At 35.3% G+C, this 66232-nt stretch overlaps 2 protein-coding genes and 1 long non-coding RNA gene across 10 annotated transcripts; 1 reads left to right on the forward strand and 2 right to left on the reverse strand.

The window, feature by feature from the left end:
• Positions 1-3619: 3619 nt before the first annotated feature.
• LOC106071652 (uncharacterized) lies at positions 3620-36357 on the reverse strand. 2 transcript variants are annotated; one of them, XM_013231811.2, is made up of 3 exons: positions 35997-36357; positions 27809-27991; positions 3620-9029 (listed from the first exon to the last, which is right to left on the reverse strand). In XM_013231811.2, exon 3 carries the CDS (start codon positions 8870-8872, stop codon positions 7730-7732), a length of 1143 nt encoding a protein of 380 aa, XP_013087265.1. In that variant the 5' UTR covers positions 8873-9029; positions 27809-27991; positions 35997-36357; the 3' UTR covers positions 3620-7729. The 2 variants fall into 2 exon arrangements, with proteins under 2 accessions (XP_013087265.1, XP_013087264.1); XM_013231810.2 differs by lacking the exon at positions 27809-27991.
• Positions 34097-43112, forward strand: LOC106071653 (uncharacterized). Of its 3 annotated transcripts, XR_008778532.1 has the most exons (4): positions 34097-34424; positions 34627-34708; positions 41046-42036; positions 42413-43112. It is a non-coding gene; the product is annotated as an uncharacterized LOC106071653 (long non-coding RNA). The 3 variants fall into 3 exon arrangements; XR_008778534.1 differs by lacking the exon at positions 34627-34708; XR_008778533.1 differs by lacking the exons at positions 34097-34424; positions 34627-34708 and adding an exon at positions 35479-35676.
• A 4147-nt stretch (positions 43113-47259) lies between these two features.
• Positions 47260-57771, reverse strand: LOC106071651 (protein OSCP1-like). 5 transcript variants are annotated; one of them, XM_056033506.1, is made up of 10 exons: positions 57721-57771; positions 57480-57628; positions 56104-56258; positions 55334-55498; positions 55071-55151; positions 54773-54876; positions 52940-53065; positions 51970-52039; positions 50489-50610; positions 47260-49262 (listed from the first exon to the last, which is right to left on the reverse strand). In XM_056033506.1, exons 2-10 carry the CDS (start codon positions 57589-57591, stop codon positions 49091-49093), a joined length of 1107 nt encoding a protein of 368 aa, XP_055889481.1. In that variant the 5' UTR covers positions 57592-57628; positions 57721-57771; the 3' UTR covers positions 47260-49090. The 5 variants fall into 5 exon arrangements, with proteins under 5 accessions (XP_055889481.1, XP_055889482.1, XP_013087262.2 ...); XM_056033507.1 differs by having other exon boundaries at positions 57728-57770; XM_013231808.2 differs by lacking the exon at positions 57721-57771 and having other exon boundaries at positions 47260-48941; positions 49059-49262; positions 57480-57716.
• Between the last annotated feature and the right edge of the window lie 8461 nt (positions 57772-66232).

The raw sequence follows: 66232 nt of genomic DNA on the forward strand, positions 1-66232 counted from the left end.
ACTGTTAGTGAACTCCGTGCCTCGTATGAAATCCAAGGTAAGTCTTTACTGCGCTCCAATCTGGTTAGTAGTGGCGGGGCAAGACGAGAAAGTCATGGTATGTGTGCGTGTGGGCCACTGTGGGCTGGTGGGGTCTCAAGTGAAAATTTTGAGAAACACTAAATTACACGTCTACAGAGAGTTCTTTTTATATTATTATTTAATCAAGGAGCTGCCAGTCTTTATAAAAGCCTAAGTATGTCACTGATATAAAGTAAATGTATTATTTTATAATTATTCTGTTCTTTTTTTTATTCATCATATCAATTAGTTTTGGTTTAGACTTTGACTCAATTGATATGCTGAATCAATAAAGGATCCTTCTTGGTGTTCTGATCAGAGTGAATAATGGATGAGATTGTTCTTTCACTTGGACTCTTTTTGATTGCATTCTCAAGAGGGAGGAGAAAGAAAGAAAGAGGTGAAAAAAAAATAGTCCAAAAAAGAAGAATGAAAAAAACGAAAAACAAAATTATTACAAAAAAAAAAAAAAAAAAAAAAACAATGATCTCCTTTGTACATTTTATAGAGCGACTAGCCTGGCATTACCCGCGGCCTGCGGGTCTAAGTTTGTGTTTACTAATGTAGTGGATTGGATTTAGATGTATGTTAAACTTAGCTAATGATCCTTTCACGTTATTTCTCTTTCGCTACGAAAATAAAATTAGTTTTGCGAAAATGGGTTTACCCGAAGTCGATACATTCATATCTATTAAAAACGAAAAGAGCGATAGATTTGTTAAATGAATGGGATTATAAAGTGAACAATTAAACGAAATAATTTTTAGTACGCGATTCATGAATGAATATAGATCTAGATCTCAACTCGGCTTCGCAGCTTTCGTAAACGAATGCAGTCTATTAAAAATGCTTTAGAAAACCAAATTTGAATGTTTTTTTTGATCAAAATATGAAATAAATGGACTATAATTAGTATGTTCATGTGTTAAAGTATAAAATTATCTGTGCGAAGAGAAGTTTTATCATCTTAGAGTTGAATTAGAGTTTTAGATCTAGGGATGGGATTATAAAGTAAATAATTAAACGAATTAATATTTAGTACGCGATTCATTACGGTATTGTCTTATGAAAGACTCTTCGTCAGGAAATCTATAAGGAACTAATTTATGTAAAAAATGCTTTTGAAACACAAAATTAAAGGTTAATTTTATTATATAATGAAATCAATGGATCTTCTTTTGTATTTTCATGTGTCAAAGTAAAAAACTATCTGCGCAAAGTGTATTTCTTAAAATTAGATCTAGGTCTAAATCCTTTCTATCTTTTCTCATGTCAACATTGTAGACATGGCCTAGATTCATAAAATACTATAGCTGTAATAGAGTCGGACAACTTTATTTTTTTTTAGGGTCTTAAGTTTGTTTTAGGGCTACAATACATACACTACGGTCTAAGTTAGTACCCAAGGAACATTCCTGCCTAGTTTTATCAAGATTGGTTAAGCGGTTTTGATGTCTATAAGTAACATACATACATCCATACATACATACACCTCACATTCTACTTTATAATATAGAAGATTATTTGTCTCTTTATAATTAATCAATGTTCGATTTTTTTTTGTCTGAAAGTTTTTTTTATTTTATACTTTGCAAAATTGTAACGGTCCAACTAGAGTTTTCCAATTGTGACCAACGAGCTAGTCATTCTTCCACCAACGATATACATTAATGTCAAATTTCAAGGAAAATGTAAGATTGGCCTCCCCCCCCCCCTCACAGGTTATACTCCGTAAGTGTGACTTAAATGGAGGTATTATAAAAAGGTAAAGCGGAACTAGAAAGAGAGAAGAAAGAGACCGACAGAAAGAAAAGAGTATATTCTAGGAAGAAGATTTTTCCCAAGAAAAAAGACAGAAAGACTGTGAGGGTTTTTTTTTTTTTTTGTTTTTTTGTTTGGTTGTTGTTTTGTTTTGTTATTTACATAATACTATTTTGAAATGAAGTCCAATTAGAGTAGACTAGTTTAGTTTTGTTGTGTTGTTTTTTTTTTTAGAGAAATCTCGAGAAATAAATTTGGATCATAGTGGGGTTCTTCCCATCACCGAACTACTGTTTGCCATCTACACAGACGCTGTTGATAAATGATACAACAGCTCTGGGGGTGACAATGAGCTATTGTTTGCCGCCAGGAGGATGGCTGCAACCGTTTAATGTCAGCACCTGCAAGCGTGTCTGTCACTTCAAGGAGAGATCTCTAGCCAATAAACTAGTCAACTCAGGCTCTATCGATTACCCATATCTGTTTGTGTACTACTGGTAGGGGGTAGAGTAGAAACAATCCAATCATTTGGAGAGGACGTGATTTCTTGCCTTCTATTACGTATTGATATTTGTATGGGGTGGGGGCAAATAGAAGTTAATATTATATACGTGATTTAACTTTAAAGACATTGTTTTTGCATATGTATATATATGTATATACATGGCTTTTGTGACGGTACGCACCGGTACGGCGTACCGGCACCATTTTCAATGTGGGAAAAAAATTATTACTTTTCTTGTATTTTAACGTTTATTATTAATATATTAGTAGTTAAAAGTTAGGCAATTTATCACTGAGTACCGGCATCTATTTGTTTACACAAAATATATATGCGTGAACACATATGCACAGATATATATATATATATATATATATATATATATATATATATATATATATATATATATATATATATATATAGAGAGAGAGAGAGAGAGAGAGAGAGAGAGAGAGAGAGAGAGAGACGTAGGAGGCTTGTTTAGTTATAGGTAGGCCTATTCCAATATTCTTCACACAACAAAATGAGACAGTGTTTATATTGTCAATAAATTCATAAATTGTCTTTGTTTTGAAAGTAATACTGGGTAATCTCGTTGGGGTAAACAATCTGACAGACCACCACTACGTTGTTTTAGCAGACACTTGTTATAATTTTGGCAGGAGAATATGATTATCTTTCTTGAAACACATGCTTTATGTGTGATTCCGTCCCCTTGGGCGATCCACTCATTTCCTCCCCCTCTTTTTTTCTTCCTGCCAACAACGCAACACATTATAATTTACGCTTGAATCGAAGCAAATAAAATGCATATTTATAACTTTAGAAGCGCTTATATTATCTCAGTATAATACTAGATCTAGTTGTCTCTGAAACCTCACGATCGTGCTCCTATACTCCAGATTTTAAGTGCAATCATACAAAACAAATCCAACGAATTCCTTTTTTTTATGTTCAGATTTTCCAATAATCCATGGTGGAGCTGGCACTTTTTTGTTTGTTTGCCCAAGGCGCATCCTTGTCTGACGTCCTCATCATTATATGTGTACGCTATTATACAACGCTAATCCTACCGCTATGTAATCGATACCCTCTGTCTGGAACGGGACACTTCACACTGCTGTTTCTGTTGAAAACTGGCTTATTTGAATGTTATAGTTTCTACAGACTTCATGAGGGCAAACCCTTCCGTTTTAACAAAAGTTTCTCACTGTGTAGAATCAACTAAGCTATAGGCTACATTAATAATTAACAAAAAAGATTTATTGCGAAAGATGGAAAAAAAAAACAATCCAATTATTGGCAATTTGTTTAATGACAAACTGTTTTATAGCACCTATATAGTGTTGACAATTCAATTAGCACCTTAATAAAGGAAATGCAAAAGAATTAAAATAAAAAGATTGCATTGACATGTTCAATTCATGACACGACCACATATTGGTCAACTCCAAACACTCACACGCAAACACAGGACATACAAACATATGTTCTAACAAAAGTGGAACCAAACTAGTCCAAACAAGTGAACAACTGAAAAAGAGGCTGATATTAAATAAATTAAATTTTATATATGTTTAATTTTTCTATAAAAACGTATGTGAGGTCGATGGTATAGTAATGCATTATTCATTAAATATTTTTACTATTTTCCCACAAAAGTGTGCCACCCTCTCCTGGATAGGTTTATGAAAAGTGGGGTAGAACAAATGCATCTGCCAGCATCTTATCCCCAATCCATTCATGGTAAAGAGAGGAGGCTTGATTGGAAATATCAAAACATGTCATTCTTTCATTCTCTTTAGACCTGCTTTCAACTCCACGATTTAGAGTTAAGATTTAAGTACAACACATTTCAAATAGTCACTTGTTATTTACGTCAATGGTGTCATTTTACCACAAATAAACAAAAATAAATAACTAAAACGTCCGCATACAACTTGACAGGTGAATGGGGGGGGGGGTAATTCACACCTACTGCCTCCACCCCATATCCCAGGAGTCTCCAGTACGTTTGTTCTAACATGTTGACTAATCCGACTAGAAAACAAAGAATGGCAGATAACATCATACCACATCATACCTTGAATTTTCACAGCAGTGTTTCTCAAACTTTTACTAGTGACGCCCTCCAGACCAAAAACCAAAAAAAAAATACTATCACGGTGACCCCTATCCCATTAGCCAGCTTTATTCATTCTAAAATATAGATTTCTAACTACAATTTAGATTTTCAAAAAATGATTTGTTGTATTTGAAGCTAAAAAGACCGCATTTGCACCCCTTTGTCGAGGTGTTGCACATTTTAAGAATCACTGGCTTCTAATGATTTACAATGTGAGAGCGAAATCTTGTACAACATTTTAAAAAAAGATTTCATTTCCTCATTATATTCTCAATGTAAAGATTCATCAACAAAAATGTTCTACTACCTCAACCTGCAACTACTGCAGCTGTAAATCTAACTATGGCAGACTAAAACAGAGACTTCGTTTTACATTCAAGTAACATTCACGTCACACTTTGAACAACCAAATGTCTTGATACATTTCTGAATTTACAATGCAAACAGAACATTACTTTGTCATGAAATTTCTTAACAATCACATGACTTACTTATACTTGAATGACTTGCCATAGGACTGTCAATATTAAACCCAGAAATGCATTGAACAGGATTTTTTAAGATTCTTCTGAGTGCACTGGCAAGATAAGGAACCAAATCACTTCTGTAATTTACATCCTCAAAATAAGTCTCAAGAGAATCAAAATAATTACCAGTCATGAATGTAGCCTCATAATTTTCAACCATTAGGCCTACCAGTTTAATATGCATGGTATTCTGGGTCTTTCTATTTTCGTGAAGGTGTGTGGGCTACATTGTACAACATCTACATACAACTGATTTGTACCAGGGCTAGAAGACATAAATATGTTATGTTTTTATGTACAAATCTCCATATGTACACTAAGAACAAACACCCCACCCCCCACACACATGAACCCCCCCCCCCACTATTAACCAATCCAGTTTGTTTCAGACAGACGTAACACATATAAGCACATGTCTTTTCAAATACATAGGTCTGTTCGTTTCAGCAAGCTGTACACAGATCTTAATGTAATCTAACAAAAATAATGACCTACGAGAGTAAAATAAAAAACAATCGCATTAAAGCAACACTTCATACATTTTGTTGTGTTTGGTCTCTCAGACGACTGGCGTCATAGTCAATGAAACAATGAGCACGGTGTTCTATGTACAATATATGTTTGAGAAATGTAAGAGGCACAGGTGAAATGTCTTGTCCATTGTATTACATTCTACAGATGTAGATAGATAGATAGACAGATATAAATACACACATCGCGTAATGTTTGTTGGAAGTGCGCTAGGATTGTCTGAAAACCTTATGAAGGAAACGAAATGAATTGTGTGTGTATATATAGTACAAATAGCGAAATCTTTGTTGTGAGTTCAGGAGATTCTCCCTAGATAAAAGGCTTTTAAACTCGATAGATATCAGAGATGCCATTGTAAACAAACTTTTTTCTAACAGGGTCGTCAGTCAATGTTGTGTTAGGCATGTCAACATTGGCAGAAAGAAAAAAATATGATTAGAACTTTCTTCCACCTCCCGACAAGAGAGTTTTTCTTTTTTTTTTCTTGGAACACCAAGTTACTGACCTTAGAAATTGACAGGCTACAATTTTACATCATCGTTGCTATTTCAACTTCGAGAAAACAAAATGTCAATAAAGTTTTGACAAAAAAAAATAAAGGTTTGAAGTTTAAATACAACAAGCTGTCTATAAACCGAAAAAAAAGTTTTATTTTTTTCCTTTTATTTCGGTAACTATGGGATGTATTGTAATGATATTCTCAACAGTTTGCTTTATAACTATTATCCGGTTTATAACAAAGTCAAAAAAAGTTTCCTTGAAGTTTTCCGATAAATAACAGTTTTTTTTCCACAAGTGTTAAAGTCCATGTCTTTTTCAATACACGCCCATGCTTTACACCAGGAAAGGAACTTTAAAAAATCTTTTCTAGTAGCGGATTTACAGATATGAATACAGGGAAACAGAATGTAGAACCAGTGCACGCTAGAAAAAGGAACAAAATAATTAAGACAAAGACTAAGACTAAGACTGCTTTATTGATCCTTACGGAAATGTGTTGTGATTACAAGGACTCTTTTCTCATATACAGACAACACAACAGAAACATTGACACTATTCTCTTATACCTTTAACTCTCTGTCTATAGTCTGAATTCTAAATGTTCGTACGTAATAGTGGATTTTAAAAAAAAAATCGTGAACACGTCTACTTTCTACTGTGAATGGGTCAAGATTTATTGGCGAACCCTGTCCTGAATGGGTCAAGATTTATTGGCGAACCCTGTCCTTAATGGGTCAAGATTTATTGGCGAACCCTGTCAAAGTTTGAGAAAGAAGTGAAGTACAACCAAATTATGCTACACAGCATTTCAAAACAATTGTGTAACATTCAGAATACATGCATTGAAAGTGTTGTCAGCACCTAGGAAAGTAACATTATGACCACGATATAACATTTTTTTTCTTTATATGCTGTCACCCAAATATAGCTATAGAGACAGGTTGGGATTTAGATCCTTTATATATTTTACAAAAGTTAAATACATTTTAGAGAACGGTGTGATTCAAGGCCTCATTTTGTGATTTCTCTCTCCTTTGGCCGGCCGTTCCTTGGCCTTTTGGATTTAATTATTCCTTATTTTGTGGCTCTGTAAGCCCAATTCTCCCTAATATAATAGGTATTTATGCGCCTCACAAACATTTTAAAGTAATATTAGTGTCTATTTACTCTTCCTACATGTTAGAGCACAGTTCACACCGTAACTAATGCATTTTTCTATAGTATTGAGAACTGGTGAAAACAATAGACATCTTAAACTCATCATAAGGATTAAATGTACAACGCCTAACTAGTTGGCAGTATCTAACTATAAGTGTCAAACATTCTGAAGCGATCATTTCATAGTTTTACCTTCACTTGTTGATAATTAAAATATGTGCAATGAACTTACGTACGTGTATAGTGCTATGCTCCTTATTTATGTGTCCACTATTTGAATGACATTTTATAAGGGGGCGGGGGGATAGTTTGTGCCTGTTAGACCACGGGGCAGCACCTGTGTAGTATTGCGATGCGAGCCTAGCTCTATAATATGACTAAAAACCAACTCATTAAAAGTGACTACACAAAGACCTAGTTGACGGATGTATTTACATTCTGACTTTAGTATCCTTGTAATGCTGTAGAAATTATCACAAAATATGTAGAAATAGAATAAATACAACTAAACATGATTATCTGAAAAAGGCGAAGTGATTATCATAAATTTAAAAACGAATGAACTTAGTCCACAGATGGCGTTGTAGAACCTTCGGAAATTCCAGAACTTTCACTCATGGCTCGGGTTATTCCAAGCTCAGCAAGTTCTGCCCCACTGGGGGGAGGTGGGAAAAATCCGCCCAGTAGATTGGGTCTCTCTAGCTTGGTGACGTGAACAAAGCAACAAGGCTGTGAGATGTCCACTTTCTTGGGCGGCTTGTATTTTTGTTTGCTTTTCTTCTCTTTCTTCGACTTCCTCTTCTTGTTGCTAAGATTTAAAAGGTCGTCGTCGGGATTGGCCGTGAAAGTCCGAACGGCCTCGGCGAACTCCGTGGCGGCTTTGCCTTCGTCGAAGCTGAACCCTATCAGCCTGGTCGAATCTGTGGACAGAGAGACGGTGTGGAAATTGGAGTGAGGCGTGCTGTATCGGGTCAGGTGGTTGATTTGGTCCTGCCACAACGTGAACCCGGTTCCCTTTTCAGCTAATATCATGCTAAGGCGTCTCTGGCGCACATGTTCGCCCGTGTCTAGCACTAGAACGGGTATTCCCGTTTTGGAAAACTCCCACTCGTCTTTGCCGATATCTGACGGCTCTGGAGGACTAGGCGTCTGAGTGTTCGTAGTATTTTTAGATTTTTTGTCTTTAGAGTTTTCTAGTGTCTTCTGGACGATCGTTGCCCTGTCTGTTAGTTTAGGCACCGAAACATAAAGGTTAGCCAGAGAGCGACATACTTTCACTTCAGTTTTGTGGCTGCGGTAAAAAAGCTCTACCTGGTTGATGTCGTCCTCGGTAATGCCTGCCACCAGTGGAAGGACGAACCCAATAGGGCCAGAGCTTGGGGCCGTGGACGGGACGTCGGACAGCTCAGACGATGTGTCCGAAAACGCAGAGCTACCGTTGGATCGCACGGCATCGGCCTCGATGTTGGCAATGCTCAATGGGATGGTGCTGGAAGAGAACTGGAAGTGGTCAGGCGATGCGTATTTGGTCTGAAAGCGCTGCACAGCCTGATCGTCAGAACCGTTAGGCTGCTTCTGCTGCAGAAGGAGATCCTCGGTGGATGAATGCTGGGTCCCGTCTCGAAAGGATGGACTGACTCGAACGTCAGTTGCACTTTGCAAAACAGGACCGGAGATGTCTATTCTTTTCAGTTTTGTCTCAGACATTTTCAAAATTCCTGAATCTCAAGGCGCCTGTTGATCCCAGTGATCGTCCATTGTTTAAAAAAAAGAGCAGAAGAAACGAATCAGAGGTCTTAGATCAAATACTTAGCTTGGCATGTGCTTAGAAAAGTATTTCATTGAATGCATATATGGCGTCAATCTGAAAAAAAAAGATAATTGATGTCATATTAGGGAAAGTATGCAAACTTTGATAACTTAAAAAAAAGATTAAATTTTACTATGTTTGTCAAGCAAGCAGCACTACTCATAAAAGTAATAGAAAGCATTAAAAAGATTTAAATGGTATACAATGGATTAGTAAAATGAGGTCAGTCAACATTATGACGTATACATCAATCATACTTCTAGCGGTGACGTATACAATAGGCAGGCTAGAATGTCAACACGGACGCGCCCACTCATCCCTAACAAGCTCCGACACGACACCGAGGGCCGAGAGAGTGCAAAAGTTACTCAGCCAGCACGTAACCAGACACACTTTTAAGTGGTATGCCCGGCTCCTAGAACAACACAATCTTGACTTAATGAACTCAAAGGATCTGCCCGTACAGTTTCACGTGCTGAACTCTAGTGCAGGCTGTCAGAAGAGAGCTGCTTCTGAGATCCTGCTGTTAGACAAAAGTCAGCGGACAAGACAGGAAGCGATGGGGGGAGGGGGGGGGGGGTTACTGTAAGTTCAGGTCAGAGACAACACTTGAAGGGGAGATAATGTGAGGAGATTTTTTTTTTATCTCCAATCATTGGCCAAATTTTGTAGATATATTTTATTTCGGTATTTATCAATTAACTACATATAAAATGGAAACATTTCCTGTAATAGATAAAACATTATGTGTTTACAACTAAAGGCCTAGAAAGACTTGAAACATTTAACAATTTACCATCACAAAAGATCTCCTAGGTTTCCCTAGTAATTATATCTTTAAATACAAGTATGAATCCTGTATACATATTTCACATGTGCAAGGGAAACGAATGTAAACGTATATTGAAGTAGCTATAGTTGTAACATTTTGGTATATATTATGCACAAATTGTAAGACAAATTTCCTGCATAATAAAGATCATTATTGTTATTATTATTTTAGAAATAAACTAATATTCATTCTCGGGCACTGCCAGGGTCGAGCTTCGTTAAAGAGAAACAAATATTCATTGAAGTCCCTTTAACAGCGTCCAACTGTCCATTGCGGAATTTTCAAATGATGTGGTCAATCTACAGCAATACCACCTTCAAATGATGTGGTCAATCTGCAGCAATACCACCCTCCGACAGGCAATGAGAATCTTTTTAAGGATGTTAGGGCCTTGATATAGCAACAGGGGATATTGTTATTTTATTATTATTGTTTGGATTATGCCTATAAATGAGGTCATAGCTAACTGCTCTTATTGTGTATGTGTGTGTGTGTGTCCACAGAGAGGAGAGGGTGTACTATTGTTGGAGTGCAAGTGACCTTCAGTCATCTAGTTACTGCTAATCATTTATCATTAAGACTTGAGACGAAGAAAGTTTTTGTCCTGCGCTTGAAACACGCTGGACTCCAAGAAGCTGTCAACAAGATAGTGGTGACTCAAGCTTGCCAACAGTTAGAAAACACAATATCAAGATGGAAGGTAGCCAATGCCACGTAGAACAATATCAAGATGGAAGGTTACAGTAGGGTAGCCAATGCCACGTATTAAGAGGGGCTGAAACACAGACGTATGTTAAAAAACAAAACATCTAAATAAACTGGTTTGGTCACCTAGAAAGCCAACCAATCAACCAGCGTTGACAGCACACACTACCAGATACATATACCAGCGTTGAGACAAATAGGTAACTCAACAGGTAATGACAAATACCTTTACAGTGAGCCCTGCTTGAATACTGCTACAGTTAAACCGTTTGAATGCTGTCATTTGAGTTATGTAACTGCCTGGGGGCTAAGCTTTGTTTCAATGTGTCCTCATTTAATGGTGCTTACACAGGACTCGAAATTTCTTAGTTTATGCAATGAATCTCTCTTCTCTTTCACTCATTCTCTCTCTCTCTCTCTCTACTCTCATTATCTTACTCTTTCTCTCTCTCTCTCTTAAAATATAGAATCATCGTCATCTATTTAATATGTATTTATGTCTATACAACTGTTGTGTTGTTTTTTTTATAACAATTTTTGATAACTTTGTATAAATAAAAAAATTATTTTTTTTGCTTTTACATTATGTTTATGAACACAATTATTCATTTAACTTTCAGCTCACCCTTCTTTGTCTGCATGTGTGTATGCAAGTTGCCTCTTTCTCTCAGTAACTCACAAGTATACACTCAGAGTTTATCCTAATGTAAAAAGATGATAATATGTATATCCTATTTTAAAAAGAGTATTATATATCTATATCCTAGTGTACAAAAAGAATGTTATATCTCTCTAATAGTGTAGCGTTAATAATTGCGCAGCACTCTGAGCATTCAGCTTATGTTTCTATTCTACTATACATTACAAGATAGAAAGTCAAAACCTTAATGGCTTTTTTTTTCACCCCTAGCTTCTAACATAAGCACTCGGGAAATTTAAACAAACATCTGCTTCCAAGCCTACATCCCCCACTTCGAGTAGTCCTAACAGACAACTTGTTGCACTTAAATCACGTTTTTATAAAGCAATTAGCAACTAGACATTAATTAACCATTGCCATGCTTCCATAATGCTACACGGTATAGGTTCTAAAGATAAATTTCTTTGTTTCTCGGTATAATATAGATAGATAGATAGATAGATAGATAGATAGATAGATAGATAGATAGATAGATAGATAGATAGATAGATAGATAGATAGATAGATAGATAGATAGATAGATAGATAGATACATACATACATACATACATACATACATACATACATACATACATACATACATACATACATACATTTATGCATACATAGAAACATAGAAAGGATTAGATGACATTAGATTAGATAGACATATATTGTGTTGATTATCATGTAATGACTTTTAGAACATCAAGTAGTAACACAATCAATGACATTATCTTAATAAATAACATTCAATGACACAAACTTCATTGCTAGAGTTGCATTTCTTAGGAAACGATTTCACCTCTAGCCATGCTCATCCCTTCCTTTATGCTTGCTCTCCATATGGATCTATCCAGTGGCCCCTTTCCACAACTGTTCGTTGTCAATTTTGAAGAGCTTTATGTCGCGTTTGCATACATCAGTATACCTTTAAAAAGGGCGACCAGCGGCTCTCCTGCGTTCTATTACATCACCATACAGAATGTATTGTGGGAGTCGAACTTGTGGCATTCTGTGAACATGACCAAATCAGCCGAGGCGTCTACTGCTGATAAAAGCGCCAGATGTCCTGGCATTCTGGTCTTCGAAGTACTTCCTCATTAGTTATTTTATCTTGCCACCTTTTTTAAAAAATCCACTTTAATTTAAGCATCGGAAGTCAGCTTTTTTTCCTGCCAAGAGTAGGTTGACCAAGTTTCACTACCGTATATCAGAGTGCTTATCACACATGTCCGGTAGATTAGGTCTCTGGTATTGGTAGTCAGCATGGTTATGTCTCGTACTCTTTTCTGCAGCCGTGACATGGTGCCCATTGCCCTGGCTATCTTGTAGCAGAAGTGAAATAAGGCCAAATAAGTAATGGTTTGGTTTTATTTTGTTTTGGCGTGTCACTAGGTCTCACTATACGAAACAAATCTGTCAGTCTCTCTCAAAACATTGTTTGTACTCATTAAAATTCGTATTTTTGAGCCATCATACAATTTTGTTTTCAAACTACGCCTGCAGGCCATATCCGGCCAATCGTGTGCCCGCAGTGTATGCTGACACAGCAGACGATAGAGTCCATTGGACTAGAACTTTTTTCTTACTGTGATGCTGTCCATGACAAATGTTTCTGAAATCTTTTTGGCCCCGTATGCCGAAATATGTCGAGCATCACCGATGTAGGTCTAACCTACTTTGGTCCAATTGTCTTCCTGTCAGACACTGTGCAGCCCTAGTCATTAAAGATGTCTATACCTCTTCAACCCTCCTCTCTCCCCTCCCCTCGCCCCACTCAGCAACATCTTTTTTTTTCCTCACACATCGTATAAATAGTTTATCCATCGACGGCTCATGCCCGAGAGAGCTGCGACATGGTTGTGACGTCAGCTCTATAGTTAGACTCACTACTTGAAACACTTTGACATGTGTTGCCAACTCTTAAGGATGCTGAATAAGGAATCTTGTTTTTTTTTTTTTTTTTTGTTATCGTCAGCTGTGTCCTTAACGTGGTAGATCTAGTCATCTGAGTCACAATGTACAAAATATGTTGGTTAAGCTCTTCAACACTAATCTGGTCAATGACCATGATCAGATGGTGTTGGTTTGTTTTCGCTAGCTATATTTGCAGGGATATAAGTATAATTCGTTTTCTATTACATATGGATTTTTTTCTCTCTATTGTTAAAACAACAAACAAAATATTTTATAAAAAACTATCCACTTATACTTCAACTTTAAAATAAATAAAATATTTACTAGCCTGCAGCATACTTACAGAAAAAGGATCTTAGTATTTATGTCTTTTAAAATACCCAGATTCTATGTTTTTTTAATAGAGCCTACTCACGTAAAATGTATTCGTGCTATATCTATTTTAGTTCTACTCTAGCCATAGCTGAAGTAGGCAAACATGATTTGTTTCATTTCGTTATTATTTCGGTTTATCCTGATTTACAACAGATTCCGTGGATTATTAAAATACAAAAATAGCCACCACTTGTACAAATTTGTGAGAACAATATCTCCAGAAATAACTCTAGAGGCTGTCAGGTCGGGTAGCTATTCAACTAACACTAATCACCTCAATTCTGTTTTATTTTTTCTCTTACTTTCTATTCTTTAACTGTGTTTGTTTCTCTCTCTCTCTCTCTCTCTCTCTCTCTCTCTTTATGACGTTGCTGACATTATTTTTCAAAGTTTTATCAAGAGACTAGGAAGTAGAAGTACACAAAGGTGAGTCGTGGAGCGGGATATTGTTATCAGGAGTTGGAGCTGAGTTTAATAAACAAGGCAGAAATCGTACAGCTCCTGACAACATAAGAACGTCAGACAACATAAGAACGTCAGACAACATAAGAAACTATTATTGACGTATACCCTATTGTGTTATTGATTTGCCAGATTTAAATAAATTTGCATGGCAATGATTTTTATTTGGATTCCTATGACTTTTTGCAGTGCGGCCATTTGTAATTGACCTAAATAACATTTGCCCACTTGACATAATTGTAAACCCCAGTTGGAGGCAGAAATAGATGACTTGTACTTTATCTGCCCAGGCAGCTTGGTTTCATGGGGAATTGTTTTGAATTGAAGAAATTCATCATAATATCGTCAAAGTTTAAAACATTGGAGAGTTGGAAGCATCTAAGTCTGTGTGATGACACATTAAAGTCTGTGTGGTGACACATCAAAGTCATTGTGGTGAAACATCAAAATCTGTGTGGGGACACATCAAAGTCTATGTGGGGACACATCAAAGTCTGAGTGGGGACACATTAAAGTCTGTGTGGTGTCACATCAAAATCTGTGTGGTGACATATCAAAGTCTGTGCTGTTGAAAGGCACACAAGCTTTTAACAGTAGAACAATATTTTTGTAAGATTTTAAAGAATCTGATAACGTGTCGTTGTTTTAAACAGTGACATGAATGTTTCTGGGTTTTACAACTGGTATCAGAAAATGAAGATAAACAACAATATAAGGCCATGTGAACGAAAAATAAAAGGAAGAATACTGATAGAATTCGTACGTTAGTCTAAGAGATGAAACAGCCACTCTCTGGTTCGATAGCTGGTACCATTCTTATAAAAGAAACCCGTAAGAATGTTTGGTGAGCACCCTAACGAGATGAACAGGCCACTGCCAAGAGGCGATTTTAGCCCAGAGTCAGTCACTGTCCATGAGGCGATTTTAGCCCAGAGTCAGTCACTGTCCATGAGGCGATTTTAGCCCAGAGTCAGTCACTGTCCATGAGGCGATTTTAGCCCAGAGTCAGTCACTGTCCATGAGGCGATTTTAGCCCAGAGTCAGTCACTGTCCAATAGGCGAGTACTGTAGACGATTCAGAAGAGCTGCAATTCTGCAGAGAGAACGACAAAACACAGCTCTAGAGCGGCCAGGTGGTCCGAGTCAGGCTACACGGGGACATTGGAGAGACATGTGCTAAAAGCATGTTCGTCTCGTCACGAACAAAGTTTCAGATAAGGAGGACACCCCCCTCATTGGTGATGTAATCATTTTTGAAGTTGCCTAGAGCAGAGTGCATATTTCGTGAAAAAATAATTGGAGTGTGAGATTTAATAGGGCACAATATGTGAGGATGAGGCTTCATATGACACAATGAGTTTCAGGCTTCATATGGCACAATAAGTGAGTTCGAGGCTTCATATGACACAATAAGTGAGTTTGAGGCTTCATATGACACAATAAGTGAGTTTGAGTCTTCATAGGACACAAGAAGATATTGAGTCTTGATAGGACACACTAAGTGAGTGTAAGGGCTCAAATAATTCAATTTCAAACAGAATGGCAAAGAGACCAATGCACATTCCACTGGCCTAGAGACGGTTTAAAAAAACACAATAGAGGGACCACTTTTTTTTTATTGCAGTTCAAACATAATTAAATCTAAAACGAATGGGCGAACGCAATGCAATGAGCGAAAGCAAATAACATTTTAATCTTACTTTGGCGAAACGATTTGCCTACATCTTTACTTAGGGCTTAAAAAAACATTTAAAAAAATACTTTTCCTTAAAAAAATAATTCATAGGACAATGTATGTCTACTACACTTTATAATATTCTAATGCTAGGCCATTAGATCCAAACCTAGAAAACGATAGGCCATTAGAAGACGATGTGCTAAATGTTTCTGAACAATAATTGATTAAACTCTGGAATGAATAAGGCCTATTTGCGGAAATACCAGAAGACGAATTTAGTCTGTTCAGAATAAAAATGTTCTCCTTCTCTAGCCAAATTTAAATGTCTTTTGTTGTTGTTTTTTTTTTTACTTTGAAAAACTATAGTGACCAATCCAAAGTAGAGGAGATGGGGCCCTGTGTGGCCAACGAGCTGATAATTCTTTTTCCAACCATATACTTCAATTGTCAAATTTCTAGGAAAATATTTAGAGCCGTTTTCGAGATCAGTACAATAACAACGATGATATTTTAAAGAAATAGAGAGTCTATATTTATTTGGTGAATTTAACTCATAAGGCGTTACATTAAAATTGTTTTTTTGTTTTAATACGGGTTAAAGAGTCACGCAATTATATAACGTTATTAATTTTAACAGCGGTTACATCCTATGTGTTAGAAAATCTGCATGATTGACAGAGTGTTGGCCTAGATTTGTTTTTATACGTGGGCATGTCTCAATTCGTCTAGGGTCAACTTCAAAACAAAAGAAAAAAAACTACAACTATAGTGTCAAAAAAAGAAAAAAACTACAACTATAGTGTCAAAACAAAGAAAAAAACTACAACTATAGTGTCAAAACAAAGAAAAAAATTACAACTATAGTGTCAAAACAAAGAAAAAACTACACCTATAGTGTCAAAACAAAGAAAAAAACTACAACTATAGTGTCAAAACAAAGAAAAAACTACAACTATAGTGTCAAAACAAAGAAAAAAACTACAACTATAGTGTCAAAACAAAGAAAAAAACTACAACTATAGTGTCAAAACAAAGAAAAAAACTATAACTATAGTGTCAAAACAAAGAAAAAAACTACAACTATAGGCGTATGGGGTCAAAAAAAAAAAAAAGAACTCAGGAAGTAAAAGCATTGTCTAGATTTCAGTTCTGAATCAAGTCATCCACCAGTTTTCAGAGTCACGTACTTTTGACAAAGATTACCATTAAATAACATGTGTATGTATATTTTGGGAAGCAAATATAGGAATATCATTTCTTTGTCAGCACTAATGCCAGTTCTATTACAGCATACTCTCCGTTCACGCAAATGAATCCACGTGGTCACTATAACATCACCGAGCGAAATATTAAACATACTTTAAAACAACAAAACACAAAGCTTACATTGAGTAGAGGGAGAGGTCCGTTCAATCGCTGTCATATTTTTCAATATCTTTCTATACGGAACAAAATTAAATAATTCCCACCAATGTATTAACTAATTGGTTTATTTTTGTATAGATTCATGTGTTGTCTTCGAATGAATAAATGTTTAAATTTCAACTTGAACTGAGAATGGGAAGTAGGAGAAAACAAAACATGTCAAATAATCCAGACAGACAGACGGACGGATTGAGTTGATATTTAAAGCTTTGTTAAAACGAAATGCATTTATCGAAGAGTAAAAAAATGTTAGGATGTTCCTTCAGAGTTGAAGATAATCTACAAGGGGGATGGCAGCGGGCAGGGTATGAACCCGGGACCATATTGACACAGTCCAGAGCGCATACCGCACGACGGGGCAGCTATCCCCTCCAAACTCAGCTTAATCTATAAATAGCATTGGATACATTTGAATTCAACTTTACATTAGAATGTTAGCCGTTGAATTCTATTTAGATATCTTATCAGCTTTTTTCTTTGTGTCAAAAAATGTACTAAACTAATATTTCAAAGTTAAATTTTTTTCATAGCATAATTCAATGTCACACAAAAGTCCGAATTAATCCGAAAACAAGAATGTTTCTAAATTATGAAAGCTATTCAAGTTTGTGAAGGTTTAAGCGAGACCAATAGTCATAGAAGGCCTGAACACTGACCTGCAACGTTGCAACCAGTGGGCAGTTTAGACCAATTGCTCGTTGCCACGTCACAGGTCTGTACGACGTGGCAACGAGCTATTGGGGTCTCCACTGCCCACAAGTTACGATGTCGCAGGTCAGTGGTGAGGCCTTCAATAAGGAATGGTCTCGGTTTAATACGTTGTAGCTTATCTTTGAAGAAATATAGACCTACCTAGAATTAAAAACAGAGCAAGTTGAAATATAGACCTACCTAGAATTAAAAACAGAGCAAGTTGAAATATAGACCTACCTAGAATTAAAAACAGAGCAAGTTGAAATATAGACCTACCTAGAATTAAAAACAGAGCAAGTTGAAATATAGACCTACCTAGAATTAAAAACAGAGCAAGTTGAAATATAGACCTACCTAGAATTAAAAACAGAGCAAGTTGAAATATAGACCTACCTAGAATTAAAAACAGAGCAAGTTGAAATATAGACCTACCTAGAATTAAAAACAGAGCAAGTTGAAATATAGACCTACCTAGAATTAAAAACAGAGCAAGTTGAAATATAGACCTACCTAGAATTAAAAACAGAGCAAGTTGAAATATAGACCTACCTAGAATTAAAAACAGAGGAAGTTGAAAATACTCCCAACTGTAAGGACAATGTTTTATATTACTTCTCAAATAATCAATGTATGATTCTAGTTTTAGAGGAAATATGACTTGTCCCGTGTGAATAGATCTACTCTAAATTGAAAATACCCAGTCAACAGTACATGCAGTTTGGTTACACAAATAATTTAAATTATTATGATCAGGTTAAAAAAGTTTAGTGACAGGAGTGGAACTGCAATAATGTTGGAGGGTATAGAGTTGATCAGGTCACGTGGGTTCATTATAACAACATAAACAGACAGAGAGTGTAAAACTAGAATCTCAATGATACAAAATTGGAACAGGCTCGACATTTGCAACGAAGCATCAACACCCACGCCACCAGGAAGAGAAAGATAAACGCGGTAGAGGCTTGAAATTATCTAGGCCAGAGGATGTTTAACCTTTTCACAGCTCTGGGGCCATGGAATCCATCCATCCTTTCAACTTTGGGGTCAGGGCCGCCCTCCTCTATCTCCACGGTTAACATGTCCAGAAATTTCCTTCGAGGTGAACAAAATAATTGAGTAAATTAAATGTGTACATTATGGTTCAATTCTAGTGTTCTGCCCCCAATCTCATCTTCTTTCCTAGCCTCCATGTATACCGCTTCCACACCACCACCCCGCTCAAACCTGGACCACAACTAAAGCAAGGGGGAGGGGAGAGACTATATTTCGTAGTTAAGCACCTCTAGTTGAAATAGAAGTTCGTCTACTATTTATTATAATGTATGAGTGGTCTTTCATTTACCTTTAACCCTTGATTCCCATTCTTCAAGTTTCGCACGACAATTAATTATAATATCGCTCGCCCTTCTATAACACGCACAAGTCCAAATACAATCATGTCTTTCATCAAGCGCTCCAGAAAAAAAAAACAACAAGCGTCTAATTATATTTTTGTATCTCGTTAATTTGAGATAGTTTTAGGGAGCATGAAGGTGGAGAGGGAGGCTGTTAAGTGCCAGGATCAAAAAACTGTGGGTGGGCGGGTGGGTGAAGGTGTGGGGGGGGGGGGGAAAGCTGGTAATGACACTGACAGCGTTTATGTCATTTTAGTCAGTGACTAATAAAGGAATATCATAACAGTTGAGATTCAGGCACAGACTCAATTGTTCACTTCCTGTCAGAGTGCATCCATGCTTTCTACTACATCAAGTGTTCCAGATATCCGAATGTCGGAATGAGGCTTTAAGATTTACATCTGACTGTAGAAATGGGTCTTTAAGATTTACATCTGACTGTAGAAATGGGTCTTTAAGATTTACATCTGACTGTAGAAATGGGTCTTTAAGATTTAACTCTGACTGTAGGAATGGGTCTTTAAGATTTACATCTGACTGTAGAAATGTGGCTTATAGATTTACATCTGACTGAAGGAATGAGTCTTTAAGATTTAACTCTGATTGTAGAAATTGGTCTATAAGATTTACATCTGACTGTAGAAATGGGTCTTTAAGATTTACATCTGACAGTAGGAATGGGTCTTTTATTAATTCTTCTATTTATATAATTGTATTAGGGAGTGAAAATGACGCTAACTAAATGACACTAACAAACATTGCTACCTAGCCGTGTGGTATCGCTTTGGATTGTCACGAGTTCAGGCCCTTCCCGCTGCCATCCTTTGTCGCCCTGAAGGAGATTTGGGTTATGACGTAATATTCTTTAATTTAAAAACTTAAAAAAGGTTGTTAAAAAATATAAACACGTCAATATTACAACCCATGACCTATGAATATTTAATATTGAAATTTCAATTTATTCTTTTTATGCTCATCATTTATTTCAGTGTAAATCTGAGTGTGACAAAATATAAGTAAAAATAAATATTATTTACTTTTCCATGTACAGCTTCAACAAATGCATAAAAAATACACTATAAATTACAATTAACAAAAAGTTAGCTAACGGCATGCTTAATTAAAACAACTAGAAATTGGCACAGACTTAAACATTTGTTAACAATTTATGGATATTTCTAAAAGATTGTATAAATTTGATCTACGAGAGTTAAAAATTAAAACACTTGTGACATTCTTTGTGTGACAAAGGAATATATCTGCGCCTTTATCTCCAAAGACATAAAAAAAAATATAGTATCATTTAAAGCGAGAAAAAAAAACGAAGAAAGTTTATCAGCAGAAAATTGTTATTTGGCTTCAGTTTAAGGAGAGAAAAACACTGCATTGATTTCCAAAGGCATTTAAAAAATAACTGCTAATTTTTTTGAACACATTTAAATCTTTGAAATACACTAAAAATGTAGTGCAAATGTTATTCCATGTGTCTACACATATCACATTTCAGATACATGGGTATTAATTTTTCTTACATTCAAATCAATATGTCTTTCTAAAAATGGCCTTGAATTTGACAACAAAACAAAACGACCCTTGTCTATACCGAGAACTATCAGGTCATGAGTAAATTTGATCTTTTGATGTTGAATTGGATTCCCAAATATTAGTAATAAATATTAGTACTAATAATGCTTCTGTGGTGTCGGAGTGATTACAGAATTAGTCTAGGCCTATACATCTTCAAGAACCTTCCTACAGCAGACTGTTATTTGCGATATGTTGACCATTCCAAAATTGATTAACTTCAAATTACTGTACAAATCTAAGAACAAAAAATTGACCCTACTGAACGAGAGACAATGACTCTGTGATGAATGGAGGTGAAGAGAGGACGCAGGGCCGCATCTTGTGAACACAGAGAGTTAGAGGGTGAGAGAACCAAAAATAAAAACGAGAGAAAGAGAGCGAGCGATAGAACGAGTAAAGAGTAATATGTTGTTGTTTTTTTTTTTGTTTGTTGTTGTTGTTGTTTTGGCCTCCTTATTTCGTATGAACGTTTAATAAAATGGTGCAGTCTTTTTTTTTTATTCAATTCATCTCTATATCCGGGCCACTAATACATTGCAGTGATCCACGTACCTAGCTGACTCACAAGTCTGCATGAAAACATGTGCGCCTGAAACCATTCATGACTGACTCAACAACAACTACGTCACGTTGCACTTCCCAGACAGCCAACTCCTAAAGGTCTTGTTATTAAGTACAAACACATTTAGAAAACCATATGGCTCGCCAACATCACAGAACCTGTTCGATCTATTTTTAGAACATAGAGTACTCAAACCCTTGACGTCCAAAGGAAATGGTAAAGTAAAATTCACCTGACCAGCTTGAGACGCTCGCTTTGACAGACAAACATTTGATAATTAGTGCACTACCCACCACAAATGTTATAGAAGTCTTTGTGACATAAATAGTCAAACTTGTATTGGCGTATCTTGAAATCATTGAAATATAGCCTGACTTAGAAAAATGTAGGCTAATAAATTACGCATGTTTGGCAAACCAATCAAAAGAAGTCTTATAGCCATAATTAAATTACAAAGGTTTATAGGAATTTATTATTACAAAGTCAATATAGTAACCCATTCTGTCTGTCTGTCTGGTAAAAAGTCTGAAAAGGTTTTTTCTCCCACTTCCCATTCTCGGATCAAGTTTAAACTTGGCACAATCATTCATTTTACGCGAATCAATCAATAAAATTCACCAGCTATTTAATAAATTACTTGTAATTAAAAATTTTGTTCAATATCGAAATAAGGGAAATAAAGTATACTTAATGAGAGATGTGGATGTATGTATAGTTTCATTACCTTTATTACGTTTGTCCAGTTTTTTCTTCTTCCACTTCTCATTCTTGGATCAAGTGGAAATTTTGCAGAATTATTCATAGTCGATGACAATTCACAATTCATTTTTTTAATTAATCAATTAGTAGTAGTTAATTAAATTTTGTTTTATATAGCAGAAAAGAGTAAAACCCTGCCATCTTGAGATAAATGGCAGTAATTAGCGGGTGTTCCCCTTAAATAATTCTATTTTTTATTCTTTTTTTTTCCTTGTGTTTATCTCTAAAAATAACATTTACTTTTTAGCAGGACACCCCCCCCCCTTTTTTTTTTTTGGCACCTCCAATAAAACGGGCCTCATTCTATCGCTCCACACACACACACACATACTATTGGCCTGATAATTCTAAAATCTGTTCTGTTGAATTGAAACAGCCCACTTTAAATAATGACAAATAAATACGTTTGGCCTGCGAGTTCTAGCCCTTCATGACATCTTGGTGTTATGTCGAAATATTTGATAGGCTCTTTGTTACTTTTTTTTTCACGTTCTTCCACATAGTCTTTAGGCCCCTGAATTGATTGACCCCTTACCTTCAGCCGCAACAACAAATAATTACTCCTATACTTGGAGAAACATGCACCACAATTTTGTATATAAAATTAGCATTTGGCTTGTACGAAAATCAAATGAGCAAAGGCATATCTTTGTAGGATATAGCACTGGAAAACCTAAAAGATGCACTGATTAGTTGATTACGTAATTTATATGGGATAACTGAATTATGAATTATCAGATATCAAAATTGTTAATACCATTAATGGCGTTATGAAAGAAATAAAACATTTATAATATTATATAATTCAACACAAAGGTATCATATTTATATTTAGAAAAATAATATTAGAAAAAATAAAACAATTCAAAACAGATTACTATACTGCAGAAAACAAAGTTAGAAGACAAGCAAAATATAAAAATACCTTTAAAAAAAAAAAAAAAGAGCTTATCCAAGGGGAAGAACTCCACACCCACAAGTTTATCTCTCAATGATATATAAGTTATTTCCCTTTTTCGATACCAAACAAAATAATTACTTGACTAAATGGTTAATTTTGTGATTGATTCATGTTTTGTTAGGTAAAGTAAATAATGGTTTAAATTTCAACTTGATCCAAGAATGGGTGTGGAAGAAATTGCGTGTACAATTATCTAAGAAGACAAAGCCCCACATATTTAGCCATATCTGTGAATACTGAAGGATTAATTTCCCGTGTTGGTATGAAAGAAAATAGTTACCAGTAATTAAATGACTAATCGGTTATTTTTTAGAATTGATTCATGAATTGACTTCGCCATTGTATAAGTGTGCAAAGTTTCCACTTGATCCGAGAATGGGAAGTGGGAGGAAAAAACGTGTTTAGACATTTTACCAGACAGACAGACAGACAGAGTGAGTAGATATCAGCTTTGTACCAGACAGACAGAGTGAGTTGATATCAGCTTTGTACCAGACAGACAGAGTGAGTTGATATCAGCTTTGTACCAGACAGACAGAGTGAGTTGATATAAGTTTTGTACCAGACAGACAGGGTAAGTTGATATAAGCTTTGTACCAGACAGACAGAGTAAGTTGATATAAGCTTTGTACCAGACAGACAGAGTGAGTTGATATAAGCTTTGTACCAGACAGACAGATTGAGTTGATATAAGCTTTGTACCAGACAGACAGAGTGAGTTGATATAAGCTTTGTACCAGACAGACAGAGTGAGTTGATATAAGCTTTGTACCAGACAGACAGATTGAGTTGATATCAGCTTTGTACCAGACAGACAGAGTAAGTTGATATAAGCTTTGTAAAAAAACAAAAACAAAAACTAAAAAAAAAAGTAGACTCAGGTAAGTCAAAGTAACACATTCATTAAGGTGCAGGTTTGACCAGGTTGTGTTTGTTTAGATGACACGGTCACAGGACAAGAGTCAGGCGAGGTTCTCAAACTGGTGTGGGTTAAGAAGTTGTGTACAAAATAGCAGCCATTTTAAATACACATTTATCACGTACACATTTATAACAGTGCGGCCTTGCTTTTTGTTCAAACCAATCCCACAATCAAGTTCACCATCTAATTGTCTTTCACTCAATGAAGCTTTACTATGTGTAAGTCATCTCTGTCTTAAGGTGTCTTACTCTCCTTACAGATTACAAAAGTTCTTCCAAGAAGCATCGTTCCCAGGGTACGATATGTTGTTGTACTGACTCATAGTTGAGCTAACACATTGGGTGAAGGTTAAGTCATCAAGATAGCCACATAGTCATAAAGATAACCCCAAAGTCATCAAGATAGCCACATAGTCATAAAGATAGCCACATAGTCATAAAGATAGCCACATAGTTATCTAGCTTTTCATATATTTTTTAAACATAGATTTTAAATATTTTTTCAAATACTATCTTGATATATAAACAAGCTTCTGCGAGTTTAAAAATAGAGTTCTTTTTTTTTATTTGTTTAAATATTTTGAAAATGATTGAGATGAGGGTCACACCAAACCGCACAGAGTGACACCGAACCAGCCACGCCTGTAATAAGCACTGACTCTTTTTGCTACTAAACAAATATATGTTCAGATCTTCAGTCTCTTGCCAACTTTAACTTTAGATGCATCATAAATACAACAGTGTATCTAATTTTTTTTTGTCTAAAATTGCAAGTTAAAGCATAGATCTAAAAGGCTGCTATCTTAACTTCCTGTTACGATCTTTTAGGCAGTAAGTCCAAACAGATGTTTGTTTTGTCAAAGTCAGTGCTGGATTTACCTATAGGCAATATAAGCTACATCTTATGGTCCCTAGTTGCTTGGATTCCTTTAAAAATAGTTCCTGGGATATTTTCAATTATTTCGTTTGAAGAATGAAAGTTATGTTGACTACAAGGAGCCCCATATCTCATAGAGCATACCAAATATGAATCCGATACTGGTGAAAGTAAGTACTACTCAAATAAAATTTTAAAAAGTTCCCCTCTCAGGCCTTGCGGTCTATAGGACAGACGATGTAAAGGTCATCTGCTTCAGTGGCCCAATGTTAATGAGAGTGTCATGTAGCCAGCACAACGAACGACCGCCTGTACACTACTAATATCAGCTACCCATTAAAATTAGGTGGACCGAGGGCGTCCTAAAAATCATGAAGCACTTTACCATTTCAGCCACCACACCCTCTGTGTACTAATAAACATTTGTCACTGGGGCGCCATGTCTAGTCGGTAGCGACAAATGACATTGAAACACTCTGACTGATAGTGGAAATAAAAAGAAAACAGTTTCTAAATTCCCGTTCTAGACTTACTGGATAGGATCAGATGTAACTGTGTTGTAAATAGGTGCAAATCGAATTCAAGGATTTATATGTCATAGAAAAACATTTTCTAGGAAATAGTTCCTCGTGTAGTTGAAAAACATTTGATAATAATTGTATACTGTTTTACAATGGACCTCATTCACCAATCGTAAATAAACACATTTAGCCACCTCATAATATTGATAAAACAATGAAAAATACGTATCACGTGACAGCCTTTATGGATTACATAATTTGTATAGAAGATATAGAGAATCACGTGGCTAAATGTTTGTTTACGATTGGTGAATGAGGTCCATTGGATGTGTGCTACCTCTCTACGCTTACTCAAAAAAGACTAGACTGTTAACTTCGAAAAGGAACATTTAGAAAGCAGACGAGAATCTGGACATTTTGTGCCCCTTGCCGCCCCCTTGAAACTGCTAAGAGCGTTTCACATTCATCAGACACGAAGGGCACTCCCACCCACCCCCATTTTTCAATCTTAAGTCTATCAGAGCCACTAGGTCACCAACATGAATGTCATCAAAAGGTCATCTGGTCAAGTGGCCCAACAGCAGATGTCATCAGTAGGACTCCCACATAAGTAACTCAGAGATAAATAGCATTCAAGGCACCACAGCGACTATATGCCTGTGAAACATGGCGACCATACTCTCATCTCTGATGTGAGAATTCACTACAACAAAAGGTTGAAACCGCTAAGACGCCGAAGTGTTGTGGAAAACTCGCCATTCCAGTTTCGAGAAATAAAAGAAATTACTTTTGCGGCTTGTGGAAGGAAACATCTCTAGGGGACCAACTCTTGTGTTGTTCCCTAACATGTTCAAAATTATTTCATTTATTCACACACATTAAAAAAAATGACAAGGATTAGAAGAACTTTCAATACATAGGATACCAACCATTGAGATGTAATTGAAGAGCTTCAGAGACAGGATCCAAACCATAGAGGGGCATCAAGTTATATTATTAAATCCTCCCAAGTAAAGGAACTGTGAACAATGCTACAAGCACATTTCCGTATGCTGGCATAGTTACATACATAGAGAATATTACGTCCAAATAATTGACATGACAAACGTTTGAATGGAACATATGGAAGAATTGCCACCATGTCATCAATGGAACTACTTTCATCTTAATTTTGCCAATTAATAAATTTAAAAAAAAGAGAAGAATATAAGAGAAAGATTTTGTAACGCAAATAAGAAAGTGCCCCCTGTGTAAGTACTGCGTAACTATGTATTGTATCCTTTATATGTAGCTGCAGAGTAACATGACCTGACACTTAGTTCATGCTTTAAAAATGGTTTATATGTATGTGCATACATAATTTTATATACAAAAGTGCACGCATTAAGAAGGCCATTAACAGGTTTTGTTTCTAAGAAGATAATTTCATTAGTTTTATTTCGGTCATTGGAAAGATACAAAAAGTTTTTTTAGTATATCGATAATTACTGGTCTATGTTGTGCGGTATTGTTATAGTAGCAATGCAAACTTTATAAGTTATTTAAGCCATGTTTTAAATATGGTGTGAATGTAAGTTTAAAAAATACATATTTGCTATTAAAACAACAAACCAGTTCATTTTTAGAAGACCACGAACAGCTGTTGCATTTATTTTTAGGCAAATACAGGACATGGTGAAATCAGATTTTTAGTTTTTAAATGACAGTCGGAAAGATAGACATCCCAAAGACAATAGTTTCCATTCTCTACGTGGTATGAAGGCGACTTTAAATAAAAGCATAAACACTTTGAAGCAATGTTAAGTAACTTCCCCTCCCCAACACCCCAGCCCCCACCAAAAAAAAAAAACAAAAAAAAAATTTACAACAGATGTGGTGGGTTGTTTTTCACTTTTATTTATATTTTATATGTTTTTGTTTGTTTGTTTTGTTTCTGTGAGCCTTTCAAGCGTTCAGGTGATAAGATAAAAATGTAGCCAATGACATAATTTCAGGTTGTAACCCATCACGAACATCTCCAATGTAAGACTTTCTGATAGATCTGCTTCACCCCCCCCCCCCCCCCACGGTACCCAAGTGTCTAATGTGTACGTTATATAGTTTGATTTTCTATTTTTAAATTTGTAGTTTTGTTCTCATCGAACTCTTTACAGTTTGTCATAATTAAACTACAGACAAAACTAGCCAACAATCTTAACGTTAAAATTGATAGAGTTTGAAGATTGACGGTTAAACGAACATGATAAACAATAGTCTATACACATTCACAAAAAGTGGTAGACAGACAACAGAGTGACAGACACGCAGACCAATAGAATAGATAGATAGATAGATAGATAGATAGATAGATAGATAGATAGATAGATAGATAGATAGATAGATAGATAGATAGATAGATAGATAGATAGATAGATAGATAGATAGAGACACCAAAACAGCAAGTTACTTATCCACCATCCTCCACAAATACATCCATCTATACCTCCATGATCCTACATCCTCTCCATTTTGCTTATTGATCTTGAATAATTAATTCCCTCTGAAAACAAATATGAAAGGGGTCCTGCTGAAGTTCCTATCGCCATAATGTAATGTTCAACTAACAGCACCCAACTGGCCAAGTCTTGATGTACGCTTCTTACTGACGTTACATCAGTCACTCTATCTGGTTAGGGATAGATCATAGACTATATATGTAATATATAGTCTATGGGATAGATAAATGACTCACTTGTCTACGTGAAAAAAAGAAAAGAGAGAGGCAGAGAAAAAGAGAGGGGAAAGAAAGAGCTAGAATGCGAAAGAGGAGAGAGAGAAAAAGAGAAAATTCTTCTGAGAGATGATAGTTGAGAGCGGTCTAAAAATATTATTTCATACCTGACAACATATGTGATGTTAAAAGAAAGAAAAAGAAGCAGAATTTTAAACAATGAACCTATTGATTTATTTGAGTCTGAAACGATTTGAATGTTATGTTTTTAGGAACTAGCTTTGTTTCAAAATTCTGGTATTGATTTGTTTTATCTGGACTCGTTAAACCATAGAACATGTTGCAAGGGACACAAACAAACAAAAAAAAAAAAAAGATTTGAGCAATGGTGCCTAAACTTGTTCGACCTGGGGAGGGGGGGGGGGGAGCATTGCCGATAGCAGAAAGAAAAACAAAAAAACTTCGCGTTCAATGTAAATGAGCCTCGATGTTTTTATTATGCAGCGTGGGTGGTCAAAAAGTTTCAAGATGCAGGATTAAGCTGGCCTGATGTAAACCCAAAGGTAATAGTTTGGTAATCGTTATATGGGAGATGAAGTTTGGCGAAATGGAAAGTTGAGATTTCGTACACACTGATACTACATAGATCTTCATGGTGCAAGTGACAGAATTCAAAGATTTGAATAAGACAAGCTCAAGATGAGTCAAATAAAACCCAGACCAATCTGGAACCTAAGAGAAAGAAGGACAAAAGGACTAGGTTTTTGTCCACTCATTGTACATCTAAATGGGGCCGTACTTGACTGACTCCTTGACTATAAAATGTTAAAGAACTCAGGTTTTGAGACTGAACAAATGTTAACCAATTACAAAGGTTATATCAAGTCTGTTTGTTTGTTTTACATGTTTCGGATGTTCCTTCTGAGTTGAAGATAGTTTACTTCCTAGTCCAAACCTCCCGCAGGACGACGGGGGATGGGAGCGGGCAGGGTTTGAACCCTCGACCGTCGATAAATCCGAACGACAGTCCAGCGCGCAAACCGCACGACCAGGCAGCCATCCTGTCTGTCTGGAACAATGTTTGTACACATGATTTCTTCCACACTTATTTACGGATCAAGTAGAAACTGTGCACAATTATTTGTTGTACCTAAAAAAAAAAAACACGAATCAATCAAAATCCCGACATCAATCAATAAAAAAATTAAACAATTAGTTCATTAAGTATTGGTAATTCATAATTCTGTTTGGTATTAAAAAAGGGAAATAAATGTTACATATTGAGAGATGCAGCTGTAAATGTGAGGTTATTTCTCTTTTTTCTCCCTTTTTCCTATTTCGTATCAGGCTGAAATTGTGCTGATAGCTATTCATGGTCGATTACAATACATGAGTGAATTTTTTTTTTAATTAGTTAATCAATGAGTGGTAAAAAAAAAAATTTTTGTTCTACTTAGAAGAAAGGGAGCTTATTCCTACTGTATGGAGAAATATGCCAGTGATTTTTGCTACTATTTCATTTGGATACTTTGTTTTTTAAATAAGATTTTTAATTAATATTTTTTCTTTTACATTTAGATCTTGGACAACGGCTGAAACATGTAATCTAATATAATACTATATTCGAAAAAAAAACAACTGCATTTGCAATTGCTGTGTTAACGACTCAATGGCGGTTGTCATTTTAAACTTCTTTTTTTCCTTCCATTTACAACCAAACCAGAAAATGCATGATCTCAAATCAATCTAGGTCTGTAAGATGATACCTAGGTTTGGAAAACAATTCAAGGGGAAGGGGTTAGATTGGTGTATATAAAAAAAGAAAAGAAAAAGCCTTAAGGATTTCTTTTTGATCAGCTAAAGAAATGAGTCTCGTAGGTGTGAGTAAGTCTGGCTCGTAGCTAACTTACAGATATGTGCACACATGCATTAATACACGTTGGACGTAATCATCTTCTTTTTCGAAGTAACGTCTGTATTAAATAAGATAAGATAAGATAAACTCACATATATGCGCGCTATGACACACACACACACACGCAGAGATCCACATGTACACATAAAGATACAAAAATATATGTTCACATATAGTAATTTATCTGTAAATATTTCAATTCGGTTACATTTTCTTCCCAGTAAATTACATTTTTAAAAAGTAAGATCAAACACTATTCTCTAAAGGACCCCTCGCCAACTGTTCCTCCAAGGACATAAACAAAAAAAAGAAAGCAACGACCTAGCCATAAGCCAGACAAAGCAAATGTGTAGAAATGTGTTAGTCTGACATTTGATCGCGTAACAATGTCAGCCATGGATCACATCTAGCACCTTTCCAGTTCCCATCGAACCCCTCCCAATCGAAATGCTTACAATACATGACCCTTGACCTTCAGAGCTAATATAAGTTGGTCCCTAACAGTTTGTCATCTAAACAATGACTGGATTCCATACATCCCCCTTCTCTTATCTCAATTTTACGAAGTTTTTTGTTCTTTTGCTTTAACTATTCAATTTTCTGTTTATATATATATATATATATATATATATATATATATATATATATATATATATATATATATGACTAGGTCAAACGCTTTGGTCAAGTCAAGGCGTTTGACCTTGGCAGCAAAACCGGCTTGTTTGCCGTATTAGAGAGAATCGGCTGTCCAAACAAGCTACGGAAACTAGTGTCAACTTTTCATGAAAACATGCAGGGCACCGTAAAGTTTGACAGTTCCGCCTCTAGGCCATTCTCCACCAAAAGCAGAGTAAAACAAGGATGTGTTCTGGCTCCAACAGTATTCGGCATCTTCTTTTCAGTTGTACTCACCAGTGCTTTTAAATCCCTGGAAGATGGAGTATATATCCACAGTAGATCTGATGGAAAGCTATTTAACCTGGCAAGCCTTAAAGCTAAAACAAAGAGACGGCGCAACAGCTGTTCGCCGATGATGCCGCACTGATATCTCATTCACATGACGGATTGCAGAGGTTTGTGAATGCTCTGGCAGATGTTTATCAAGAGTTTAGCCTTGCAATAAGCCTCTCCAAGACCAAAAGCCTGGCACAAGATGTCTCAGAAATACCAGTGATACATATTGGAAATCACACACTAACGGTGGTGCAGGAATTCACATATTTGGGGACAACAATAGCCAGCAACCTAGATTTAGACATTGAGCTGACAAAAAGAATAGGAAAGGCTTCTGCAGCAATGGCAAAACTCTCCAAGCGTGTGTGGGAAAATACCAAATTGACTACGGCAACAAAAATCCTGGTCTACAATGCCTGCGTTCTGAGCACACTTCTTTATGGCAGTGAGAGCTGGGCAACTTACATGCGCCAAGAACACAGATTAAATAGCTTCCACCTACGCTGCCTGCGACGTTTTGAAACGGGCCAAAAGGCACAGCATCTATGCGCTCCTTCAACAGAGAAGACTACGCTGGCTCGGTCATGTCACTCGCATGCCATATGGAAGAATCCCTAAAGACATCCTATACGCTGAGCTTGCAGAAGGAGTCAGACCCAAGGGCCGCTCAAGACTAACCTACAGAGATTCTGCAAGCGAGACATGAGAGCCACGGGCATCGACCAAAGTATGTGGGAGGAGATAGCCCAAGACCGGACAGCATGGAGACAGACTGTACGTGATGGTACGAACTTCGCCGAATGCAAAAGAAACGAAGCTGCCTCAGCCAAAAGAAAGAAAAAGAAAGCTGCCTGCTAGCTAGCCCTAACACAGATGCATATACATGAATGAACTGTGGCAGACTCTGCCGCTCCAGAATTGGCTTGATCAGTCACCCAGATTCTGCTCCATCTCAAAACGTAACCAAAGCGCATCCATTGTCTTCCGAGACAGAAGGAGCCATATATGTATATATATTTCTGGTCCTTGAATGGTCTTCAATATTTCTTGATCAAACAATAACAACTAATAAAAAGGTCATATGATCATATTAAAAATTACGTACATGAGCTAACCAATCAAATGACTTAATACATCTACACATGGCAAATTACAAGTTTGTAAGTTTATACATCTTATTTTATCATATAATACAAACGTGTGCTGACAAGATATGTGAATTTGTCCACTGCGTTTATATCCTGTCCATTTATAGTGATGCTTGGATCCGAGTAGGCTTTCCCAGGAGCAGGTAGATATAAGACTTCAGTCTTGTTCGTATTGATGGTAAGGCCAAAGTCTGAGCATGCTCTTGAGAAGTCTTTTATATATACATTTCTACAATTACCAGAAAGCGCTTCAGGGACACCCTCAAAGCTTCTCTGAAGGCGTTCAGCATAGACCCAGGCACCTGGGAGACAGAGGCACATGACAGAGCATCATGGAGTCGCGCTGTGAAAACTTGCGCACAGGTTGCTGAGGAAAAAAAGAACAACGCTGGCAGAAGAAAAACGCCAGAAAAGAAAAGCAAGGCAAACGACACTAACTCCAGCTGGAATAACCTGCCCAGTGTGCGACCGAACATTCCGGGTTCACATAGGTCTCACCAGCCACATGAGGAGGCACAAAACCCCAGTGCAAAGCCCTCAGCCCCCTGGATGACAAAGTGGTCATCATCGAACCACGATGGACGAACTATATATATATATATATATATATATATATATATAGACGTTACTTCTAAAAAGAAGATGATTACGTCCTACGCGTCATGCATTTAGTCATACAAATTAACCAATGACTTAAATTCTGTCAATTCACTGGTTTTCCTGACTAGCTCAGGCAACCCATTCCATGCTCTAATAGTACTAGGGAAGAAGGAGTATTTGTACAAATTTGTCCTAACATAGGGGACGAGGAATGTGTCTTTATCTCTGTGTCTTTCTGGGTATTTTATTAAATTTTGTTTTTATATTTGAAGATTATGGTTCAGTGTTTTGTATAATTGCTACTTTACTTTTGAGTCCTTTGTCCTGAAGGCTTTCTAAATTTAGTGATTTTACTAAAGGTGTTACTCTAGTCAAATGTGAATATTCGTTTGTTATGAATCTCACTGCTCTATTTTGTGTCTGTTCCAGTTTCTTAATGTTTTCTTGAGTTGAGGGGTACCAAACGGTGGATGCATATTCCATTATTGGCCTAACCAAGGTTAAATAACATTTTAATTTTATGTTCTTATTTGATTTATAGAAATTTCTTTTATATATACATTTCTACACTTACCAGCCGGATATGACCCGCGGCTTGCGGGCCTTAGTTTGGGTACTACTGATCCACTAGATTGAATTGAGATCAAACTTGGAGAACGTTCACTTCACAGTTTTTGTTTATTTTGCCACAAAATAAAATGTACATTATGAAAATAGGCTAAACCTTTCAGCCGACATAATCATATCCAATATAAATTAATTGTGAAAACGGATTTAAATAACAAACGCACGCAGAGAAGTATACTTATTTAATAGAGGTACTTTTAATCTTTTTTATAGGGTTGTGGGAGGGACATCAAACATACACTACAGCCTCCGCCATGATCTAAGGAACTTTTATGCCAAATTTTATCAATATTGATCAGACAGTTTTAATGTTTATTCGGGACATACATGCATACATACATACATACATACATACATACATACATACACCTTACTTTCTGTTTTATATATTAAATAAAGTGCGTAAGTCAGAGTGGGGTCTTCATACCCACTATATATACTGCACTCTTCCTTATTAGCACCGGATAACAATGTCATGGCTGTAAAGACCCAAGAAATATACATCCAAAGTGTTCCTACAGTCTCCTTGAGTTCAATCGAACAACTTAAACACAAGTACTCATAGTTGCTGTTCGCGTTAATCGAGCTCAAGATGCAAGCGTCATCGCGTTAACTGAAGATTTCAATTGACAAAGACAAACATAAGTAAGAAAAAAAAAAGAGAGAGAGAGGGAGAAAATACAAAGACAGAAAAAAAAGAGAAATATGAAAAAAATACATAGATTGAAAATAAAGCAACTTGGATAAATCAAGATTTGTTGGCTAGAGAGGTTCGTTTCATTGTCAAGTCCTTTTCTACTTTTCACTTCAGCAGTTTCGTTTCTAGGTTCAGTCACCCCTGGGTGCAATTTATCTCTTCGCCCTTTCGACGCTCAATATTGGATACAATTTATCTCTAGCTGGCTGACATATATGGCAAGGCCTTGAAAATGTCAGCGCTCAGGTCTCACTCGAAGTCAAAGAAGAGAAGAGAGTGTTACAGACATTACCAGTAAACAAAGTTTCGAGGCTACACAGTACGAATGTCTTGCTAAGTGTTTCAATGGCCGCTGAAAGTGTAGGATTGTCTTGACTTCCGCTTTCTTAGTATTGACTGTCAGATTAGAGCGTGCTTACTATCGCGGTGTTAGGTCCACATCAAGTTAGTAGGCATTAGATAGATAGATAGATAGATAGATAGATAGATAGATAGATAGATAGGTAGATAGATAGATAGATAGATAGATAGATAGATAGATAGATAGATAGATAGATAGATAGATAGATAGATAGATAGATAGATAGATATTAGATCTATCATTATTTTTAATGATATAATACTGATATGATAATACTATCGAAAGTAAATGGATGTGGTGGTTGAATGGCAAAGCGCTTGGCTTCTGAAACGAGGAGTCTCGTGTTTGAATACCAGTGAAGATATTGGTGAGTTTCGGAATTTTAAGTTTTAAGATGCCCTAATATTAATAGTTTGTGAAACTAAAGGCGATAGGTCGTTGTGCTTGTCACATGACATCCTCGTTAACCGTCGGCAATTGAAACAGATTAGATTTACATCATCTGCCCTATAGATCGCAAGGTTTAAGATTGGCATTTTACGCTTTACTATCGAAAGCTAAGCTCTTGGTTGTCTATAACTGAGCTGTTTAATTTCATTGTAAGATAGAATCCCGGTCGTTCTAATCTGGGTTGTGAATATTAAAACCCTAACCCAAACCTGGAGAGAAAAATTCCACGTGAGTCCCATAGACCTTTTTCTATTCCAGTGGCATATGGAGCAGAGTGAGAGAGAAAGAGGATGTCTACTACATCTATACACATTAAACATTATGTAGGTAACTAAAATGTGAATAAAGTTTTGCTGAGAATGAAGACGTGATGATAGTTCGTGTAACGATCCTTCTTCTTACTCATCCACTGTGTCTGTCCAACGCCTTTGTCACTAGGATAGAAAACTTAAGTGAATGTTAATCTATCCGGAAAGGGCAGAGAACATCTCGCCTCAAAAAAATTACAGATAGGAATGTATATTCGTGGCCCCTCACGATTCCTCGTTGTTAAACACATAGTGACCAGCGACGATTGGCTAAGGGCTGTAGCCAATGGCCGGTACTTCGGCCAGCAATCAGCGATCAGACTACAGTTATATTTACATTATTTGTATTAGCCACAGAACTACTGACATTGACGTACAAGGATGCTACAATGTAAGCCTGTGGAATGGATCATCAAACAAATAGATCCTAATGACATCTTTCTTTATTAACTTTAGTTTCATCTTTACTTTACACCCATTTCTATGCAGACTTTCAAAATACACATTTTGTTGTTGTGTGTGTGTGTGTATGCCGATAATCAACTGAACATCTCAAGTCGTTTGGAGAAATGAAAGGGTGAGGGTAGCGACCGAGGGCTTTTGAGACTTTAGAAAATGTTCACACTAAATAACAATTTTATAACCTGTTCATGCGATAATTTACTTGCTAGATCAAGATCTATACAGATATAAGACATGTAGCTTATTGATGTTAAAACCTCTTTGCATAAATTTCATTTGTAAATAAAGTAAATCTAGGATCTAGTCTAGTTATTTCAAAATAAGCGAGACTTGAAAGAGAATTATAAGAGGCAAAGAGAAAAAAAGAGAAGAGAGAGAGAGGGGGGTGTAGGTGAACGAGAGAATTCCATCAATAGAGAAAAAAATGCAACTTACATATTTGCCCTACTGCGTCACACAAATTGCCTGCAGTTCAATATTCTAGGTCAACACATTTATTCCCAGGTGCGTGTAACACACTGCCTTCAAATCCAGTTCTGTATCCCTGCCGATAGTTCCAATAATTTATTATCCGTGCGGCCTTGATATTTCAAAAAGCTCCGAGAACACGGCACCACATTTTAAGAATGATTTAATTGAATCAAGCCTAAAAGGCGAATCTCATTCAGTATGTCAATAAGGGAAGAAGAAAAAAAATGCAACATTTCCTAATAGTGCGAGAAAGAGAGAGTGGAGTGTTTTGTAACTGCTACTAACTGTAACCGAACGAGCCGGTATTGTAACGAAAAAAAAATAGAGAGAGAGAGAGGGCGAAGGAGGAGAGGTGAGGACGTACTGGCGAAAAGGGGGGCGACTTTTGCATTAGGCGGTTCTAAAGCTTTACGTCAGTGGCTGACTCAGACGCAAAAAACACCCGACGTGCGGGGGCGATGCGAGTAATGACGAGAGAATGACGGCGCGGTAAAAGGGACGTTACTCCTTGTTTCTGTTCAATGCAGACGATAAATGTTAGTGAAACAAAAATAAGAACATTGAGCAGAATAAATTAATCATTTTTTTTTCTTTAAATGAGCACATTGCAGTATTTAGTAGATCGGTGGAACAATTAAGGTTCTGAATGCTCCCTTATAGTTTATCCATAAAATTGCTTAATAACTCATTCTCAATACTCTTAGTGTGATCGAACATTATAAGACTATAGGAACTCCTAAAATAACATGCACGGCATTCCAGAGTTCCAACGACTTTTCTTCTCTATATCCGAAGAAGCATTTTTTTTTAAATAAAAGTTTAATATTTAAAAAAGTCTTAGTTAGCATTTGTGAGGTAGATATTAAAGCTTTAGTAAAAAGGTTGTATGATCTTATCTTTTTTGTATGATCTTATCTTTTTCTTTATCTCCTTTTTTTTCTTCTTTTTTTTTTCTTCTTCTTTTTCTTTTTTTGTCAATATTACCGTTTCAGTTTTTTTCTAATATTGTAGCTCTATGTTGAGCAGATATTTGAACAATTTTCAGAGGGGAAAAAAAAGAAGCTCCAAATTCAACGCTAATAAGGCTATGGGGGTATGTGTCATCGGACACTACAAATAGCTATTTGTAATGACGTCATTGTTCACAGATTGTATAACAAAAGACCTTAGTCATTCTAGCGTCTTGTCATTGTGCACACTCTCAACAATGAACGCTACGATGAAGAGTTTTGGAGAATTTTTTGTTTTAAACGTAACGTTGTCTGTCTGTTCTCCGATCTGTCACTCTACTCGATGTGTCCATACTAAATAACAAAGGTGGGATCAATAGAGGAGGAGGAAGTCGTGAATGCCTGAGGGAGGGGGAGGTATATTCTTATATATTTCTATATCCTATCTTATTTTAAAAATTACTGACATTCATTCAAAAAGAAGATAATTAATAATTATAATTATTATTATCTTATTTATAAAATGCTGTTATCTAACTTATTGTAGGTTGAAGGCGCATAATAACATAACAGACATAAGTAAAAGAGTTAAAATGAAAAACCATATTTAAAAAAAGGTTTTAACAGATAGGTCTTAATGTTCTTCTTCAATATAGTGTAGCATGTTGTCTGTCTGAGATCAACGGGGAGTTAGTTCCAAACCTTAGGTCCGTGCACTGAAAATCCAGCGAACCGTAGCTTTTGGCGCGACTAGAAGCGTTGAGTCTATTGTGCGCAGTGTTCTCTGGGGGACATATGGAGTAATCAGTTCACTAAGGTACAAGGACATTTCTTTTTTATAGATGCACTGATGAAAAAAGTGTGGCCACATTGTAACCGATTCTTGCATTCAAGTGAATCCAATTAACGTCCTATGCGTCGTATACGTATAACGTGTGTTAACCTTTTCGTGCATATTAATTAAAGATTTTAATTGATAAGTTATAGATTTTATGTTTTGTGAACTTTTCAGCACCGTAAAATCACATTTCTGAGGTCTTACGTTTGTATCAATCTTATTTTGTAGTTGGCAACAGTGATCTTTCAATTTTGCGTCCTTTACGTTCTTTACTTTTACTATTCATTTCCAAATCTCTCCCCATCTTCCTCTTGTATTTTTCTTTAGGCTTCCCTTATAGAGCCTTATAGAGCCTTCACACTTCTCTAGATCGCTTTCTCTTCTCTGCTCCTGTATTATATTGCAAAACGGATCTTGAAAATCGAAAGCTGAACAAAGTGGAGATTACTTGGTTTCAAATTCATTGTAAAAATGTCTATAAAATGTTTTATTCCTACAAAGACAAAATGCGTTTTAATGTCTTTAATAAAATGCCCCGTGCATGATAGATCTACACATGGACATGAATTAAGTTTAAATTTAAACCATGCAGATAAAAGCGTCCCAAGTTCACACAGATAAAGAGATCTTAAGAAGAAATTCAGTTAAAGTCAAGTTTCTGAATATGTGTTCAAATGAGACATACTTGAACACCAGGACCTAGCAAAATGTTTTACCGATAAAGCGTCTTTGCGAATAAGCCCAATCAGAGAGCTGAAGACATCACAGCGTTTTTGTTATTGTTTGCAGTTTATTTAGCACGCGGAGAATCACGCGATCTCAGCAGCGGCGTGACCTGACATCTTTCCTGTGGAGGGCGCAGAGCGAGATTGGGTGTGATCACTGAGTGATAAGTACGAACGATAATGTGGCGAAAGAAATTCCACGTCTCGTCTCTTAATAGTAAATCTACTCATGGCAGCCTGGTCGAGTGGTATACGCTCCTGACAGTCGTGAAAATGGTCCCAGTTTCAAAGCTTTCCCGCAGCTATCTCCTGGTGTCCTGCAGAAAGTTTGGGCTGGGAATTGGATGTCTTCATCACTTCATTAGATAAATGTCATTTCTAATAATAGTAATAATACATTTTTAATGCTGTTTAATTTGTGGCGTTTAAAGATATATTTGGATCTACAGATTTTTTTGTTTATTTTTAGAAACCTGCCTCGGGCACTAGCAATTTTGACAGTAGATCGCTGATGTTTTCAAAATGTAAAAATATTTGGCATGTTTTGGATGTTCCTTTAGAGTTGAAGATAATCTACTTCCTAGTCCAAGCCGACGGGGGATGGCAGCAGGCAGGTATGAACCCGGGGCCATAGAGACAACCAAATGACAGTCCAGCACGACCAAGCAGCTGATAAGTTAGGCAATAAAAAAACGTGGACAAAACAGTGATTACGAGTTTGTAAAACTACATGAACTCAATGCTTGTTTACTTGTGTTACATTACACATAATTTATATATTATAATTTTAATCACATACTGTCCTCAGGGTGTATAAAAATTAACAAAGAAACTCGGATTTGACCCAACCTCTAGCAATCAACGTTTTGGGGGGAAATAAACGCTTAAGTGTGTCAGTCCCTTATATGTACTTTCAATGTAAAACTAATTCAATAAAACACGCGATGAGAATATACTACTAACAATTTGTCGGTACGAAATGTCTGTGAACAATTTGTCGTGTTCCCGTTCTCTTGTCCTATGCAATTTTCGCGCCAGTTTTCTTTGTCCACCCTGTGCCCGCTTTCTTTCCCTTAGCTGGCCTTATAGGAGTCTTTTAGTGATGCAGGAGTCTTCCATTCTGCCCTTAGCTGGCCTTATAGGAGTCTTTTAGTGATGCAGGAGTCTTCCATTCTGCCCTTAGCTGGCCTTATAGGAGTCTTTTAGTGATGCAGGAGTCTTCCATTCTGCCCTTAGCTGGCCTTATAGGAGTCTTTTAGTGATGCAGGAGTCTTCCGTTCTGCCCTTAGCTGGCCTTATAGGAGTCTTTTAGTGATGCAGGAGTCTTCCATTCTGCCCTTAGCTGGCCTTATAGGAGTCTTTTAGTGATGCAGGAGTCTTCCATTCTGCCCTTAGCTGGCCTTATAGGAGTCTTTTAGTGATGCAGGAGTCTTCCATTCTGCCCTTAGCTGGCCTTATAGGAGTCTTTTAGTGATGCAGGAGTCTTCCGTTCTGCCCTTAGCTGGCCTTATAGGAGTCTTTTAGTGATGCAGGAGTCTTCCATTCTGCCCTTAGCTGGGCTTATAGGAGTCTTTTAGTGATGCAGGAGTCTTCCATTCTGCCCTTAGCTGGCCTTATAGGAGTCTTTTAGTGATGCAGGAGTCTTCCATTCTGCCCTTAGCTGGCCTTATAGGAGTCTTTTAGTGATGCAGGAGTCTTCCGTTCTGCCCTTAGCTGGCCTTATAGGAGTCTTTTAGTGATGCAGGAGTCTTCCGTTCTGCCCTTAGCTGGCCTTATAGGAGTCTTTTAGTGATGCAGGAGTCTTCCATTCTGCCCTTAGCTGGCCTTATAGGAGTCTTTTAGTGATGCAGGAGTCTTCCATTCTGCCCTTAGCTGGCCTTATAGGAGTCTTTTAGTGATGCAGGAGTCTTCCGTTCTGCCCTTAGCTGGCCTTATAGGAGTCTTTTAGTGATGCAGGAGTCTTCCATTCTGCAGACGTGGCCTACCCATCGTAACTGAGATTGCATCAGAGTTGTCTGGATAACTTATAAGCCCGGTCCTGCGTACATATCAATGTCTGATATTTTGTCTTGCCATCTACATTCAGTCTTTTTCTGAGGCAGATCATTTGGAAGTGGTTCAGATTTGTTTTCCCTTGTCTTCCGTATACTGTCCACGTTTCTGTAAATGCATACACACACACACACACACATATGCAGAAATACATATTGCATATATGTATAAGCCTATACATTATTCGTTCAATAGAATGACTTTATCCAAACCCCTTTTGGTTACACCTCTGTTTACCCGACGCACTGAACATGTTCCTGTGTGTTATCTATCCTTGCACTGCCATTTTAAAATGATTAATTGATCTCTGGCTATAAAATTTCTTGAGATATAGAACTGGTATCAGTTTGTATCAACATGCCTTAGGGTTGTCTAGGGGCATGTCTAGTATAAGCGCGACCAGTTTTAACTTTGGTGATCTACAGACATTTGTTTATTTCTTTTACAGCCTTACACTTTGGATTGGTTAACACTGCTGTTATCAATGCGAGACACAGACAACATATCTACGAGACATTCCCACCTGTCTCAGGGACAAATAGAACGCTTATAAGCATTTCACTTCAATAAACGGAGGACGGCATTTAAGTTGATCTAACTTTGGGCTCTAAAGACTTCAGAAGTTCACGACATAGGAACTTAAGAAACACAATGAGAACAAAAAGTGAAGATGAGTCAGAGAGAAAGACAGAGGGATGGGGAGAGAGAGAAAGACAGAGATGGGGAGAGAGAAAGAGAGAGATAGGGGAGAGAGACAGAGAGAAAGAGAGGGAGATGGTGAAAGAAATACTTAGAGAGATGAGAGAGAGAAAGAGAAATTAGAAGAGAGAGAGAGATGAGAGAGATTGGGGGAGACATGGAGAGGAAGAGAGAGAGAGAGTTGAGGAGAGAGAAATGGAGAGAGAGAGATGGAGAGAGGGAGATTGGGAAAGAGATTAGGAGAGACAGAGAGAGACATTGGGTAAAAGAAAAAGAGATGGGGAGAGACGTAGAGTGAGAAAGAGAGATGGAAAGAGACAGAAAAGAGGGTTGATAGGGATAGACATAGAGAGAGAAAGATGAACAGAGAGACAGAGATTGGGAGAGAGAAAGAAAACTGGGGAGAGCGAGGTGAAAAGAGAGAAATGGGGAGAGAGAGACATAGAGAGCTGGGAAGAGAGAGAGACTAAGACTACCGTGAAGTTAAAAGACAAATGCTGTTCCAATCACTGATGTGTTTCTTGTTCCTTCCTTTCAGCCTGGTCTCTCCGACTTGTTGTGGAATTTCCCATGGACTGAATCAAGGAAGAAATAGATCTAAAAATATCTCACCGAGTTCAGTTAGACAAGGGAGAATACCAGCACCCAGTTCTTTGTGCCATTATCAAAGTTTTCCAGATGCAAACATCTTTGTCGCCTTTGGTTCATTCAATCCTCGAAACGATGTATTTGTTACTTTTGTAAGTTTACATTTTGTTTTGTTTTGTGTGTGGGGGGAGGCTGTCTTTCATTATACAAACAAAAAACTCCAGTTGTTCCAAGTAAGTGAACTAGAGCTCCCCACACACACACCTTTCTCAGTGAAATCAATGAATGTCTTCAGATAGAAACTTATTGCGGAGAGCTGGGTTCAAACTTGGGACCATCATGACAGTCCTAAGAGCAATACCACGTGACCAGACAATACCACATGGGTTACATTTTCGAAGAAGGAACTGCATCTGTCATCTTTGCATCGCTCTACGAAAGGATCGACTCCAGAGTAGTTCAACTGACTGTCTAGCTTTTATTTTAGTGTAGGCCCTACTATTTCATTGTTTGTTGTTGTCTTTCCAGATTTAATAATAAGTCATTGTCTTTGACCGGACAGCATGGAGACAGATTGTACGTGACGGTACCAACTTCGCCGAATGCAAAAGAAACGAAGCTGCGTCAGCCAAGAGAAAGAAAAAGAAAGCTGCCCTGTCAGCTAGCTCTAGTACAGATGCATATAACAGCACGAACTGTGGCAGACTCTGCCGCTCCAGAATTGGCTTGATCAGTCACTCCAGATTCTGTCCTATCTCTAGACGTAACCAACGTCAGTGACTTTCTTGGATTCTTTCAGTATTTCCATGTCCACTCAAACCGTGCAATACACTCGTTCTGTTGACCAGATTTTTTTGTTGTTATGAAATTTATGGACAATTTTTATCTCTCTCTCTCTCTCTTAGTTTTTTCTCTGACTTTCTGTCTCTCTCTGTGCCTCACATTTTTGCCTCTCTCTGTTTCTCTTTCTGTCTTGCTTTCTTTCTCTCTGTGTCTCATTGTCTAACTTACCGTTATTTTTAACAGCAGCGTTGTGTTATAAGACGTAATGATCTAAAGCCTTCTGACTTCACAGTTGAAGTGCTATCATCCTGGTACCAAATTATTCTATAAAACAGAAGTCCGGGTCATCGAGTTTTCCAACAACAGACTACATGCAATTTAGTTCCTGTTTCCATCTAACTTTTCATGTATTGTCTTATAGGCGATTTTTTTTTTATAATCCGGAAATATGGGGGGGGGGAGTGATCAGTGTTCAGTTTCCCCTTTCCCCCCCCCCCCCGAAATGACTGTTGTTTTGCTTTAGTTTTTTTTTTATTGGAGAGGAAATTTTAATATTAAAGCATCACTTGCCCAAGCTTTGTAAAAGGGGTTTTCAGGTTTAAAAAACCTCATCAATAAAAAAAAAAAAAACAACTAAAACAGACTACAGTCACCTTATTCCATGAGCGTAGCCAAAGGGGTATGGGGTTTAAAAGCCCCTCAAGAGGGTCTCCCCTCCCTTTTTTTCGTCAAATTCCATGAGCTTAGCCAAGGGGGTTTAGATGCTGAAATACCAATTTCCTATTTTAAAAAAAAAAAGCTACAATCACTAAATTCCATGAGCGTAGCCAAAAGGGGTTTTGTAGTTACCCCCTCCAATAAAAAACTAAAGTAAAACTATAGTTACCATTTTAGCTTAGTTATTGGGGTTTTCTGCCAGTTGCTAGTACCCATAAATAAGATTTAAAACAAAAAAAACTAAAGCAAACTACAGACTATTTGAGGTTCATCCCTACCCCAAATAAAGCATTTCACACATTGAACATATTCTAAAGTAGAAAAGACGTCAGACAAAGTAAAGGGGACTTAATGTAATGATTATTAATTAATTACGCATAATAATGAGGCTTATCTTCGAGTCAGAAGATTAATGAGGAATGCAATATTTCCGGTGGCTACGCAGCCCCAGCTGCGACTTATATACTTTGCCATATCCACTGAAGGCAGCGAATTTTCTTTTGGTCTCAAATGTGTACCCCGCGGCCTTTGTAAGTGACCTCCACACACACATATATATATATATATATATATATATATATATATATATATATATATATATATATATATATATATATATTGTAATAACTTAAGTGAGGCAACTCAACGAGGACATAGACGTTTATTTACATAGAGACATGACAAACACAAAGGGCATCTGCCTTGAGCACAGCATCTCCATATTGAAACAGTGCAGAAACAGTGCAGCTGAGGTTTGACAGTTCAGGTGGAGGTCGATCAGTGGGAGCCACAGGCGGCAGGGAGCGTGTTTCCCACGAAACCATCCGCATTATTTTCCTCCAGTGCCGCTTTCTCTTTCTCCAGTTGACCAGGCAGTTGTTGCGACGATGACGTGGCCGTTTGACACACAAAGAGATATTGTCGAGCACTGTTTTCTTCAGCACAGCCGTTGATTGGACACGCTGTCTCAGCAGACCTTCCCGACAGACGCCTCTCAAGGGAGCTGCAGGTTCACATGCAGCCACGTTGCAAACAAAGTCCAATTCACCGCAGTCATCCTCAGACAACAGTTTCACGTCCAGAATACAGGTCTCTTCAGTTTCAAGTGGAAAATGTCTTCCTCTTGACGGCTCAGATTTAGAGTAGTCCGATTGACATTCGTCTATGCCAATGTCGATGATGATAGTAGAAGTACATATGCCCTGTTGGTGGTTTTCTTGGCATCTAAATTCTATGTGTGATACGCCGCACGTACAATTCATGGTAAACTTCTGGATGCAGTTGCCGAGCTTCGAATTTCCTTCGTAGGCACCGGAAGATAGGCAGAGGTCTTTAAAGTCCACAGCAACAGGCTCGAACGCAGACCCAACGTTGTCTTGATCTGTCCGGCTCATTGAGGTATTGGTAACAAGTACAACAGGAACAAACGCTTCAGGCACATAACAGACTTCAGTTTCTTCATTTGTCGCCTTCCGTTCGACTCGGTACATCCCGTTGAGATCATCACAGCAATCGCCATCACGTTTCTCGTCTTGAAAGTCACAACCACAAGACTTGCCCACAACACAGACACAGACGGCGCTCAAATCCCCAGCGTCTCCGTCACCACTGTTTGTGCAACCACAGTCTTGACCACGCAACTTCTTGACCAACGAGTCTACAGGCAACTGCTCCTTTACCAACGAGTCTACTCCTTCTTTCAGCTGAGACACCATTTTATCTACCTTGTTCCCCATACTGTTCATTTGGTCACACATTGCATCAATACCTTCATTTATCTTGCCAATAAGCTCATAAATCTCCGGTTCAATTTCAAATAGGTAGGTCTCCGGATCTTCGTCTTCATCAATTAGGGCTTGCCGGAGACGAGCTGTAAGCACCTCCTTGCTACCACCAAGCTTCAGGCGTCTGTAACGAAGTTCCTGCCTTAGCTCTTTAACTAAAAGCTGGTCTAGTTGTTTCAAAGATGCCATTGTGCTAGAATCCTACCTCCTCTCGTTGAGTCGCCTATAATCCCACTTCTGAGACCAATTGTAATAACTCTAGGTTAGGCACTCAACGAATAGGCATGCAACTCAACACAGTGTAACAGGAAATAAAGACAGGTGTTTATTCACTAGGACAAACACATAGCATCCTTCAGCTTCCTCAGAGTCTTTCTACTAATTTACCAGTCCTTTAGACAGCAACCCGAATGTGGACCAACGACAGCCTTCCCCGCTTCGCTCCAGGTCCCTTCTACAACCTTCTGGCAGCACCAAAAGCTGGCTTCTTAGTTTCCAAACATTCAGACTCTTCACAATCCCTGATGCACTGTTCTTCTCTCCATTCTAGTCTCTTCCTGTTTACGTTCACTAGTGCGCTAGTGCGCACCTCAAGCACTGGTGCAAGGCAGGGTTACAACAATATATATATATATATATATATATATAATGAATGTGTTTATGTGTGCGTGTCCTAAGTAAAAAACTCCTCCCCGAACCCCTCCCGAACAATATATAAGCTACGCAATGTTTAGGAGTATACCTTTATTGAAACGTCTGCAAGAAATACAAAACACAACTTGTTCCCTCATCTCAAAATATGATGCATGTCTAAGAAACAAAACGAAAAAGTTTTTATATTAGATCAACTTTGTTTTAACTCTCTAGTTTGATTTCATGGGTACTAGGAGTTATATTCTACTTTTCTTTCACTAGCTAAACGTGTCTGTTGAAAATTGAAATTACCTCCCTTGAAGTTATCTGCAGGTAAAACGTAGAAAAAGCCATGTATTTTTTTCCTTTAAAAATATTTTTGTCAATGAACTTTTTCTTGCACACTCTGCATTGTAAACTCACATTTCTTTTTTCTTGTTTTTTTTTTTTAATTTCAAGGTTGTTTTTGTTTAGTTTAAAACGTGCTATATCTAACTGGATGGGGAGAGTCATGCTCAGTAGCCTATTTCCCTGCAGGCGTCTGTCTAGCTCGCTGTCTGCAGTACAGATGTACCGTGCAGGTGAAATGAGCTGCGTACCTGCCGGTCATGTGTGTAGAACTTTGTTTTGTTGAAATAAAAAATCAATCTCAAATACACAGACATCCAGTGTAGGGTTTGGGGGCGGGGGTCGCGGTGGCCGAGTGGTTAAGCGCTTTTAAATTTCGGTATTTTTAAGGCGCCCCTGAGTCCACCCAACTCTAATGGGTACCTGACTTAAGTTGTGGAAAGTTGTTTTTTTCGTTGTGCTGGCCACCGTTGGCAACAGAAACAAATGACCTTAACATCATCTGCCCTATAGATTGCAAGGTCCTAAACTTGCTATTGTAGAGTTTATCCTGATAGAACTAGAAGGATGTGCTATGAGTTCGATAAATTAAAACAAAATGCACAAGCTACATAATTAGAAAGACAAGCAAAAGGATACATTTAAATTCTTCAAGCATATTAGAGAGTTGTCGAATCATTAAGTAGCCTAGACAGTCTATCAGAGTTCATTCTTTTGTGGACACTTGCACTGTAGTTTCTACCATAAGCTATTCGCAGTAGGCATTCATGTGTTTATTTGTTAATTGTAGTGATCACATATTTTTCTCCTGAAATAAACTTCACCATTTCTCAAATGGTTTTATTATGTATATTAACAATTACAGTGATTCAAAAGAGACTTACAAATAGTTTGTAGAAAGAAGCGAAATAAGGTGAAAGACATTTGGTAGTAAATACAAGTTAGTCTATTTTTGACTGAAATATTTTGTATTGTTAGCTTTATTACATAACTGTAATATGTTACAACAAAATAAAGAAAGATTAGGCTGAGATGTTTGAATGATTGGGATGAGATGTTTGAATGATTGGGCTGAGGTGTCTGAATAAATAAAAAAAATGACTTCAACTATTGATTTGAAAATCCTATTTATTGAATGTGACAAAAATATCAAATGGATGAATGAAATAATAGAAAGACAATAGAAGATGCCAAACACACTTTAGAATAGTTTTCTAGAAGGAATAAAACTCACAAAGTCTCTAGCAAACCAGAGCTCACAGCTCAGCAGCAAAACGCTGGCTAGAAAAAGAAATAGCACACCATTGAAAGAGCTCACAGCTCAGCAGCAAAACGCTGGCTAGAAAAAGAAATAGCACACCATTGAAAGAGCTCACAGCTCAGCAGCAAAACGCTGGCTAGAAAAAGAAATAGCACACCATTGAAAGAGCTCACAGCTCAGCAGCAAAACGCTGGCTAGAAAAAGAAATAGCACACCATTGAAAGAGCTCACAGCTCAGCAGCAAAACGCTGGCTAGAAAAAGAAATAGCACACCATTGAAAGAGCTCACAGCTCAGCAGCAAAACGCTGGCTAGAAAAAGAAATAGCACACCATTGACACAGAGGAAGAAAAAAACAAAAGTATAGAGTAGCATCAAGTAAAACCACACACACAAGAGTGAAAACAAACTGCTAACAAAAACTTTTGAAGTACTCAAAGAAACAAGCAATGCAAAAGCTACTTTAAATAAAACATTTTTAAAAATGTAATTACATCACTCATACTAAATAGATCCTTTATAATGTGTGATAAGAGAGTAAGGAAGAAGTGTGTCAACTTACCAAACGCAAACCATTAAATAAACATTAAATTCAATAACTGACATGTATCCATAGCACATACAAACTACATTTTTATTTCTAAATTAAAATATGATTTTAAAGAATAAAAAAAAAACACAGTCAAGAATAAACTTTTAGAGCTAAAAAAAAAGTTACCATAAAGACAATTAAGATTGATCTAAAAACAATAAGAATCTGTTCTTGTGGATCTCTTAATTGTAAAATGACCCAAAAAAGTTAATTAATTTTTTATTACAATGGCAATGACAAATTAAAATGCAAATCAAACTACAATTTATTGAGTCACTTTAGGTCAGTCACTGATTTACAATACAAAAATATACTGTATGGAGTGAAGCCATCAAATATGTTTTAATAAAAAAAAAAAATATTTTGTAAATTAAAAATCAACTGATCACAGAAATGCAAAATAGTTTTATATTAAACATGGCATGGAATGTTTAATTTGTTAAGCAATATAGCAATATGGTGGTCTTAATCTTTCCCCAATCTTACAATTTGAAAAAAAAAGGGACTTAACTGTAGCTACTGTTTGTTCATGAATAAATTTGTATAATGCACATATTGTGTAACAATCAGATAAATATCATTTGTATGAGTACAGCCTATCAATTCTATTCCACAGAAGTAGATTTTCAGTACTGAGCTCATCATGGTTAGAGTAGATTATAATGCTTATACAATATGGCAGTGGAGTGAGAGATTTTTATGTGCACAGATAACTCTGTAATCTTTGGGGAAAAACATTTTTGAATTGGATGAATTTACAGATTAGGATTGGTTAAGTACATGTTAAATATAGGTATATGGACGGATAAAGTTATTGTTAACCAGCTTAGATATGTCTAATTGAATCATTGAATCAGTGCCTCTAATTGAATCATTTATGTGAGTCAGTTTCTTCCTTGAATGTATATTTCAATCAGTGGCAGTCATTTAACTTTACAGGCTGCAATAACATATAAAAGTTTTCACTGTAAAATATTGTACAATATAAACCTAATCAGACTAATAAATTAATTCAGACACAACAATGTTTTGTTATATAACACAATAAAATGCATACCTAATACAAATGAACCAGAGAGAATAAATAATCTAGCTATCCATGAGGTCAAGCAGATCATTGTCATCATGTTTACTTTTACTGTCATCAATGGTCATCTCTCCAAATATTTTGGTCAGTTCCACACTTTTTGTTTTCTTGGAGGCATCTATATTCACAACTTGTGACCTGATGGCTTGAACGGGCTCAATGGTTGCTGCTTCCCTTTTTATTATAGCAAAAAATGTTAGAACATTCACATTTCTATCAGTATGTAACTACAGATACATTAAAGAAATTGTAATGACAAAAAGTAAAAAAGAGGGGAGTTTGATTAAGGATGCAAGGAAACTTTGTTTAAAAGAAATATAAATAAATAATTATTGAAATAATTTTGATTCTTATCCAAATACTATTACTAATCATATTAGATGTTTAAAAAGAAATGTTGCATATTTTCTTAGCTACTTAAGCAGTTCTTGCACTAGTTTATTTGCATCAAATGTTATAGATTAATGTTGTTAATGGATTTCCGTCAGCTTTAAAAATAACATAGAAGGAGGGGGGGGGGGTGAAATTCCAGGCGCAAGAAGAGATGTGATGGTTCCAGAAAAAGGAGGGAAGATGTAGATCGATAAATGGTATATAAGGACTGGGATATTCAGTTTCGAGGAGAAGAGATTAGCAACTATAGTAAATGTATTTAAATTAAATTGTTTTGTACATTTATCAAGTGTGTATATCATCATAATGATTCCAAATTCTAGAATAAATGTTTTGTATTTATTTGGAAAATATACATTTTTTGAGTTTACACTCTAAAGTAGTATCTCCGGCATCACAATATTGTTTGAGTGTTTTGAAATTTTTTTAAAAGAGAAAGCTATACAAATTTGGAACATCAGAAACACATTGCCTAATCAACACAATCTCCTTGTAACATCAATCAAGACACCATTATCATCTGGGGGAAGCGTGGCTAAGTACACTTGACTTGGCTACTAATGAAGGGAGCTTGAGGTTCGACACTCGACTCGAGCAGAGTAGTGTTTACTGAGTGCCTAAAGGCAGCACAGAAAAACCTTCTCCCAAATACCCCTACTCCCACTTGTCCACAAATGAGACTGGACCATAACGCTCTGAGCATGCTATAAGAATGAAAGCAGCTCTATATAAAAGCTATAATTATATTATAAACATATCGTGACAGTTACTCACTCAGAAAAGGAAAGTACAAATCTGTTTTAACAAAATCAAACAAAAACTAAAACTTGAGTAGTAGTCTGAATTGGACAGATTCTCTAAGCCAGAACCATTGAAAATACAGGTATTCTTTATGTTAGGTGTGACATTTATATATGCATGTATATGCAGAGGTTGCTAACAAAATCTTCAAAGAACTAGAAAAAAACACAACTTTTTTAAGACTACTACAACAAACACAAACTTACTCTTCTTCTTGGTCAGTTTTAAACAAATTCAGTCTGAACTCATTTTTTGTGACACGAGCTCCAATAAGCTGTGCCAAGAGATCTAAGTGAGCTTTGGCCAATGGATCTGGATGACTAGTATCCTTTAGTAAGAAAAAAAAATTTCCTTTAATCGTAAAAAAAAAATATATATATATATTAAGTTTTCAATAAGTATTCTAAGTATTATTGATTTTCATACATGAAGACAAATCCACAACTAGTAAGCTTTTTTGGTGTATTCGGTGTACAGATCCAGAGGTATTGATATTGGAAGCATTATAATAAAACAAATAATAATTTTTGTGAACTTTTCAGCATATAATAATAAAGACTTTAATGCAGTCTGTAGTCTTGCAGTGTTTTGAACAGTACAAAAGAACAGATGAATAACAACCAGCTAGAAAACTAAGAGATGGATGGAGATATCTGGATGTATCTGCCTTCCCTCCCAGTACAGTCTTGGCATATACTGATAGGTTGGTATTCAGTAGACACTGGAAGAGCCTGCTACAAAGTTTTGAGTTCCCCGGCTCTGACTCAATAAACTACAAGGTCCATGTGGTAGTATCTGCAGCTTTGATCAGTGAATCCTTAAAAATCATCAACTCTCAAATCAGCGAAGAGCACCACATGGCAATACGAACTGACATAATCACTGACTTGAAACCTGTACAAAGCCCTGAACCTTGGCGTTCACAAGATTGACACTCTCATCATTACCTCACACAATATGGCTCACAGCTATGGCACTCTGGTAACAATACAATGGGTATCTAGTCACATACGTGTGACTGGGAACACTATTGCACCATTGAAGGCTAACACCACCCACTGAGCAGCCTATGAGTTTTCATCATGCTCTACAATAGATGGAAAAGGAACTATGGTTTCACTGCTCATTAAAAGTCATTATAATCTTGGAACATATGGAGCTGCCCAGGAATGAACTATGGGTATATCACAGTACAGAATGGGTATAGTCCCTTTGGTTCTTACTTGGCAAGGTTAAGGTCAAACTTTGACTAAGAAGAAGAAATCGTGCCTCATTTTCTTTTAAACTGTCCCAGATATGCCGAATTTCATTTTAACAGGCCTATGAAATCATATGCTCTTGATCAGTATGGTACAATATGTGCATAGCACAAAAGCACAGAATTTTGCAAGAAAGGATTCAAACTTTTATTGTGTTTATTTCCACTGTAAATAAGTAATAAGATGATGATGATCTGTGCCTTCATATTTTTTAATTTTGTCTTGAGCCAGTCTCCTCTTAACTTGGGGAAAGATCAGTTTCGAAAATAAACAGCAAACAATCCCTAAAATATTTGTAAGAACTTTCTTTTGTTTGCATGAAAAGTATCTCAATGGTCTTTGGCAAAGCCTCTATAATTAAAATAAATGGTATTTAAATCAATATAAGATAAGGTGTAATAATGAAGAAACTGAAGAAACTATTTTACCATGTCGCCAGCATTCATTAAGCTAGATGCTCCAGGTCCACTAGTCTCTACATTTCTTGACACTGAATATCTAAGAACAAACAGTAGTATATTATTACTGAAACATTTTCAAATGACTTTGGGTTTGTTAATACAACTGGGTTTCTGATACAAGTAATTACCAACCAATAATCCTAAAATAATTCCATAATGGTTAGAGGATTTTCTTTAGCCTTTTCCTCAAAACATCTATTAGATTAAAAAAGTAATAATATTAACCAAACTTTTTGATTTGTTTATGATGTGTGGTCCATAGCAACAAATTATATTAAAATAATTACCTTTCATTTTCTTCTGAGAACTGTATTTTATAAAACTAGCTAGTTAAAAAAAAAAACAAATACATTTTTTTTTATTTTAATAAAATGTTAACATTTTTTTTTAACTGAAATGTGTTCTCTTAATTTGGAGCATTTTTAAAATACAATTTTATGAAAACTTTGAAAATTGGAGATCAAAATATCACTGCAAAGAAACAATATATTCCAATGAAGTCCACTAAATAAGAACTTTTGTCTTCATTCAATTATTTATTTATTTATTCAAACCTTATTTTTCTTTCCAACCTTTGAAATTATTTTGTATGAAAACCATCCCAGTACTTTGATAATAAAGTAATTTAAAAAAAATAGATAAAAATGCTATATTTAGGATTTCTAAAAACATGAGTAATATCTTAACAAAAGTTTCAAAATACAACCACCAATCTCTTAGTGCTCAACAGTGTGCATTTTGCAGTTCACACAAAACATCTAAAAATATGGTAACTCAGTATCCCAATGATAGAGCTAATACAACTAGGTAGTTGGGGAAGTTTAAAAATATATCAGCTACAATTGGAGCTACATAACAAATACTCAGAATTTGTCCAAAATTTTACTGTGACATAATATTATGAGAAACAAACATCCTAGCATCTTCCTGTGCTTACATATTTGTACCAAGCTTAGTTGCTCTGTCCCCTTTCATCTCATAGGATCCTTCCTTTGATGCCTGAGTGTAATTGGCAACACAAGAGAACCCTATGTTTCGATACTTTCCTGATTCATCGAAGGATCTGTTTAGAGAAAGCATTGATTATAACAGAATGAATGAATTATTTCAGTTAAGTTAACAATTTTTAATAGATTAAATCTATCTAGTAAGAAAACATAAGATTTATTTATATTGAAACTCAAACCATACATGATTAACAGATTATTTTTCAATAATGAATGACCTGAGTTGACTTTCTTTTAAAGAAAGAGTCATAGGAAGATTGTCTTTGTTCTTGGTTTTAAAGACAGAATCATAAGAAGATTATCTTTGCTTCAAACAATAATTCATTTGAGAACTGTCTTTGGATTATGTTGTCATGATTATGATGATGGCCCACAAAACTATAAAAGTTATCAAAATCAAATTTTAAGATAGAAGTATGTCCTTCAAACTATTTCAATTCAAACTATCTTTAATTTATAACAAAAATATGAAGTCATTAGGATAAATGTTGTGAGTATCATGATTTTCTATGTAGTAACCATTTGAGGCATGAGTTCATGCTATGTATTTCCTTAGCATGTTTTGTTTTTATGGTATGTCATTCAGCCTTGTGTCCAACCTTGTGTGGCTGCCTGTCAAAATGACTACTATCTGTGTCTACTTTGAATGGGTCAATCCTTATTTTGTAGGTCTTCAGTTCTAAGAGATGACTATCCTGTTTAAAGGACACAGTCTTAGGACTATAGTGCACCCAGTTTTAGGATTCATGGTGTCTTCAGTTTTATGAAACACTGGTTAGTGTATCCCATTGATGGGTTGGATCCACCTGCTGGTCCAGTGTTATGGTTGTCATGTTTCAAGATGCAATATTGAGGATGTCCAGGAAATATATATATATATATATATATATTTATTTATGCCTATATATCATGCTCTCATGTTATTCATGATAACATGTTATTTAGCTTACAATACTTTGCTGACACTATGAAGATTTTAAACATAGAAAAAGAAACTCATGGGTCAGGATTTTAACATTTTACCATCACAAAGGAGATGTGAGACACTGATCAGAAAAGAAACAGAAATAAAAACGTATTTGGTCCCTCAGTAATTAAATCAAGGAATAAAATCCAACTTTCTTATATAAACTTTAAATGTAATGTTTAAGTGAAACTGTGTCAACAATCAGCTGTAGTCGGATTTCAATGTTTGTACACACACCCAACCTGATGATACACATTTTTCACAATCAAAAAAATTGATGTAAAGACAAAAGGCTTATTAACTACATCCGCACAAAAGCACCCTTTAAAGGGATTTAAGTCAACAAAACATTTCACAGTTAAAATATATCTTTTTAAAAGAATGGATGTGATCTGAAACTTCTAAAGGAATATAATAGAGTACTAGCAAGCTGACTTCATCAGTAGGGTCAAACCATAGAATTACATGTCCAACATGGAAAAGCTGCCAAAACCACATAATTGACCTTTTAACTTCTAGCAAGAGTTTAGCTTTTTAAATTATAGTGTAGGTTACCATAGCAAATGGTGTATATATTTTTATATTTCGTTTGAAGAAAAAAAAATTGTGTATGTCATACAAAGTATAAATTTTGTATAGGTTATTTTTTCTTTTCTTTTTTTCACAAAAAAAAAAAGAAAATATGATTATAGTAATTGTGAATATGTAAGATTAATTACCTATTTTGTCTTGAAATGCACATTTTATACAGAAGAAAATCTGAAAACAAATATATCATAGACAATTGAATACCTACTTGATATTATTAGGTATATCTGTTCCATAAGGTAGCACTCCACCAGGTTTGAGAACAAAGCGTCCATGATTGTTCTGTACCTTGTCTTTAAGAAATATGGACACCTAAAGGTGAATGATTGGAACTATTAGAAATTAACATTCTCTTAATAATTTAATTCTCTTAATATATATATATATATATATATATATATATATAGTAAATGTAGAATTATTAGCCAAACTTCACAAAAAAAGAAGGCTATATATAGTTTCAATTAAAAAAAAAGAAAGTTAATATTTTGAAATTAATATCTTACTCTAGTGTGTACATCCTGAAAAAAATTTAGAAGTGTTTGTCTTATCAGCTGAAACTCTCCATGTGAAAGAGATGCATAAGTCTATAGAGATTTTTAAAAATGTAAAAAAAATATTTAATCATTGCATGCACAGAGTACCTATTATATATCTATATAGATCTATATGCTACAGTTAAAAATTATTCACAAAACTTTCAAATTTTGATTTTAAAAAATTGATTGATTGAAGCTCTTTTGATAAGTTAAAATTCAAAATCTAAAACCTCTAAGAAAATCTTGAAGGCATACTCCACTTGTGCTTTCACTGAGCTGTCCTCCACATGACTGCGAATAGTATCCATATGGTTCAATGTTATGAGTAGAATGTCTTTTGGCCTCAAGGCTAGTGATATCTGATACTTCACTGCCATTGTCATTAGGTCATAAAGCTGGGGAAAATATTTGGGATTATAGCAAAGACAATTGTATAATTATATTTCATATAATTTTAAATTGCAAACTTTCTCATGAATTATATAAAAATTCTGTTTATATATTTATATAAATATAGCATTTCATTTTTTTAATTCTACCTAAAAACTATTACAAAATCATTAATATTCATGAATCTAATAATAAATTCTTAGAATCATTATTAATAATCAAGACACTTTATCATGTATCAAATATTAACTTAAAGCCTTTGCTAATTTAACATGATCAGTAATAAATTTAAAAAAATAAGTTTGTCTGTCAGACTGAGGATATCATGTTTTAGTAAAAAAAAGTAAAAGCATTTTATTACAGTAACAGACTAATAAGATGTAGCTCTACTTTAAACATCTTGTAAGTATACCATAAATGGATAAGGAAAATTAATATAGCTTATCTTCATTAGTTCTTTAAAGTACTTGGATAATTAAAAAGTTTATGAAAATGCTCAAAGTATTTAGGTGTGTAAATTATAAGACAATAGATAAGAAAAATTTTTCAGTCAAGAAATTAATTTAAATCAACAGTAAAATACAATATAAATTTACATATGACCTCTTACTTTATCCATACTAGCTGCATTCAATCTCATAATGGATGCATGAGCTATTCTATCAAACACTGTTCTCATAGCCTTCTTGGAGTATAAATTCTGAGGCTTGAAAATCTCATCCATAAACTTTTTGTTAAACATGGTAGAAACAATGTCTGTCAGTACTAAAGATAACAAAAAAGAAAAACACATTATTAAATCAAAGTAAAAATAATATATTTGGGCTTTCTGGGGCTCTATAAAATGTTTCTGTCATATTTGACACAATAAAAGGGCTTAAATACAACCAGATTTATAAAATGTAAAAAATACAAAATATGTTTGTTGTGCTACACACACAAAATTAAAACAAAAATGTTAATAGTTTAATATTAATAAAGTGGAATATCACCAGCAGACAATGGTTAAGCCTGTGCTGTTGTGGCAAAATATGTAAGTCACAGCTGAAGCTGCATAGCCACGGGAGATATAAATCTTTGGACTCGAAGACTATCTTATCTTCTTATATGATACAGACGTTACTTCAAAAAAGAGGATTTAAATTTTCTGCCAAGTTATTGGTTTTCCTGGCTGGGTCAGGGAACCCATTCCATGTTTAATAGCACTAGGGAAGAAGGAGCATTTGTATTAATTTGTCCTAGCATATGGAACGAGGAATGACATCTTTATCTTTGTGTCTTTCTGAGTATTTTATTAAATTTTGTATTTGAAGATTATGGTTCAGTGTTTTATGTATAATTGCTACTTTATTTTTGAGTCTTAATCTATCCTGAAGGCTTTCTAAATTTAGTGATTTTACTAAAGGTGTTACCCTAGAATCAAATGTGAATATTCTTTTGTTATGAATCTCACTGCTCTATTTTGTGTCTGTTCCAGTTTCTTAATGTTTCCTTGAGTTGAGGGGTCCCAAATAGAGCATGCATATTCTATTATTAGCCTCATTAAAGTGGAATGATGTGTGTTTAGGAAAAAATTGTCCATAATTCATAATTATTATTGCTATACTCCTATAGATCTATTATTACCAATGCTAATGGAGGGCTTACAGAGATAGTTGGATTTAGAGATACTGTAACTATAAGTATATTATATATAAGGTTTGAAGATAAAATTATATCTTTAGAAGGCCATATATAATGATTGAAATCAATATTAAATATTAATTGGACTTAAATCTATAGATCTATATGATACTAGATCTATTTCATATAGTCAATATAGAATAATAATCTATTAGTATTATCTAGCTCTAGTCGAGTCTAGTAGAATCTATTTTTTTTTTATATTGCCAGCTAGATAAGATTCTAGGATTAAGGCAGAAACATAAATCTAAATTTAGACTAATAATATAATAATTTAAATTATATTGTTTAAAATCGACTAACCTTTTTTCGCTTTTTCATTAGGTATGCTCTGTGCGCTTAATCGTTGATCTAAAATGTAAATCATTTCTCCACCAAGATTCATAAACAGTAATGGTAATGCTTTAAAAGACATTTTCAAAATTTCCTTTGCGATATGCCAATGTTAAGAACTGAAATTACATAAATAGATTCAAATTTAGAAGATCTAGATTCTAAATAAAATACACAAACACTAACTATGATTAAACGAAAATCGCTTTACAAGTAACAATGAGATTCCTTGACACTAATGACGCTTTTGATTTCCGGTGATAGGGAGCTCTTCCAATATAGAAATCCGATTTTTATTATTAATATCACTGAACTATATTTAACTACAAAAAATGAATCTATAACATAACATATCTATATTATAAAGTAGAATGTGAGGGGTATGTATGTATGTATGTTACTTATAGACATCAAAGCCGCTTGACCAATCTTGATAAAACTAGGCAGGAATGTTCCTTGGGTACCAACTTAGACCTTAGTGAATGTATTGTAGCCCTAAAACAAATGTAAGACCCTCAAAAAAAATAAAGTTGTCCGACTCTATTACAGCTATAGTATTTTATGGATCTAGGCCATGTCTACAATGTTGACATAAGAAAAGATAGAAAGGATTTAGACCTAGATCTAATTTTAAGAAATACACTTTGCGCAGATAGTTTTTTACTTTGACACATGAAAATACAAAAGAAGATCCATTGATTTCATTATATAATAAAATTAATCTTCAATTTTGTGTTTCAAAAGCATTTTTTACATTAATTAGTTCCTTATATCTGTGATTACAGATTTCCTGACGAACATTCTTTCATTAGACAATACCGTAATGAATCGCGTACTAAATATTAATTCGTTTAATTGTTTACTTTATAATCCCATCCCTAGATCTAAAACTCTAATTCAACTCTAAGATGATAAAACTTCTCTTCGAACAGATAGTTTTATACTTTAACACATAAACATATTAATTAAAGTCCATTCATTTCATATTTTGATCAAATAAACATTCAAATTTGGTTTTCTAAAGCTACATTCGTTTACGAAAGCTGCGAAGCCGAGTTGATATAGGCCTAGATCTATATTCATTCATGAATCGCGTACTAAACATTATTTCGTTTAATTGTTCACTTTATAATCCCATTCATTTAACAAAGCTATCGCTCTTTTCGTTTTTAATAGATAAGAATGTATCGACTTCCTTCGGGTAAACCCATTTTCTCAAAACTAATTTTATTTTCGTAGCGAAACAGAAATAACGTGAAAGGATCATTAGCTACGTTTAACATACATCTAAATCCAATCCACTAGATTATCCAAAAGCATTTTTTACATAAATTAGTTCCTGATATCTACAGATTTCCTGGCGAACATTCTTTCATTAGACATTACCAAATGGTTACACATTAACACATCTCTCTTCTGTCACGTCTGAGTCTATTCCTAGGCCTAGGTCTAAAACTCTTACTGAACTCTAAGATGATAAAACTTCTTTTCGCAAAGATAGTTTTATGCTTTAACACATAAACATACTAATTATTGTCCATTCATTTCATATTTTAATCAAATTAACATTCAAATTTGTTTTTCTAAAGCATTTTAATACATTCGTTCGCTGTTCGCTAAAGCTGCGTAGCCGTGTTGAGATAGGCCTATATAAATTCATTCATGAAAAAAGGTCACGCATGCGCAGCACAGAACTCTAGATTAGTGTAGATTTAGATCTACGTCTACCTCAAGATCTACTTTATACTTTATACACATGAACGTCTACCTCAAGATCTACTTTATACTTTATACACATGAACATACAAAATTTAGTATATTCATCTCAAATTTTAATCAAATATATGTAGGCCTTCAAGCAAATGTTTTAATTTGAAAAAAAAATGGATTTAATTAAGCCTATTAGCTATTTTGATTTGATAGCTTCATTCACACTATTTTTACATTGACACATTCGCTTTACTTATTACATTATTATTTCGTGTAATTGTTTACAAAACACTCTCAGTGACTATATCGAAAGTAATGCGCAAATAAAGACCCGCGGGTCGCGGGTAACATATGTCTAGTAACATAAATAAATCCAAAAGTTACTATCTGGGGTTATAAAAATTTATTAATACATGTATGCTTTTTATATGAAGGTAAGAGTCCATTATAACAGGAAGCCACCCGAAATATTTGAGCCCAGACAACAGGTTACATGTGGGCCCCTATGTGACAATGTCTATCCCTTCTTCAAATAAAATATGTATAACAATAATAATAATAAGGCTAGTCTTCGAGTCCGAAGATTAGTGAGGAATGCAGTATTTCCCATGGCTGCGCAGCCCCACCTGTGACCTACATCCAGGGCAAGCATAACCATTGTCCGCAGGTGGTCGATTTAGATTTTCTTTTCGCCGTCTGCGTTGTCCTCGGCAGCAGATTTTCTTTTGGTCTCAAATGTTTATCCCGCGGCCTTCGTGAGTGAACTCCAGCTGTCTCGTTGTGAGGCAGCATGCAACCAGGTGCTCTGTTCTATGTCAGCCAAGGAAAGTTGACGCCTAAGCTGGTCTTTGAAGCTTATATTTAGTGTAATTGTATCAATTAGTTTGGATCAGTCATGTAATTAAATTTGTAATCTAGATCTAAACTCTAAACTAACAATTATAAATCTGTGCAATTAGAAATGTTTTACCAATTGTTTCAAATTCTGTTTAGTGAAATTTCATGCTTTTAGCTTTCTCAATGCGCTATGATCCTATCACTTTTCTGGACCAGCTGGAAATGGGGGTGGGAAAGAAGAATTATCTGGGTGAATGTCTACGTGATCACTTTTTTAAATGTATAAAAAAAAAATGTCCACTAAGAGCTCAAGCCTCCTCAAGGGGCCTGATTCAATTTATACCACCACATCTGTCAAGTATGATTTCTTTGCCTTGTTCAGTACTAAATAAACTAACTTTTTACCAAAATTAAATTAACTACTTATGGTTATTTTTTAAAATTGATACTTGTTTTGTCAGGTACAAGAAATAATTGTGTGAAATTTTAACTTGATCCAAGATTAGCCTAGGTGTGGAAGAAATAACGTGTACAAACTTTTTACCACATAGACATACAGACGGAGTGAGTTAATATACTGTTATAAACTTGGTGGTGGCACAGAGAGGGGTAGTGGTGTGTGTGTAGTCAGCCGACGCAAATCGCCCCAGGCCAGCGCTAGACGAGCGGTCAACCGTGACGAGTTACGACGGTCAGCCGAGACGGGTATCCACATGAAGGTTCGAGTAGGATCGTCGTCGTGAACAGAGCTCAGGAGTGTCACGAGAGTTGTAGTCATCTGACCACCTAGAAACGTCGAGCGGCGTTCTGTCCGGTTCGAGAAGGCCAGTAGGGACCCTATATAAGAGCGGAGGTGTCGCAGTCAAGAGGGGTTCAGAAAGCGGGTTTACGACAGGAGTTCAGAACACGGTCGACTACAGCACAGTTCAACGGTGTGGTCCTGTACGGAGCATTACGACGGTTCAGTGCGGAGTACTATCAAGTACAGTTGAGACGAACGGCGTCTTGATCTTGGTCTGTGATCGAGTCCGACACAACGAGCCCAAGTGTGTGAAGTCAGTCCCGAACTGTTGAACCCAGTGCAAGCCCGGAACGAGACGGAGAGACCAGTGCAAGACTTGATACGGCGAAACGGTGTTATCGGAGAGATATTTGTTATCGCAGAGCTATTTGTACTGTTCTACGTGCTGCCAATTGTACAGTATTGGCTGTTATTTATGGACATTAAACCTTTACGTTATTTTGGAGCCCTGACTTGTCAAGTTCTTTAAGTTGGTGGTGTATGGTGCAGTTTGCAGAGAGCCTGGATAGTGAGATTCGTAACAATACGCTTTTTTTTTTTTAAACTTGCCCCCCACCCCTTCTATTTGGTCCCCAGACTAGAGTTCTGTTTCCTAAAAACATCAAGGAAAAAGTGGCTATATAGGCCTACAATTAAAACAAGCATCTTGGTAGAACTAATTGGACACACAAAATGATACATTTAGGAGTAAATTTAAAATCATTGAGTAAATAAAAAGAATAACAATATTAATGAACATTTTATGATTTAAATTTAAAAAAAGCATAGCATAAAGACTAATTCTAATAAGTCTACAAAATTAGGTTATTATCTAGCGCTGCATTTGTTCATTATCATATATTCATAACCACACCACATGGTTTGTATTAATGTAAACCTAGTCCTAATCTGGATATTTAGATCTACATTTTCTTATTCTTAGCTAATTCATTCAAGTAAAGCCTTTTTTGTTTTTGAACTTCTGATTCTAAGAAATGTTTTAACAAGTTTAATCTTGACCTAAATATAAAACTAATGGTTTTGCTTTGACTGATGAAAATTGCACAAAAGTAGATGTAAATTCCATAAAACTATCCTATCTTGGCTATCAAATTTTTAAAAATATTTTGGTCTATATAGATATATGATTGTCAATTTATAACAACTATGCGAAATTATTTAATTGAAAATACCTTGACAAATATTAAGAATATTTTAACAATTTTAAGATTAAGCAGAAAACAGCGCCAATCTAAGGCATGCTCAAAGATATCTCCAAATATTAGAGAGGAACTATCATTAGTGTAATTAAACATTCAGGAAAAGAAATAGATCCAAATAGAAATAGAAATGAGAAAAGAAATTTTTAGGAATTATAGTTTAGGAAGTCCTATTTATGAAATATTTTTTTTAAATCAATAATTTGTTTTAATAATTTAAAAAGTCTTGTTTTCCTCACTAGCCTTACTTAATAACAATAATAATTAATATTTGGTCTGATCTTAATTTATATATTACAGACATAGCTTCAAAAAATATTTTTTTCTAATAAAGCAATTTTCTACTTGATAAACTCAAATATTAAAAGATACTAACTTTTATAGGTCTTAAGATTGCAGAATTTATTGTGCTGATGTTACCTCAATATTTTGTTTTATTAGTAGCCACAGTAATAACATCAAGATTTTTTAAAAGAAAAATATGGAATAAGCTAAAGTTAAATTAAATAAATTTAAATTAATGTGAATGAGGGGAACCAAAATTCATCAGCATTTTTTCATATTTAAATAGAGAAAACATTGTTTTAGAATTTGGATAATAAGATTAAAGATAAAATGAAAACAAACCAGGGGAAAAAAAGAAATAAATAAACATTGTTGTGTAATATTAAAAATTGTTTATTGATTTGAATTTCCTACAACACTAACTGAACATTGATAGAACAGCATCAATAAAATAGTTTGACTGCATGTTCATATTGTAATAACAAAGACAATAAGAAAACATGGAATTCTTTTCATCCACAGCTATGAAAGTGTATGTTCAAATATATATATATATGCATAAATATGTTTATACAAAATGATTTGGATAAACACACATTTTAATTAAAGAGAAATAACTTATCCCAATGCTAAAAAAAAATGTGAAAAGAAAGAAAAAAATATAACTGCCCAGTAAACATAGAAAAATCCCTTAAAGACAGATTAGAAAACATTAGAATTTGAATCCATTCTACATATTTTGTAAGATGCAGTGAGAAGAGGTAAGATTTATAGTAACATTTTGATAGTTTTATAGTAACATTTTTTAAAGCAAATGTAAAAAAAAAATATGGCTTGGTTAACAGTGCCAATTCTTAAGTGGTGCCAATCACACTGAAACAAAAACATTCCTTTTTTTTTTCCTTTCGTTAGAGACAGTGAACAAAAACTGTACAATTTAGAAATGCATTATTAACATTAAGCATGTCAAATTGTTTGTACAAATGAGTTAAGAAAATAATAAATAAGACAATTATAAATACTTAACATATTGGGTTTATATTACATCATTATTCAGTGACATGTATCCATTACATCAGTGTCGACAGAGATTACTGAGGCTAATGACTAGAGATTAATACCTATATTTTTAAAAACATGCTGTTGTAATAGAGTTTGGTGGAAAACAATGTAAATGAACATTAGGCAACAGTGGATGTAATAAAGTCACAAGGTTAGAAAGCTGTCTAGGCCTGTCAATCTTCCCATATAGTATGCAATTACCAGCCGCATGAGGAGGCACAAAACCCTAGTGCAAAGCCCTCATCCACCTGCATGACTATATATATTCACTACACTGCATAAGTTAACTCCATTTTGTTTCAAAGGCTGTGCTTCAAAATTAATTACAAAGGATGATACATAAATATAAATAGATGACTAGATGAAAGTAGTGATCCGGACATTTATTAAGTAAGTGATGAAAGATTTCCTAGATCCCTCAAGTACTAAAGTGTAGGATAATTAATAATAAATGAGTACCAGAACATCACACTTGCTTTCCCCAAGACTATAAGTACTTATAAGAGCTGTGGTTTCCAACCTGTTGAGACTTTGTTTAGTTTATTAGACAGATTGTATGAAATGTGACAAAGCCACTATAAGATTCTACTCAGCAGCAACAAAGAATGATATGAATTACTGGTCATCTACAAACCACAGGTTGATTAATGTTGCACAACATTCAGAGGAACAAAGAACTTGTTCAAGCCCTACGGAAAAAAACAACAGCTGCACCAGCCCATGTAACAAATAGTACAAATCATATTGTGAGATTCCTTGACACCACACAGACTAAAAGATTTCATCTAAGCTCTTCCTAAGAATTCAAAACTTTGGAAAGGAGTGGGGACTGACAGCAAATGAAACAAGTTATACTAATGAGTGAACATGACAATCAGTTGTTAACAAAGACCTATTCACACTTTTAAATGCTGCATCAAAGTATATAGAACAAAAATAATAAGAAATCACAAAAGAAAAAGAAGGTAAAACTAATTTGTATGAAAAGTGAACATTTACTGAGATTTACTTTTAAACAAATAAATGTTATCATTAATTTAATATTATTACAAAATACAAATAGATATTGTACTATAGAAGAGATATTCCTAATGCATGCTTGACCACATCTTGATGTTTTGCTATCCAGAGACAATACAGTGAAACAAACAATTAAAGCATTCCAAGTGTTGTACTTATTCTACTACATTTAATTAGTCAATGACAGAGAAGACTGAACATTTAGAGATTGGACATCATGCATAAATAAATCAAAATAAAGAAGAAAAGGAAACAAAACATAATGCCTTATAGCTTTTTAAGGGTTTAAATTCATATGAGATCAATTGGTCACAAGAAAAACAAATACAAGCCAAAATGGTATCCCAAGTACATAATTTTCCTTCTGTACAAACTGTTTCATGTATGACTATGGAATACTCTATGTTGGCTTTCTTGTTTCTGTCTTATTAATTCCATTGAAATAGAATTGGTTTTAAAGTTGTGGATAGTTCTAGGCAATGGCTATGTGTCAGCAATATGTAATTTGTAGATTGCTAAAAATAGGATTAATGAGTAAGATTGGGCAATAAAAAAGGAACAAGACAAAAATTGTGTTCATAAGAAAATTCAGAAATTATTACTTCCCTTTAAAAAAAAAAATGGGAACGCAAGTCATGGTTTACAGAGCATTCTTGATGCTGTTATGCTACAGAATCTTATCTAGACTAATGTGATTTGCTCATGATAAAAGATTCTGTACATGTTTTAGTTTATCACTGCATGCATCATTAGAGGTGTTGTGGTAAGACTAAATGTGCTTCACTAACACTTAATACATATCAGAGTTCACTGTGACGATCAAGGAACATAAAAACAATCAAATCCTAGAGAAACATTGACACATATACATTTTGAATGTTTTGGAAAATTATCTTGAATAAAAATGTGTGTCATTTTAATTCATACAAAAAAAGTCAAATTACCAGTTTTTAGAAATAAAATTTAAGCAATTGATGACCTATATGATTAGTTATGTCGTGAAGTAAAAGTACTCCTTTCAGACCATAGAAACAGATTTGTCATGTACAATGACTAATAAAAACTAGGCCTTTTTTACAAAGTATATTTGCAAATATAAAGTTATCAATCTCAATAAAAAAAATTAAAGTTTTAAATACATTACTTTAAAGATAAACTAATTATTCTGTCTATTCTCAATTTTTAGACAAAGGAATTTTATATCTATCAAAGAAAACAAAAATAAATAACTAAACAAAATATTGACTGAATAATTTAAAATTGTATTTCCTTTCAATTTTATGCAGCTGAGTTTGTGGTTTATGTCACATCAGCATTATGTAGAACCTGCCCTGCTTATTTTGTAAATATACTCTTTATTCTATTATAAAATAAATAATTTAAAAACATGTTTCTATTAAATCATTTCAAAAATAAAATACTAGAAACATCTACTTAAATAAATGAATCTCTATTGTACAAAGAAATACAAGTTCCAATACATTAAGATTTTGCTGTTTGTGATATACAGAAAACTGGAATATGCACTTTGTAGTTGAAACATATAGCAGACTTAACTTGCTTTATTTTATGTAACAGTAATATATATCAGACATAACTTGATTTACTTTCCACCTATATTGAAAGTGAGTAGTAAATTATTCTACCTTTTACATGGAGGAAAAAGCGATTAAGTGAAATAGTTCAAGCACTTTAATTAAAGCAACAATTATAATATTTTAGTTTTTTAATTTTTTTTTTAACCGACTGAAATGCTCTGATATTTAATTATTATTTTTTACAAGTTTAACAAATACAAACCAGTTACC

This window comes from Biomphalaria glabrata, chromosome 6, assembly GCF_947242115.1.
Source record: "Biomphalaria glabrata chromosome 6, xgBioGlab47.1, whole genome shotgun sequence".
Classification (NCBI taxonomy): Eukaryota; Metazoa; Mollusca; class Gastropoda; family Planorbidae; genus Biomphalaria; species Biomphalaria glabrata.

Coding starts and splice junctions, on each gene's coding strand:
- LOC106071652 (XM_013231810.2), bottom strand. CDS start 8,872: ATGTCTGAGACAAAACTGAAAAGAATAGACATCTCCGGTCCTGTTTTG.
- LOC106071651 (XM_056033506.1), bottom strand. CDS start 57,591: ATGTCTTTTAAAGCATTACCATTACTGTTTATGAATCTTGGTGGAGAA. Junction 56,259..57,479: donor TAATGAAAAAGCGAAAAAAG/GTTAGTCGATTT, acceptor TGTTATCTTTAG/TACTGACAGACATTGTTTCT. Junction 55,152..55,333: donor CCTTCAAGATTTTCTTAGAG/GTTTTAGATTTT, acceptor AAATCTCTATAG/ACTTATGCATCTCTTTCACA.